The 72,089-nt window shown below is 45.5% G+C and overlaps 1 protein-coding gene across 4 annotated transcripts; it reads right to left on the reverse strand.

Annotated features, from left to right (window-relative positions):
• Nucleotides 1-1,842: 1,842 nt before the first annotated feature.
• IRS2 (insulin receptor substrate 2) lies at nucleotides 1,843-57,774 on the reverse strand. 4 transcript variants are annotated; one of them, XR_003753860.1, is made up of 4 exons: nucleotides 55,032-57,774; nucleotides 41,513-41,736; nucleotides 30,509-30,903; nucleotides 28,487-29,787 (listed from the first exon to the last, which is right to left on the reverse strand). XR_003753860.1 is itself a non-coding variant. In XM_029047894.1 (3 exons), the coding sequence occupies exons 1-2, from the start codon at nucleotides 57,724-57,726 to the stop codon at nucleotides 41,552-41,554; spliced, it is 2,880 nt and encodes a 959-aa protein (XP_028903727.1). In that variant the 5' UTR covers nucleotides 57,727-57,774; the 3' UTR covers nucleotides 1,843-1,910; nucleotides 41,513-41,551. The 4 variants fall into 4 exon arrangements, 3 of the variants coding, with proteins under 3 accessions (XP_028903727.1, XP_028903728.1, XP_028903726.1); XM_029047894.1 differs by lacking the exons at nucleotides 28,487-29,787; nucleotides 30,509-30,903 and adding an exon at nucleotides 1,843-1,910; XM_029047895.1 differs by lacking the exon at nucleotides 30,509-30,903.
• Nucleotides 57,775-72,089: the final 14,315 nt, after the last annotated feature.

Here is a 72,089-nt window from a genome sequence, read left to right on the forward strand (position 1 = left end):
TCACACAGCAGACAAGTGGCAGAGCCAGGATTAGAACCCAGGTCCTTCTGACTCCCAGGCCAGGCCTCTATCCATTAGTACATGCTGCTTCTCAATGTAATTAATATATGAGATGTCACTGTTCAGACCACAGGAGTCTAACTGAATTTTCAAGCTTCTGGAAAGTGAAAATCCCTTCAAGGATCTCTGAGACAACAACCCTTCAGTCCTATAAACCAATCAATGGTATTTATTGAGCACTTACTGTGTGCAGAGCACTGTTCTAAGCCCTCGGGAGAGTAAAAGGCAATAGAATTGGTTGACACCGGGATCTATTTGCATGGAAAAGTCCTTCACTCCAACCCGTCTTGGAGATGCTTTAAATATTGGTTCCTGCAACTTAAGTAAATATTTTAGCTTAGTTTCATTGGTATGGATCATATCTGGCCTCTCATTTGAAGTGACCAAATGTCAGCTATTGCCAGAGTGTAAGGAAGCAGTAGGATGAGGTAAGCATTTAGTAACAACTGGAAACACACTGAGCTTTTAGACGCTTTTAGGCTTATGGTTCAGAAACTAACATCTATCATCAGCTGGGCTTCCACCATTTCCTCTGGTGCTTTAAACAGAGATGTTCGTGGTCTACAAAAATCAATATTTCTTTATTGCAGGGCTGGGGAGATTTGGCGTCTTCCCACCCAGAGGTTATATGTGAAGAAAGTTGAAAATCTGCACGGTACCAATACCCTTACCTTCTGTCTAGTCCATTAGTCGGTCAATCATATTTATTGAGTGCTTACTGTGTGCAGAGCACTGTATTAAGCCCTTTGGAGAATACAATGTCACAATATAACAGACACATTCCTTGCCCACAATGAGTCTGGATAGGGTAGATTAGTTGGGAAAGGCTTTTTGGAAGAGGTGGGATCTTAAGAATAACAGTTGTGGTATTTGTTAAGTGCTTACTGTGTGTCAAACACTGGACTAAGCACTGGGATAGATACAAGATAATTGGGCTGGATACAGTCCCTGTCCCACATGGGTTCACAGTCTAAGTCAGAGGGATGAGGATTTAATCCCCATTTTACAGAGGAGGTAACTGAGGCATAGAGAAGTTTTGTGATATGCCCAAGGTCACACTGCAGACAAATGGCAGAACCCAGATTAGAAGCCAGGTCCTCTGACTCCTAGGCCCATGTTCTCTCCACTAGGCTGCTTCTAAGTGATTCCTTAATGCCACCTGTGACTTTGGGGTTTAAATATTTTTCTGGAATTGGTTCTACTTTAATTTGAAAGATTTTGAAGTCTGCATACCCCCAGACCACAGAAGCAATGCATAAGAACTCTGACCCCCCAGTTTTTTTTGTGGTTTTTGTTAAATGCTTACTATATGCCAGGCACTGTCCTAAGCACTGGGGTAGCTGCAAGATAACCAGGTTAGACACAGTCCATGTCCCATATGGGGCTCAGTCTTATTCTCCATTTTACAGTTGAGGTAACTGAGGCCCAGAAAAGTGAAGTCATCTGTCCAAAGTCACACAGCAGTCAGGTAGTGGAGATGGGATTAGAAGCCAGGTCCTTCCAACTCCCAGGCCACTAGGCCATGCTGCTACTTTTTACATATATATTTACATTCATATAAATATGAATATAAGACTAAGCGAAGTTTCTTTCTGGGAGAATGACCTCTTTTTTTTTCAAAATGAAATTTTCTTTTGTTGCCCCAGTGAGCTGAAAGGAGCTTCAAAGCAAGTATAGACAAAAGGCAGCACACCCTGGATCCTGGAAAATATAGAACACTTTTTAAAAGACAGAGATTCAACAGTGTCAGAGAGACTCAAGGGTCAGGCAGAGAAGAATTACCTGAAATGCAGCCAAAAGTAAGCAGTTTGCAGTGTCCCTTTTTCTTCCACAAACCATTGCTTCAAATCCTAAAAAAAAAGGAACATAATCATGTTGGGTGTTTTAAATATATTATAAATTATTTATTTATATTAATGTCCATCTCCCTCTCTGGATTGTAAGTTTCTTGTGGGCAGGGAATGTATTTACCAACTCAGTTGTCTTGTTTTCTCCCAAGTGTTTAGTACAGTGCTCTTGCTCATAGTAAAGAAGCATTCAATAAATACCATTGATAGTGGTGATGTTTCAGGAACATGTACAGATATATGTATATTCATATACATATATGTGTGTATCTATATGTAATTAGTCATCCGTGTGTAGGATTTTTAAATATAAAAATTTATAAATAGAACTCTGCTCTATTGTACTCACCCAAGCGCTTAGTACAGTGCTCTGCATGTAGTAAGTGGTCAATATATAATATTGATTGAGGGGGATGAACACAGATATTAGCAAGATACCCAAGCAGCTGCCAGTAATAAATAAATCAATCACTGGTATTAATTGAGTGCTTATAATGTGTGGAACACTCTACTAATCCTCTGAAAGACATACAAGCACATGAGGTGCATGCATGTTCAAGAGTATGCCTTTGCTGACAACCGACACGTGGAATGAATACGTGTTCAAGAGTGTGTCTGAACTGAAATAAAGACACGTGGAACGCATGTGTGTTCGAGAGTGCACCTGAGCTGCCATATCGAAACATGGAATGCATACATGTTTGGGAGTGCATCTGAACTAACATGTAGAGTTCTTATGTGTTTGGACATAACTGGCATTTGGACTCACGGAGTGCTTGGGTGTTACTGAGTGCAGCATAGCTGACATTTGGATTGGGAGTGTTTGCATGCTTGAGAGTGTTACAGAGAGGAATGATCACCCCAGCTGTGACATATTGTAGAAATAGATTGAATTTTATTTAAAATGCTTCTTTCCTCATTAAGACCCCAAAAAAGGACTCAAATTGCATTGCTTACATCTTGCTAGCAAATTGTTATGCAGTAAACAGAGCATATTTGACTTAGTGCTTTTGCCAAAACCCGAATAATGTAGCTTTTTCCAACTCTTGTAAGTTGTAAAGCGATTGAGTTTAATTGTTTGGAAATGGAGGCCCTTGGTTTACTTACATTATTGGCAAACATCTGGAAATTAGTAATATGGGCTTGAGGTAAATGTGTTGTACTGATCACTTGAAACCAATTGATTCGAAGTAACGGGAGCTTTTATGCGGGGGTGTGAATTTAGGCTTGTATCTATGGGTACTTACATGGACTCACACATTGTATGCTTCTGTTTAATGTTAAGTGGCAAGACAGGATTAAAGCCAATGTGGTCATGGAACTAGTCAAACCATCAGCATCAGAGCAACATCCATAACATCCCAGCATTGCTGGATCAAGTTTTCCACTGGGATGTGATATTTCTGAAGCTTTTTTATTGGGTCCCTAAAATGCTTCTTTAAATCAAATGGTCGATCGAATTTATTGAATGTTTACTGTGTTCAGACCATTGTACTAAGCGCTCGGAAGAGTCTTGTCTCACGTGGTCGAGTCGTCTCTGACCCACAGTGACAACACGGCCACATCTCTCCCAGAACGCCCCACCTCTATCTGCAATCATTTTGGCACTGTATCCATGGAGTTTTCTCGGTAAAAATCCAGAAGTGGTTGACAATTGCCACCTTTTGTGCAGTAAACTTGAGTCTCTGCCCTCGACTCTCTCCTGGGCAACTGCTGCCCAGCCCAGGAGAGTTTTGACTTGTAGCAGATTGCCTGCCACTGGCTAGCCACTGCCCAAGCTAGGAGTGGAACGGGCAGGCCTCTGCTTGACTCTCCCTCTCATAGACGAGACTGGTAGAAGACTGGAAACTCTCCAGGTGTGACCCTGGGAGGGCTTGGGAGAGTACAGTATAACAATATAAAAGAGTGGGTAGGCGTATTCCCTGTGCACAATAAGCTTTTGCCCTTCCTTGTAATTAATGATATTTATTATCTACTGTGTGCAGAATGCTGTACTAAGCGCTTGGCAGAGTACAGTACAACAGAATTGGTAGATACGTTCCCTGCCCAAAAGGAACTTTTGCCTTTCCATTTAATCAATCACGCATATTTACTGAGTACCTACTGTGTGCAGAACATTGTACTAAGCGCTTGGGAGAGTACAATACAACAGACTTGGTAGATACGTTCCCTGCCCATAATGAGCTTACAGTCTAGAGGCGAGTTTACAATCTAGCATGTAGCACGTGGTCCAAGGGGAAACATACCCCCACCGGTGACACGGACGCATTTTGAGGGTACAAAACCAATCCTGTATCGTGAGGTAAAACCTGCTGTAAAAACACACCCTCATGGTCCAGAAGGGTTAAGCAATCCATTGGAAAAACATACCCAGCAGGAACTCAGTAATCCCAGAAAGTGATAATGATGAGGACAATGTTGTAATCGAGTTCTTTGGTAGGGTTTCACTTAGGACAAAGTGTTCTGTTCTTGTCGGCTCCTATTAAACTGGCTGCTCCGTTGAAAAAGGCAGAGATAATAAAGAAAGTGTTTTATGAGGGCAGAGAGCTGAAAAACCTCAAAGAGGTAAACACCCATGGCTTCTAGAAGTTGTGGGAAAGGTAAGTGTGTAAGGTATTAAAGATGTGTTTATGGAAGGTCAGGCTTTGGGGGCAAGGGGCGGCGGGGGGGGGGTGTTTGTGTATGTGTCTGTGGGTGTATGTTTGTAGGTGTGTGTATGTGTGTGTGTGTTTGTGGGCGGGTGTGGGTATTCCCCTGTGGAATGACTGTGACTAGTCAGGCCAATTTACCCCCTTTGGCTTCAGTGATGATGAACTGGTGCCTTTTTATTTTATGGTATTTGCAAAGTGCTTACTCTGTGCCAGGCACTGTAACAAGCGCTGGAGTAAATCCAAGATAATTGGGTCAGACACAGTCCCTGCTCCACATGCGGCTCACAGTCTTAATACTCATTTTCCAATTGAGGTAACTGAGGCACAGAGAAGTGAAATGAGCAGGGTGACCTAGTGGATAGAACACGGGCTTGGGAGTCAGAAGGAGCTGGATCTAATCCCCGCTCCACCACTTGTTGGCCGTGAGGCCTTGGGCAAGTCACTTCACTGGGCCTCAGTGACATCATCTGCAAAATGGGGGATGAAGACTGTGAGCTCCATGTGAGACATGGGCTATGTCCAACCTGATTAGCTGGTATCTACCCCAGGACTTGGTAATAATAATAGTGGTATTCGTTAAGCGCTCACTATGTGTCAAGCACTGCTGTAAGCACTGGGGTAGATACAATTAGACTGTAAGCCCCCAATTAGACTGTAAGCCCATCAAACGGCAGGGACCGTCTCTATCTGTTGCCGACTTGTTCATCCCAAGAGCTTAGTACAGTGCTCTGCACATAGTAAGTGCTCAATAAATACTATTGAATGAATGAATGAATGAAACAAGCTAATCAGGTTGGACACTGTGTCTGGCACATAGTAAGCGCTTAACAAATACCATTTAAAAAAAAATAAATAACTTGCCCTGCAGATGAGTGGCAGAACTGGGATTAGAAGCCTGGGACTTGTTGGGAAGCAGAACCCCCAAGGTTTGGGAGGGAAAGAAGCACTCCCCACCCCTTGTCTGCAACGTAAAAGACCGATACAGCACCAGGGCCTGGGGGCCTCAAGGGCTGAAGGGTGGCACTGCCCGGTTTAGCAGCTCCCAGACTTCTGAGAAGGGACAGAGCCAGTCTTCGGATGCTTCCTTTTGCCCTCCTTGTGTCACTTGGCTCTTGGATCTGACAGGAGGGCTTCCTTCTGACTCTGCCCAGAGGCAGCAGTAATAGTAGATCAAATACAAAGCGTTTCTCCCAGGGGGCGAGGGCATGGACAACATCTGATGCCCAGGGCAGCGCCGGTCCCTGATGCTGAGCCTGGAAGGGCCCCCACCCCTTATTGCCATGGCAATGACAGAAAGGCGAACTCCCACCCCAACCCCTCTGCCTCTCCACGCCTAAAATGCCCTTCCTGTTTTCCCGGAACCTGTAGCTGAGTGGTTTCACTGCTGACCCACTGAAGAGGGAAATCAATTCATCAGTCAATAGCATTTATCGAACACTGAGTGTAGGGCACTGTACTTAGCCCTTGGGGGAGTAGAGCAGAATTATTATTATTATTGATATTATATCGATTTTTGTTAAGCACTGCCCTGTGCTAAGCTCTGGGGTGGATGCAAGTTAATCAGGTCGGACAGAGTTCCTATACCATACGGGGATCACCACCTAAGGGAGAGGAAGAACGGGAAAGTAAATTATTCCCCCATTGCTGAGGGTGTCGGATGTGTGATCTGGCAGGACTCCGGTCCTAGCTACATTGAGGGTGAGGAGGATTTCCATGGATTTCCGACACAGGCAACAAGAAGGCTGTAAGGGGAAAAGCAGTGTGGTCTAGTGGGTAGAGCATAGGCCTGGGAGTCAGAAGGACCTGGGTTTTGATCCCAGCTCCGCATCTTGTTTGCTGCATGACCTTGGGCAAGTCAGTTCGTTTATCTGTGCCTCATTTTCCTTATCTGTAAAATAGAGATTAAGAATGTGAGTCCATGTGGGACATGGACGGTGTCCAACCTTGTATCTACTCCAGAGCTTAGTACAGTGCCCGGAACATACTAAGCCCTTAACAGATCCCATTAAAAAAAAAAAGGAAGTATTTCCAGTCAGAATCGAAAGCAAGCGAGGGAAAATTGAGTGTTTTCCATATGTTGGATTACCCAAGGATGGAAACAATGCCCATCCCTGACTCCACTCACGTCTACGTTTACATATGCAAATCTAAGTCGGTATGTACCGATATAGGTTAGTGGAGAAAGTGGTGTATTTGCTCTCTGGGTCAAAGCGGATTAAAGGCTGTTCATCTTCCTGGATGGGTAAACTACAAGTCCAGAAATCCTCAAAGCAAATCCCTAGGAAAGCAAAGGCAACATTTTCTTCCTGGCAGCGTGAAGACAGAAGATACTGCTCTTGGAACCATCTTTACAGGCTCCCGTTATCAGCGAGAATATCATTGTTGCAGCCCGGATCCCCAGCTGCGATTCCCCCAATTCCATTCTCGATGTTGCTTCTAACGATAATAATTAAGTGCTTAGTATGTTGCCGAGCACCGTTCTAAGCTCTGGGGCAGATACAAGTTAATCAGTTTGGAAATGGTCCCTGTTGTATATGGGTCTCGCCTGGACTGTAAACTCATTCCTCAATCCATCAATCGATCAATGGTATTCGTCGAGTGTTCACTATGTGCAGAGCACATCACTTAGCGCCTGGGACAGTACAATGTCCACCGTGAGTTTCCAGTCTAGGAGGGATTCCTATGCCAGCTTCCTGCTTCCACTCCATTCCGATTCTGTGGCTCCCAGGCAATCCCACCCCTCCACCCCAACTCAGTAACCAGTGGTATTTATGGAGCGCTTACACTGTGCAGCGTTATGCACTAAATGCTTGGGAGAACGTAATAAAGTTAATAGACATAATCCCTGCCCTCGAAGAATTTACCATCTAGCAGGGGAGATCGACTTTAAAATAAAAAAACAGGGAGGGGAAGAGACTGGGTTTAAAAATATTTCTATAATGTGCTGAGGGGGAGAGGAGGAGCTGGTGGGAGGGATTACTTAAGTGTTTAGGTGGGAAGACTCAAGTGCACATGTGACAGTCGATTGTATTTACTGAGCGCTTAATGTGTGCAAGGTACTGTACTAAGCACTGGGAGAGTACAATATGGGGATAAACAGACATATTTCCTGCCCCACAGTCTAGAGGGGGAAACAGATATTAGGAAGTTACCCCCATCATCATCATCATTATTATTTGTTAATAATAATAATAATAATGTTGGTATTTGTTAAGCACTTACTATATGCAGAGCACTATTCTAAGCACTGGGGTAGACACAGGGGAATCAGGTTGTCCCACGTGGGGCTCACAGTCTTAATCCCCATTTTGCAGATGAGGTAACTGAGGCACAGAGAAGTTAAGTGACTTGCCCACAGTCACACAGCTAACAAGTGGCAGAGCTGGGATTCAAACTCATGACCTCTGACTCCAAAGCCCGTGCTCTTTCCACTGAGCCATGCTGCTTCTCTATTTGTTAAGTGCTTACTATGTGCCAAGCACTGTTCTAAGCACTGGGGTATCCACAAGTTAATCAGGTTGGACACAGTCCCTGTCCAGCATGTGGCTCACAGTCCAAGGAAGAACAGACATTGAATCCCCATTTTGTAGATGAGAGATCTGAGGCACAGAGAAGTAGATTGACTTGTCCTAGGCCACACAGCAGGCAGGTGGAGGAGTCACCCAGGTCCTCTGACTCCTGTGCTATACCCACTAGACACACGGCTTCCAGAGACATTGCTCTGAAAAGCACATCAACATACCCCTAGACTGTAAGTTTGTTATGAGCAAGGAACGTGACCGTTAATTCTGTTGCAGTGTACTCTCCCAAGCACTTAGTTCAGGGTTCTGTATCTAGTAAGTTTTCAATACATACCACTGAATGATTGATTCTTTGAAGAATGCATCCATGGCATAACTTAGCAGGTTATCTGGACCTGACCAAGAAAATCAAACAATCAATGGTATTTATTGAATGCTTACTATGTGCAGAGCACTGTACTAACCCTTCGGGAGAATACAATAGAATTAGCGGAAATATTCCCTGACTTAAGGAAAACAAAATATTTCACTGCATCCCTAAAGACCGTGAAGGCTCGTGTGTTTAAGACGTTATGCCAGAGAAGTAAATCAGATCTAGAACTTCTACCCAGAAAGGAGAATTTGCTAGAAAGAATCTATATCTTTTCACATTAGTTTTGTTTTTTTTTTAATTACACCTCAAGAGCTGCTCTGCAAATGGAAACAGGAAGATTCTCTAGTCCATTTGTGGCTAATCAATACAGAAAGTAACTAATAGAATCAATGTAAGGATCAGCCTCACATTCTGTGGTGGTAAAGAATGAGCTGTTCTGGGGAGTTTGTTTTTTCAAGATGATAAAAAGATCACAATTGCTAAGGAGTGGAAATGGCAATTTCAGGGAGGTGGTGCTGCCTAATGGAAAGAGCAAGGGACTGAAAGTCAGGTTCTAATTCTGACTCTGCCTATGTGACCTTGAGTAAGTCATTTACTCTCTCCATGTTTCAGTTTTTATGCACGTAAAATGGGGAGAGAATACTTGCTCTCCCTCCCACTTAGACTGTTAGATAGGGACTGACTCTCCAAGTGTTTCTTTTCGACCCTAGGGCTTGGCACAGTGCTTGGCACATACTAAGTGCTTAACAAATGCTATCATTACTACAATCATGGTATGATCCATGCACTGAGAGCCCAGATCATTGTTCTAGTATCCGGGCATTGATATAGCATGCGACAGTCCCACAAGGAGCTCATAACTTGGAGAAGCAGCGTGGCCTAGTGGAAAGAGCATGGGCCTGGGAATCAGAGGAACTGGATTCTAATCCTGGCTCTGCTAATTGCTTGCTGTGTGACCTTGGGCAAATCATTTAACTTCTCTGGGCCTCAGTTTCCTCAGCTGTAAAATGGGGATTCAAAACCTGTTCTCCTCCTACTTAGCCTGTGAGCCCCATGTGGGACTGGGACTGTATCAAACCTGATTAACTTGGTATCTACCCCAGCGCTTAGAACAGTGCTTGATGCATAGGAAGTGCTTATTATTATTATTGTAACTTAATAACAACAACACTTCTTAGTACAGTGCATGATGTAATAAATGCTTAACAAGTACTGGAATATTAAGGAATATTCTTCATAAAATGAGCAGGCACAAAGTCTCTTGAGGTGACCTTTGTGTATAGCAACACATTCTTTTTCAAAGCTATGAGGGCACTGCAATTCCATCTAAATAATGATGCAATAATTGTGACTTTTGGTAAGCGCTTACTATGTTCCAGGCTTGGGAGTAGATACAAGATAATCAAATCGGACACATCTTTCTCCCTCACGGAGCTCACAGTCAAAAGAAGAGAGATAAGTATTTAATTTCCATTTTACAGATGAGGAAACTGAGGCATCCAGAAGTGGACTGATTTGCCTGAGGTCAAACAGCAGGCAAGGTGCAGAGCAAGGACTAGAATCCGGGTCTCCTGACACTCTTTCCACTAGGCTGCTCAGCGCGGCCATGCTGTTTCTCTAAACCTTTCGTCATTACCAACAAAATTCACAAAACGATAAGCCTTCTTGACCACAGCCTTAATGCAGAAATTACGTATGAAGGGTCCTACCCCTAAAAAAATCACAAGGACTCCTATGTTTCTCACACATATAAAATCGTTATTTAACATGTAGCTTCATGTTCAAAACCACTGTGGTATTCGGGGACTTTTTAAAAAATGACTGTTCAAGTGCCATGCAGCCAGAGGAGTGCATAATCACATTGTCAAAGTCAAAAACAGCAAGAAGCCGCCGGAGCAATTTTTCCCAGGGAATGCTGGGACACGCTTTAACCACCAAACCCATTTGACTCTATTTAGGAACTGACTACAGGAAGGTAGTCATTGTACGTGATTAGTTTCCTGTTTGCTGAAAATTGGCAGCATTGGAAAAATACAGGATGAATTTACTGGCCTGCAAGGTCAGCTAATAGAAAGAAAAGACTGTTGATTTAGCCTGCTGGTTTCTTTAATCTAGCCCACCCGTTAAACTTTTTACAAAATGAAAAGCTCCCTTTAACTACTTAATTACTGCTTAATAGTTTCCAGCCGATTCTCCTAGGGTTGGCAATGCTATATAGATTTCAGAGCCTCAGAAGAAACACTTGTGTTCGGAGCATTTGGGAGTCGGAGGATCTGGATTCTAATTCCAGCTCTGCCCCCCCCCACAAGTCTGCTTTGGGACCTCGGGGAAGTCACTTAACTTCTCTATACTGTAGTTACCTCATTGGTAAAATGAGAATTAAGACTGTGAGCCCCTTATGGCCAGTCTGCTGATCTTGGATCTACCCCAGAGTTTAGTACAGGGCCTGGCCTATAGTCAGCACTTAAATGCCACCAATCAATAAATAAATACATGGCAGAAAAGGGAAATGGCAGATTGAAGGACTGGTACGTAAGTGGTCTGGGGCTGAGGATGGGGTGAATATCAAGTGCTTAAAGGGTACTGATTTAAGTGCATAGATGATGAAGAGGCCACCCCAATTAGAGTGTAAGCTTCCTGTGGGCAGGGGAACTAGCTCGGATTTCTGTTGTATTTTCCTATGCATCGAATACAGTGCATTGCAATCAGCGAGTGCTCCACAACTACCAGTATTATTATAATCATAATAGTAATAATTATAGTATTTGTTAAGCGCTTACTATATGCCAGGCACTGTCCTAAATGCTGGGGGAGATACAAGCGAATCAAGTTGGACTCAATCTATGTCCCACCTGAGGCTCACTGTCCTAATCCCCATTTTGCAGATGAGGGAACTGAGGCCCAGAGAATGAAGTTACTTGGCCAAGTTCACTCAGCAGAAAAGTGGCGGAGTCAGGATTAGAATCCAGGTGCTTCTGACTTCTAGGCCCGGGGTCTATCCACTAGGCCACGCTGCTTCTCCGCTGAATAAAAACCAATACCTATCGTGTCTCTGAAATCAACGGCCAGGAAAATCAAGTCAGCAAAAAGCTGCAACCGTTAGGGTTCATTTACACTTTATATCATCTTCCCCGGCCATCAGTCAAATCAGTGAGGCAGCTCGTCTTGAGGAGTGCAGAGCCTCGCGAAGCCCAGTGGGACTGAGAAGTCAACTGTCACAGTATATCACACTTCAGAATGGAGTCAACACAGAAAGAGAATGGTTCTTCAGACCTGATCTGGCTCAGCTTTCTGCCACCCTATAGAGAGCATCGCTTCTGCCTAACTCCTTGTTTGGCTGGTGTCTAGGGTGCTCCAAGTGCTCAATAAGTACGATTGATTATTTATATTAACGTCTGTCTCCTCTTCTAGACTGTGAGCTCCTTGTGGGCAGGGAATGTGCATGTTTATTGTTATATTGTCCTCTCCCAAATGCTCAGTATAGCACTTTGCACACATTAAGCACTCAGTAAATAAGACTGAATGAATGAATGGATTGGCTGATTGGGCCTTTGCCTGGTTTTAGACAGGCGGTCCTTGTTTTGGCTCGACCGTCCTTGTCTTGATATTTAATAAGCGCTCAACACATATCGTAAAACAAACAAATAAAACAAACGGAGAGCAGTGAGGAGAAGTCCACCTGGAAACAAATGAACCAATCAGTGGTATTTATTGAGGGCTTACTGTATGCAGAGCACTGTACTAAGCGTGCAGGGGAGTACCAACCAACAATAGAAGAGACACGTTTCCCTGTCCACAACTAACGAAACAAATGCATCATCAGAATTTTTAAGCTTCAGGGGCCTTAACCACGAAGACATCGATTCAGGAATTTAGTTTGCAATCTTCCCCTTAGGAAGAAGAAAATTAAAACCATCATCTCACTAGAGCCAGTGTCGGGCCCACCGTAATCGACGGTCTAAACGGGAAGGAAATAAAAATTCCATCAGTGCTAGACTTGGAGCTCTCGGCAGGAAATGTGCCTTTGTACTGTGCTAGCAGTGGTTTCTTGCAAATGTATCTTTGTCAGAGACAATCAATTAGGTGCTGCTCATGTATCTGCTGTAAAAGCCTTTAAAAGGTTGAAACACTGAGTGAGGGGCTTGGGCTGGAACGGGAAGAGTGGAGAGACTGTGTATATTTAGCCCTGGGCCTTGTTGCTTCTCAGTCAGCCAATCCATCGATTGTATTTACCGAGCACTTACTCTGTGCACAGCACTGTACTAAATGCTTGGGAGAGTACAATACAACAATATAACAGTCACATTCTCTGCCTGCAATGAGCTTAAAGTCTAGTGGGGGATAAAGGCAATAATATAAATAAATAAATCACAGATATGTACATAAGTGTCATGGGGCTGGGAGGGGCGATGTATAAAGGGAGCAAGTTAAGGTGATGCAAAAGGGAGTGGGAGAAAAGGATAGGAGGACTTAGTCAGGAAGGTCTCTTTGAGATATATCTTCAATAAGGCTTTGTAGGCAGGGAGAGTAATTGTGAGTCAGATATGAAAGGGGATGGGGTTCCAGGCCAGAGGCAAGATTTGGGCAAAAGGTCACGGCGAGATAAACAAGATTGAGGTAGAGTGAGAAGTTGGCATTAGAGGAGCAAAGTGTGTGGGCTGAGTTGTAGTTGGAGGATTTCTTCTCCCTAACCAGGCCAGAGAATCAATCAATCAGCTCCTGATAATCAATCATTCAATGATATTTATTGAGAACTTACTGTGTGCAGAGCACTGTACTAAGCACTTAGGAGAGGAAGATAGAATTGGTAGACATGTTCTCTGCCCATAAGGAGCATACAGTCTGGAGGGGGTGACAGACACTAATAGAAATAAATAAATTATGGATGTGACATAAGTGCTGTGGGGCTGAGGGTGGGGTGAATACCAAATGACCCAAGAGAACAGATCCAAGATCCATAGATGACACAGAAGGGTGAGGGAGCTGGGGAAAAGAGGCCTTAATTGTGGAAGGCCTCTAGGAGAGGGTGGGACCTTAATAAGGCTTTGAAGGTGGGGAGAGTGGTGGAGAAGACCTGGGCATGGGGTTGGTGGTGAGACAGATGAAATCGGGGAACAGTGGGTAAGCTGGAGCTGTTTATTGTTATATTGTACTTTCCCATGCACTTAGTACAGTGCTCTGAATACAGTAAGCGCTCAATAAATACTATCAAATGAATGGATGAAAAGAGTGAAGTGTGTGGGTTGGGCTGTGGTAGATGAGTGAGGTGAGGCATGAGAGGGCGAGCTGATGGAGGGCTTTAAAGCAAGTGGTTCCACTGCTGGCCATCTCTCAGCTCCCTCCTTGATTTGGAGTGGGGGTCTTAGGTGGGGGGGTCTTCCTAAGAGAGAGCCCAAACAACAGCCCTCCTCTACTTCAGCCTTTCTGGAAAACCTAGTAATATAATTCACAACAACACTTTTGCCCAAGAATCCCTGTTGTTCCTAGCTGCATTATTCTAAGACCAGTGAGTTGCTTGTAATTCATACGACAGAGAAGCCTTCTGCTTCCCCTCCCCACATCTCCATCCTCCATACTCCCTCTACTCCGCACCCCCTGCACCCTTCCCCCTACCCAGCCCCTCGCCAGCAACACGGCCCAGTGCCGTCCAGTTCAGTGGCTTTAAGTTCAAAATTACAAGATTCCCAATGCAGGAAATGAGACAGAACGAGCTGTGGCTAGACATAATTATTTAAGCACGCTCTCCTTTGTCATGTCCTCTGTGTGGAGAAACAAAGAATGTGAATTATGTCTTCCTGGCTGAAGACAAAGATGCATAAAGCCATCAAGTTCCATCATCTTCCCAGGGAAAAGGGAATGGAGGAGATGGTTGCTAGTAAAAGACTCAATTAGATAATTTAGCCATTTAAAAATATTTTTGCTGACCGAGTCTCTTTTTAACGGTGCTTAATATCAGTATGGCCAACGACTCCCCAGGAGGAATCTACAAGCAAGGTGAGGGCTTAATGTTCAGATATCTACGCGAGCATCAGCTTCACAGGAATGTTGAAAAGATGCCATGGGCTGTCAGTCATTCGGAATGCAGAAATTACAGAGATAGACAATCACTCTCCCCCACTTCAAAGCCTTATTGAAGACACACCTCTCCAAGAGGCTTTCCGTGACTAATAAGCCCTCAGAAAGTGTCAGAGAGTGCCAAAAATGAGTGTGGAGATTTTTGCCAACACCTTTTTTTGTGGACTTACTCCCTGGTATGAGATTTGGTGGTGGGAGAACTAGGTTTATCTGGAGTGGATTCTACTCAGAGAGTCAGCGGGAGAATTCATTCATTCATTCAATCATATTCATTGATTTCTTACTGTGTGCAGAGCACTGTACTAAGTGCTTGTGAGAGTACAACAATAAACGGACACATTCCCTGCCCATAATGAGTTTACAGTCTAGAGGAGCGGGAGACAGACATTGAAATTAGTAAATAAATTACAGATATGTACATAAGTGCTGTGGGGCTGGGAGGGGGAAGAACAAAGGAAGCAAGTCAGAGTGACTCAGAAGGGAGTGGGAGAAGAGGAAAGGAGGGGTTTAGTCAGGGAAGGCCACTTGGTAGAGATGTGCCTTCAATTAGGCTTTGAAGGCAAGGAGAGAGTTAGAAGGGCAAAAACCCCTCTTGGCTTAACTGGGAGATAATGGCCACGTCTCATCGAGTCTCGTTTGGGCTTCTCCCAGGGGAAGCTATTTTTGTTTTTGTTCAACTCCTGACATCACATGATGCAACTTGCTGCAAAAGTGATCCGCATCTTGTCGCCTTGTTGCCGGGGCGAATGGCGGAGTCTGGGGAGCCAGTCCTCAGCTGCTGCCTGAACTCTCTGGGGAAGGAGGGTAGGGTGGTTGCAGAATAAGGCAGACCCACTAGGGGAAAGTGTGTGAGAACACGCTGTGCTTCTGTAAAGAAATCAGGTTCCAGCAGTTAAAGGGGACAGGGGAAATGATGGCAGGTCAGGAGGCACAAGACCAAAAAGAGGAAGTCACGTCCCTGAAACGCCAGGCAAATCGTGGAGAAAAAGCAAAACTGAGCCGAACTATAAGAGGCCCCAAAACTGACTAAGGAAATTAACTGTTCTGTCCCTGACCCAACCTGGGGCTCACAGTCTAACAAGGACAATACAGGGGTATTCAATCTCCACTTTACAGATGAACCTGAGGCCCAGAAAAGTTAAGGGACTTAAAAGTTAAGACTGTGAGCCCCATGCGGAACACAGGCTGTGACCGACCTGACTCACACAACTGAAGAAAATCATAAATGGGAATAATACATTCCTGTCTAATAAAGAAATGACCAAGGACAGCAGCAGTGAGGTGGACAGTCATCTTATTTTTCTAAGAATAGCAGGATGGGATGAATTTAAAAATCCACTTGTCAAATTCTTAAAGAAAGGGGAAGAAGAGAGAAGGAAGAAGAAAAGCGGAGGAGCAGGAAGAGGAGAAAAAAATATGAGGAAAAAGAGGAAGAGGAAGTGGAGGAAGAGGGTCAAAGAAGAGGAGGAAGGGGAGGAAAAGAAATAAGGAGGAAGAGGGGGAAAAAAGGAGAAGAGGAGAGGGAGAAAGAGGAAGAAAGAGTAAAGATGGAGAAAGAGGAGAAACAGAGGAGGTAGAAGAGGAGGGGGAGGAGAAGTCAGAAGAGGAGAAGAAGGAAGAAGAAGAGGAAAAGGAGGAGAGGAGGGTGAGGAGGAGATTGAGAGAAGAGTTGGAGAAGTCTGAGGAGAAGGTGTCCAAACTGACAAACTTGCCTCTATCACAGCACTTAATACAGTGCCTGGCACAAAGTAAGCACCTAACAAATTCCTTAAAAAATAAAAAGAAGGAGAAGACTTCTGTCCTTGGTGACAGGGAAGGTTATGGCCCCATGAGGAAAGGAGAAACAGTCTGGGCAATTCCTTCCACCCTGTTGCATAACCTTCTTGTAATCACAGAGCAGCTTAATCGTCACAGAAGAAGTGGATGTGTTTTCATTCAAACATAATGGGCACCATTGTTTGGGAAAGATTAGAGACAGGATTTCTAGAGATTTCAAATCACTTGAAAATTCAATTACCAGGAAGCGGTAGCCAATTTTTTTTTTCCAAATTCACGATGCTTTTCATTTATTTTCGCTCTTATACCACAGTGTATTTTATAATCGGGTACAGAATGCTGCAACCAATTAGTAGGAACAGATTGAAAAATAACTGACTTCTGAACTCGTTCTTTTCTGGTCCAGTTTATAAAATTCACACACGGGCACACACGAGCACCCATGCGCACACGCACACACACACACACACACACACACACATTTCATTATCACTTTATTCTACAAATAAAATTTCCTAGCGCATGCCTGCAAGAGCTGCCCTGTGGATTCAGGCTGGTGGCACCATTGACTTCCTAAAGGAGACACACTTGTGTTTGCGTAGTGGATAAAGCACAGGCCTGGGATCAGAAGGTCATGAGTTCTAATTCCAGCTCCTCCACTTGCTTGCTGTGTGACCTTGGGTAAATCACTTCACTTCTCTGTGCCTCAGTTAACTCATCTCTAAATTGGGGATTGAGAGTGTGAGCCCCATGTGGGACAGGGACTGTGTCCAACCTGATTAACTTGTATCTACCCCTGGGCCTAATACAGTGCCTGGCACATAGCACATGCTTATGAAATACAATTATTATTCATCCCATCCTGTCAGCACAGCACCTCTTGTCTTTCAACTCTTATTTGTCTCACTCCATTCCCTTCCCCAACTCCCCTGGCTCTTTTCCCAGACCTCCCAACTCTCTCCAACAGTCTATGTGCCACATGGGGTTTATGGGCTTTAACCTCATTTTACAGATAGGGAACAGAATAGAGAAATGAAGTGACTTGCCCAAGGTCACACAGCAGACGAATGGAGGAGCTGGGATTAGAACTGAGGTCCTTCTGACTTCTTGTACTCTATCTACTAGGCCATTCTGCTTTATCTAGGCAGCTTCAGAGAAATCAACTGAACCAGAAGCTCTGAAATCAGAGAGGAAGAGAAACCAATTCTAATTGTAGTCCAGGACTGGCTCCTGAGATTAATCCAGTAAATAGACCCCAAAGCATTCTGGTTCCCTTGGCAGGCAGCCTAAAAAGTAAGACCACCAGTCCAATTTCATTAGGGCACAAAATAGAAAACAGAATCAATCTGAAATCCTAAAATGAATAAATTTGGCTTGTTCCGTGTCTAATTTATGAAATCACTTACGATGTTAAAAATAAAGTCAATCAAGTATGTACCTCTACGCTGGAGTGAATTATGATGTCGGTACTCTGATGCAAATCTGTTAATTATCCAGAAAGGAAAACCCCGAGACGAGGGAGAGACCAGACACCTGATCTGAAAATATCCACCTGCCACTTAAACTGAGGATCAACTCTCGAATATTAATGCAGGAAATCAGGGCGAGTCAAAATGAAATATTTTAGTAATCAAAGTAAGTGCTAATCTATTTTCCAGAAAGTAGTAGGAATAACAATGATATCCTAGTATTTCCTGCCTCTGGTCTGGAACACCCTCCCTCCTCAAATCCAACAGACAATTACTCTTTCCCTCTTCAAAGGCACATGGAAGGCACATCTCCTCCAAGAAGCCTTCCCTGACTAAGTCCCCCTTTCCTCTTCTCCCACTCCCTTCTGCATTGCCCTGACTTGCTCCCTTTGTTCATCCCAACCACACAGCACTAATGTACATATCTGTAATTTATGTATTTATATTGTTTGTCTCCCCTCCTCTAGACTGTAAGCTCATTGTAGGCAGGGAACATGTCTGTTTATTGTTTGTATTGTATTCTCCCAAGCACTTAGTACAGTGCTCGTCACAATACTAAGCCCTCAATAAATATGGTTGAATGAATGAATGAATTTAAGGACTTATTTAGTGGAGATCCTGTCTCCGAACTCTACTATAATATCTCAAGTGCTTAGTCCAGTGCTCTGTACACAGTAAGTGCTCAACAAAAAACATTGATAGATTGATTACTGTGTGATTTTAATAAGGCTACGAAGATGAGAGAGTGGTGGTCTGACAGATATGAAGGGGGAGTAAGGTTCCAGTCCAGAGGGAGGATGTGGGCAAGGGGTCTGTGGTGAGATAGATGAGTTAAGTCCAGTGAGTAAGTTGGCGTTAGAGGAACAAAGTGTGCAGACTGGAGTGTAGTAGGAAATCAGAGAAATAAGGTAGGAGGGGGCAAGCTTTAAAGCTAGTGGTAAGGTGTTTCTATTTGATGCAGAGTTGGATGGGCAATCACTGGAGGTTCTCAAGGAGTAGGTTGAAGTGGTCTGAATGCTTTTTTAGAAAAATGATCCAGGAGGCAGAGTGAGGTATTACCTGAAGTGGGGAGTGGCAGGAAGAAAGCTGCTGCAGTAGCTAAGGTGAGATAGAATTAGTGCTTGGATCCACATAAAAGTAGTTGGATGGAGAGGGAAGGCTGGATTTTGGCAATGTTGTGAATGTAGAATCAATCAATCATTAGCATTTATTGAGCCCTTATGGTGTGCAGAGCACTGTTTTAGTATTTGGGAGAGTACACTCCAACAGAACTGGTAAACAGTCCTTTTCCTCAAGGGGCTTACAGTCTAGAGGGAGAACAAACGGAATTATGTGAAAGATTAAATAAGAGGGTTGAATGAGAGAGACGAGTCGAGGATAACGCCAAGGTTATGGGTTTGTGAGTTAGGGAGGAGAGTGGTGGTGTTTACAGTGGAGGAAAGACAGGGGAGGACAGGGTTTGGGTGGGAAGATGAGTTCTGTTTTGGACATGTTTAGTTTGAGGTGACCGCCGGACATCCAAATAGAGATGCCCTGAAGGCAGGAGGAAATGCGAGACTGCAAGACAAGGAGAAAGGTCAGGGTTGAAGACGTAGATAGAAGTATCAGCCAAATAGAGATGGTAGTTGAAGCTGTGGGAACAAATGAGTTCTCCAAGGGAGTGGATGGAGCTGGAGAAGAGAAGGGGACCCCGAACTGAGCCTTGAGGGGCTCTCATTGTTTCGAGGTGGGAGGCAGAGGGGGAGCCCATGAAGCAGACTGAGAAGCAGCACTCAGAGAGATAGGAGGAGAACCGGGAGAAGAAAGGAGAAGAAAGTATCAGTGAAGCCAAGATTGGATAATGGTTCCAGAAAGGGGTAGTCCACACTGTCAAAGGCAGCTGAGAAGTTGAGGAGGATTAGGATGCAGTAGAGACCACTGGATTTGGCAGGAAGGAGGAGGAAATTGAGTCACTGGGAAGTTAAGTGACTTGTCCAAGGTCACACAAAAGGCACATGGTGGAGCCAGGACTAGAACCCAGGTCTCCTGACTCCTCGCCTCCTGATTTTCCCACCAGGCCAAGAGACATATAATCTCCCAATTTCTAATTAACAGGGCTGGTGGCTCTTTCCCCTTAAGAAGAGGTGAATTTAAGTGAGCAGGATTAAAAAAAGAATGTGGTATTTGACAAGCACTTACGATGTGCTAGGCACTGTACTAAGCGTTGGGGTGGATAGAAGCAAATCAGGAGGGACACAGTCCCTGTCCCCAATGAGGTACACAGTCTTAATCTTCACTTTAGAGAAGAGGGAACTGAGGCACAGAGAAATGAAGTGACTTCTCTGAGGTCACACAGCAGACAAGTGGCGGAGCCGGGATTAGTTTTCCGACTCCCAGGCCCCTGCTCCATCCACTAGACCGTGCTGCTTCTCCTCTTCTGGAATATTTACCGGACAGCTAGTCTACTCCTGAAACAGAGCCTTTAGCAGCAGGGCAGTGAGACCCAGGGAAGAAAATTGCCCTACAAGTGAAGATGATCACTAAACAGTCCTATTGATCCTGTAAAACAGCCAGGCTGTTCTTGGAACCAGACGCCAGGCTTACGGTGAGTTATGGGTAAGGGCAAAAGGACAGCATTCTAGTTGCCGAGAGAAAGGTTTGAAATCCAGTCTTCAGGGACTACGGGGGACGAAAAGGACACGAGGCAAATGAGGCAGGCACCCGGCTTTATTCCAGAGAAAACAGGAGAATGGGGAACAGTTCTTGCTGAATCCGCCAAGTAAACATTGAGAATATGCTCTTTGCTAAACGTGTGGGCTGAAAGAGACAGTGAGGGGAGGTAGGACCCCAGAAGATAGATCATATTTATATCTCCCTCCTCAAATCCTCCAATTACTCTCTCCACTTTTAAAGCCTTATTGAATCTCTTCCGAGAGACCTTCCCTGACTAAGCCCTCCTCCCCTCATCTTCCACTCTCTTCTGCATTTGTTCCTTAGTTCTTCCCCTGCTCCAGCCCTAACATCACTTATACACATATCTGTAATTCATTTATGTATATTAATGTCTATCTCCCCCCCACACCCCATCTAGACTTGTAAGCTCGTAGTGGACAGAGAATGTGTCCGTTTATTGTGCACTGTACCCTCCCAAGAGTTTAGTATAGTGCTCAGCACACAGTAAGCACTCAATAAGACTGAATGAACAAATTTAGGTGAAAACTTGACATTTGTGATTCCAGTTCCTTCTTCCAAATATCTTTAATACCATATCTTTTAATAATAAAAAAAATTCATAGCAGAGTGCAGGGAAAACCGCACTTCAAAAAATAATTTAGACCATCTTAAAAAGCAAGCAACCGTTTCTAATTCTCTCATTTCTTAGAAAAAAAGAGAACAATATAACTCCTCGATTATTGCAAGGTAGGTGCACAGTACAATTTTTTTTTTTTTAGGAGGGCAGGTGGAATGTAAAAAAACACATCCAACTGTTCCAACCAAGTTTCCTGACTGCTTCTGTTAGCTGGGTGCAAGAACACTCCAGAAGCAGTAGTGTATCACTCAATAAATATCACTGATTGATTTCATCAGCTCTCCTCTTCCTCTCATTGCAACCCTATGTCATTTTGTTTGACTGGGTCATGGGGTTTTCAACCTGATGGAATGAGAACGACTCGATCCGAGGCATGGATTTGAAGAGCTGAACTCGATGCACAGAAATTGCTCTGAAATCAGCTCAAGAAAACGTGGACCCATCTGGATGATGATAATAATTGTGGTATTTGTTAAGTGCTACTATGTGCCAAGCACCGTATTAAATGCTAGGGTAGATGCATGATCATCAGGTCCTACTTGGGGCTCACAGTCTAAGTAGGAGGGAGAACAGGCATTGGATCCCTATTTTGCAGAGGAGGGAACTGAGGCACGGGGAAGTAAAGTGATGCCCAAGGTCACAAAATAGATAAGTAGCAGAGCCGGGGGTAGAATCCTATGAATACATAAAAAGGGGCAAGGCAAAAGGTGTAGGAATATTATGCAACTTAACTATAGGGTAGTAAGAACTGAAGTAGATGGCTCATGTCTACCTACTTTGTTGGCTGCTCCCAACCGCTTAATACGGTGATCTGCCCAGAATGTGCACACAACAAATGTCATTGGTAGACTAATTGATTATTCATAGGTTCAACTTCTGACTACTGATTAGTCTGTTTGGTGTATTGAAATACCTAAATACATATGGATGGTCCTTGGATCACATCCAATTGCCCTGTGCCAGACCTCTGGGATTGAAAATGAAGCGGCATGAACTAGTGGAAAGAGCAGAGAACTGGGAAGAAGAGGACCTGGGTTCTAATCTTGTTTCTGCCACCCGTCTGCCCTGTGACCTCGAGCAAGACACTTACTTATCTTTGCCTCAGTTTTCTCATCTGTTGATTGAAGTTTCAATCAGTCATCTTTATTAAGCACTTGGGAGAGTACGACCAAACAAGAGTTAATACCTCTTCTCCCTCCTAAGTAGCCTGCAAGCCCCATGTGGGACAGAAACTGCATCTGTGCAGATTATCTTGTATCTACCCCAAAACACAGAGTACAGTAAATGCTCTTGCATTTGTGACCCACAGTGGCCTGGCGGTGTTTTCATTTCTCCCTCTTTGGTCTTTAGGAGTAGCAGCAAGGAGCTCATATAGCTTATTATTTGCCTTGCAAGTTAAGCCAGTTCAGTTCACAGCTCGTTTCCAGGACCAGGTTATACTTGTGCTTCGGTTTTTTGACATATTCTCTCCTTTATGAGATCAATTGATCTCTGGGTAGGTGAATATATTGCTTTGTGATGATTTTACATCTGCCCTGGGTGAGCTTATATTGCAGATGGTCACATAACCGTCCTAATGGATTTTCCACATCTAGGCCAGGTTTGGGGGTGGGGGTGGGAGGACCTCGTTCCAAAAAGTGGCTTCCAGGCCATGGGATAAACCGTATTAAAACCAGAACAAGAGCCAAGTGGATTGGCGTTTACTAATCTTGCAGAGATGGGCAGGCAGAAGGGGAACAAAAGAACTGACAAGGGGAAAGGAGCAGCAAAGAGCACAACAGAGCAAATAAAGACTCAGATTCAAGCTATTTAAGGTTATCTACGTGTCTGTAGGTGTGTGTATATATATATGATTATGATGACCTATTATGATAATACTAACAATGATAGGCAAGGAAAGAGTCTAACAACTGTTGTATCATACTCTCTCAAGAGCTTAGTACAATGTTCTGTACATAGTAAGTGTTCAATAAGTACTACTGATTGATAATCGTGGTGTTCATTAAAAGCACTTAAAATGTGCCAAGCACTCTACTATGTACTGGGGGAATTCAAGTTAGATACATTCCCTACCCCATGTCGGGTAAGGGAGAGGGAGAACAGGCAATGCATCCCCATTTTACAGATGAGGAAACTGACGCGTGGAAAAGTTAAGTGACTTTTCCAAGATCATATGGCAGGCAAGGGGTGGAGCAGAGATGAGATGAGGTTGAGAGTGGTGAGTGCCTCATTGGCTTGTCCTTGTATATTTGATGGGAATCTTAGTATCCCTGATTCTCCCCTGGGCTTAGGGCTATTTGGGCAGACAGGGCTGTGCTACAGCAGTCTAGGCTGCAAGTTTGTTGTGGGCAGGGAACGTGTCTGCTAACTCTGTTGTGTAGTCTCCCAAGTGCTTAGCACAGTGCTCTGCACACAGTAAGCACTCAATAAATATGATTGATAGAACATATGATTTAAAGATACAGAGCAGTCTCAAACAGTATAAGAGTGGGTTATGGGAGGGGCTGAGTGTTGAGGGGGTTGGGAGGATCTCCTGCAGGAACCAGAGCGAAATGGAAGGCAGAAATTGGGGAGAGGGCGGTCTTCCTACAAAGGCTTCATGAACATCAGGAACACAGAGGCAGGCTTGGAAATGTTTGCTCAGAATGGAACGCAGCAACGAACTGACTTCACGTGCGCACGATGAGGAATTGGGTTTTAGCCACAAATCAGTCTTTTTAACCACCCTCGCCCCTTGGATGGGATCTCATTGTCAGCGGAGTCATCTTGGAAAATAAAAGCCAGCTCTCGCTGTCTCCTTAAATCAATCTAAATGTACATCATTCTAATTCTATTGTTGACTTGCTGAATGTCATGGATGACCCATTTGCTCCTGGGAGAAGCAGCGTGACCTATTGGAAAGAGCACAGCCTAAGAGTCAGAAGACCTGGGTTCTAATTTTGGCTCTGTTACTTACCTGCTGTGGGACCTTGGGCAAGTCACTTCACTTCTCTGTCCTTCAGTTTCCTCGAGTATAGAGTGGGGATTCAATCATTACCTGTTCTCCCTCTTAGACTTGAGGCCCATTCGAGGCTTGATTATCCTGTATAGTCCTCAGAGCTTAGTACAGTGCTTGGTACGAAGTAAATGCTTGACAAATACCACTATGATGTTGATGATGATGAGATTCTCCAGATGAATAATAAGCGGCTCCCCCAAGCGAAGAACATCATTTTCAATTCCGCAGAATAGTAGCCTACTTTTTATGCTCAATGCACTTAAAGATCATCTCTGGACTCCACAAATGGAGGAAATCCAGTTATTGGGACCTGCAGCCCATCACAGAGTTATCTGCTGGACTGAATTTAGGCGATGGGCAGCTACACTAAAACCAGCAAACTCAATTAACCAGAATATCTAGGGATCTGGACTGGCGTTAATCCAGTAAATTCCAGATCACGGATTCTGTCATGCAACGGTTGGAAAGGTAACAGTGATGACCATAACAGCTTATTAAATGAATGAAAGCCTAAGGCATTTCAGAGGGAGGCTGTAGAGCAAATAAAACCTAATTTCATAAATGTTCAGGACTTAATTGGTCACATAATTTCCTACCAGATCCATTGACCATCTTCCTCTGCTTATTTGTATCTAAGCATTTGGAACATTCGGAGAACTATTTTTGCTATTGTAACTGATTATGGTATTATCGGTAGTTTAGACTGTGAGCCCATCATTGGGCAGAGATTGTTTCTCTCTGTTGCCGAATTGTACATCCCAAGTGCTTAGTACAGTGCTCTGCACATAGTAAGTGCTCAATAAATACTATAGAGTGAATGAATGATACTTTGTGTTTACAGTTCCTAGGAATTCCTCATTCAGGGGTAGGATGACTCTAATCACTTTTCAATACTTAAAACTTCTGCATGTGAGGGAAGGTGGAAGGATGAGAGGAACAGAGAAGCAGCATGGCCTCATGGAGAGAGCTTGGGTGTAGGAGTCAGAACGAGATGAGTTCTAATCCCAGCTCCACCACCTCTCTCTTACATCACCCTGGGTAAGTCACTTCACCTCTTTGGGCCTTAGTTACCTCATCTATAGAATGGGGATTAAGATTATGATCCCCATGTGGGACTTGGACTGTGTCCAGACTGATTAGCTTGTATGTCCCTCCCAGTGATTAGTACAGTGCCCAACACATAGTAAGTGCTTAACAAATACCAAAAACACAAACCAAAAATGAAAACCATGTGACCGCTGAGTCTCTGATAGGTGTGTCTGGGTTCAGCCTGATTTTTCTTCAGTGGCTGCGTTTCAAGTTTTGGAATCGACAGTGACTGGAATTGGTCAATGATTATTAGACTTTAGGTCTTTGCTTCTAGGCTATTTGCCTTTCTCACTTTACACCACTGAAAATTAGATTTGCTATTTAAATAGATGACTTTAACTCAGAGTGCTTACAGAACTGTAACAGTCTAGGTGGACTCGATTTCCAAATGACCAGTCTAGTGATTCTACTTCGCATCTTTTTGAAGAGTCACTGATAGTGAGTTAGAACAATCAGATTAGAGGTAGAGCCTGGGAAACCCAACCTGATTTGGGAAGAACAAACTATACAACACCAATTTCATTTCCTTCCTGGATCAAGTAACTGGCTTCATAGTCAAGGGAGAAGCGATAGATTAAATATACTTTGACCTGTGATGTTTTTGATTTTATCTCTAACGGTATTTTTTTTTGTCATAGTCAAGCAGAAAGCAATAGAATATCCTTTGACTTGTGTGATGTTTTTGATTCCACCTCTCAAGGTATTTTTGTCATTCTAGGCAAGCCTGGTCTTGACCATACACAGGCTGGAGGCTGAGCTGACTCATTTGATGCATAAAAGTGTTGATTTCCAAGCAGTTGTATCTTTCAGAGAAAGATAGCGTTCTAAGATAGATGGTTCTAGGACAATTTTAGTGATCCAAATAACAGAATTCAGGATTATGCCCATCAAAGTTGCAGGTGAAACTAAATAGGTCAGGTTTCAAACCCAGGAAGAATCAGAACACCCTTGCTATCTTGGAAAAATGGATGATGATCTACACAAACAGGATAAAATTCAACAGGGGCAAGCATAAACTAGTTCAGCTTGCCTGGGAGTCAGAAAACTTGGGTTCTGATCCTGGCTCTCCCACTTGTCGGCTGTGACCATGGGCAAGTCACTTAACTTCTCTGAATTTCAGTTACATCATCTGTAAAATGGGAATTAAATCCTATTCCCCCTACTTAGATGGTGAGCCCCATGTGGGGCAGGGACTGTGTCCAACCAGCTTATCTTGTGTCTGCCAAGTAAGCACACATAGTAAGTTCTTAACAAGTACCATTAAAAAAAAAAGGAAGACAAATCCAGGCCAGGAAAAAGTTGTTCAGTCCCAGGTAAGTCGACAACTATTTGGATATCATCTTTGATTGCAACCTGAGTCAGCAACATCATGTGACTACTGGAACAGCAAATATGGTAGAAGAGCAAATCAACAGGAGTATAAAAAGCATCAGAAAATAATCCTGCTGTTGCATTCTGGACACTAAGAGTACCTATGGGAAATCTAGAAATCTAAGGCCTGCACTTGTGGTCACGGCTAAGGCGGCCACTTGGTACTCAAGAATTCAAGAATACTTAATGTCGTACTGTAATGGATGTCACACCTAAGTCTGTAGACTATAAGCTCATTGTGGGCATGGAACATATCTACCAACTCTGTTCTACTGTACTCTAATAAGCACTTAGTACAGTGCTTTGCACACAATAAGAGGTCGATAAATATGATTGATTGGGTGACCTTGGGCAATTCCCTTAATTTCTTGGAGCCTCTCAGTTGCCTCTTCTGTAAAATGGGATTAAGTATCTTGTTTCCCTCCCACTTAGATCATGAGCCCCACATATAGCAGGAACGGTGAGACTGATCAGATTAGCACATATCTACCACAGTGCCTGGCCAGAGTAAGTGCTTAACAAATACAATTATAATTAAATCTGACTTTCCAACCCTCCAAAGTTCCATGGTCCCTATGATTTCTAGTCCTATCACCCCAGAGATTACCTGTGCTTTGCAAGTCCCAAATCCCAATTGCTCATTAAAATATTAATTCAGTGTGGTGTTTAGGAATCACCATAACTCTGTCCCCCCTCTTTTCGAGCCATCAGGGCCATTGGGAAAACCACTCCCTGAATCCTGCCTCTGGCTTGTAACACCCTTCCTCTTCAAATCTGACAATTACCCTTCCCCACTTCAAAGCCTTATTGAAGGCATGTCTCCTCCAAGAGGCCTTCCCTGACTAGGTCCCTCCTTTCCTCTTCTCCCACTTCCTTCTGCATCATTCTGACTTGCTCCCTTCAGTCAACCCCTCCCAGCCCCACAGCACTTATGTTCATATCTGCAAATTTATATTAATGTCTGTCTCCCTCTCTAGACTGTAAACTGTTGTGGGCAGGGAATATCTATATTTTGCAGATATTTTATATCTCTCAAGCGTTTAGTACAGTGCTCTGCACAGTGTTCAATAAATACAATTGAATGAACGGCACCACAGCGCAGACTCCAGATCAAAGTTCTCCATCTAACTGGAGAGAATACATGGATGGTGGCGGAATCCTTTTCTTTCCCCTCATCTCTTGCCTTTCATCTTGCCCCAGAAGGAAATTAAATCATTCTGAGTAGATTTCTTTGGCCCAGTGCTTTGGGTTGTTCGAGGAACGTGCCAGGTTTTATAAGACCCAAGATCCTAACTATACCTACTACGCTACAGGCTTATTCCCTCCTTTGAAATTGAGGTATCTTCCAGACCCAGAAATTCTCATAAATAATCTGCCATTTCCCTAAGGCACCCCAGGATTTGTGTTTCAAATGTAGTAATTTTAATATTCAATCGTATATATTACAACTAATAATCTTCAGAAATGTTCTTTCCTTCCCTCATTTGATATCACAACTTACCACCAGAGCCCTATCTTTGCTCAGTTTTAATCTTTTAAAAAGTGGGGTAAAAACCCAATTTAAAATGACCTGTCTTGTACCATCATGTTAGTAACTCTCATACCTCTAATTAAATTAGTGAAGTTGTCCTGTAAACTCATTGTTGGTCACGGAACGGGTCGACTAACTATATTACATTGTACTCTCCCAGACGCTTAATACAGCACTCTGCACACCACAGTAAACACTCAATAAATATGAATGATTTTTTCATTTCCCATTCCTTGGTCCAAAATACCTTTTCCCTAGCTGCTCCATTGTAAATTACATTTTCATTTTCTGCTCTATCTTTGAAGATTTCACTCATGCAACAAAATCAGGTTATTGCTCCTTCCAACAGAAATAAGTATTATTTTTAGAATGCAAAACTCAAACATACCATTTTTTTCAGACTCTTACACTTATATTAAGAAAAGGAAAAACTGAATAATTTGCAGAATGATCATATTTATTCATTCATCTAAAAAGAATAAGAGTAGAATGGTTTGATACCCAGAAAGTCTACAGAAAACAGGTTCTCAAAGACTTCATTCCTGTCATAAATAATGTATTTTATTTTATTGCATATGGCTATTAAGGAGAGCATCCATGATCAATACAGACTAAATACAATGCACTACTCTAGTTCCATTTATTCTTGTCTCCAGCAGCATTACATTTATCCTTATATACAGCGTGTACATTGGAAGACAGAGCAAGATAAGTTAAGTCTCTTGTCATCACAATAGCGAGAAATATATTTAACATCTTGCTAACCAGAAACAATACTTACCCCAAAAGAAAACACTGTTTCATAACCGTTAAAGTTCATTTAGCAAAAAATATTTTCAATTTGAGAGAAGTCAGGCAAAATGTACAAAGACCCAATATACAGTGTAATGTTTTACCAAACGTAACATTTTCTACATTTTGGTTCCATTCTGTAAACTAAATTAATCAGGTAAATATTGCATATGCCTTTTTCTGAAATGTACAGGAGAGAGGAAGTCTGAGTACGCTAGCCACATTTTTGTCTCACTTGGTGAAGACGTGGTAGGAATCTAAACCATTTGGTAGAATGGTATATTACCATCGGGGAAGAGGGTTATTATGTCCAAACAGGAGTCCACACCCTGTATTCGGTAAGTCCCACCTTTCAGTGCTATTGAACTTGGAGAGTTATATAGCAAATATCAACCGTCATTTTTACTTCCAAAACTAAATAAAATATCTTAGAATATTTTACATCTTTAAGACAACTTTATACACCGAAACTGACTTTTGACCAAATATTGTACAGTCTGCATTGTGAAATGTCTGAATAGTAAAACTTTAAAAAAAAAATGTTCAGGGGTGGTGGTGGGAGGGATTACTTTACATTCATCTTTGTCTTTGTAATACAATCCTCGGTTCTGAAAGTTCAGCATGAAAGCAGGAAGACGTTGCATTGCCATTAAATAGGTTTTAAGACATCTAATTTTTTTGTCTTCCTCCAAAACGAAAAAAAAAAAATCAAATCGTACAATGCATTTTTACAGTGATGTACATTTCTTCTTTTTTTCCATGATGAGGAAAATTTTCAAAAAAAACAAACACACACCTTCGCTGAAGTAGTGTAACGCACACGTGACTGTCGGAAAAGGCCGGCACTGTGGACGAATCCACGGAAGGAGGAGGGAAAGAGATGGACCAGCTTCGTCAGAGGAGCGGCAGAGGTTTGTGCCATTCTGCTGGCCTTGAATAGCAGCTCTGTGTGATATGAGAGAAATATCACAATACTGTTTTGTTTCAGAATACTGAAAACAGAAAACATGATCGGTCTAGTGAGGAGTACTGCGAGTTGTGTTGTTTTCCCTTCAATAATGCCTGAGGCTTTGAAGGCCTCTTCTGGTGACAAGGGCCCGAATGGCCGGGCACAACAGCATATCATTAAAGATAACGTTTCCATCTGCCCAACTCCCGTGGTCACTCCTGCACTGCTAGCGTGCCTTTGTAGATTTTTTTTTGGTTACGACAAACGCGAGTTGCCGGCAAAGGGGTGGCGGAAAAAGTTGAGCTTGTCGAGAGGCTTTTGCCGTTTAAAGTACTGACATCAAAGTCTACGTACAGAGTCCATGACAGGTAAAATGACACCTGATCCCCTCCCTCAAACCCGATACCTAAGCCGGGTTGGCTGCTCCTTCACTTACACTGTACGAAGCATTCGGGATCTGCCTCTGAAGGCCGACCCCAAAGTTTCATCTCCACTTAGACTTTTCAAGGCCCGGGCTTCGCCTTATGAGCGAAGTTTATTTTCAACAAGCAGCTGGACCCCCTCGCGGGTTCGATAAGGCTGGTGGCCGTCCTTCTCCGGAGACGTTCGGCTAACGGACGAAGGCGGTCTCCCCCCCACCCCCCGTCATACCCCGGCAACACGAATCCGGCTTTACTCTGAACTGAGGTAGGACTGTAGTAGGTTTTGAGAGCGTACCGGTAAATACCAGATTTCACTGCTTCCGTGGGTATCTGAATCTCCTAGCGTGCTGAGGGATAAATACGGTCTGTGTTAGAAAAAAGAGAGAAGAGAAACGAAGGCAAAGGCCACGGTGGAAGGTAGCCGCGTTAGAGAAGGTCTTCGGTTCACTCTGTCGGAAACAGCAGCGTGACGCTAGAAGCCAGACACGGGAACCTGGTGAGGCAGGCGGCGGGTCTTCCCTTGCCCATTCCTCGACAGATACAGTCTTTAAGAATCTCAGACGGTAACTAATTGCCCAGACCAGAAAAATAAAACAAAATAATCTCCAGCAGCTTCATATTAAAAACAGATGCTGAGCAGGTTCTTTTAATGTTCTAGTCCGCCGTGTGAGGTTAGCCGTTTCTCTCACTCTGGGGAAAAAATAAATGGGAAGTAGGAGGGGAAAGTGCGTTAATTAATGCCACAGAAATCAAGGAAGTCAAAAGAATGCAACATATTAGGTCCCAAAAAGTTGAGGTGGGAAAAGGATGCTTCATATAATCTTCACACCTACTCTGAAAATACTGTCTTTATATCAATTATAGGGCTAGTTTATTTTCAGAAGGTTATCAAATAAAGATACTGACGGAGTTCTAGCTTCAGCTGATGAAAAGAAGCAGTTCGGGGTGCACAGCTTTTTCCACCCTCAGTAGGAAAAGACTACCAAGGCTTCCTTTAAGGTATTTCCGGTGATGGTGGAGTCTCGTGTCGGGAATGACGGTCGGCTTTTGGTCCTTAGACTTCGAGACTTGAGATCCTACATAGAGGACTTAATTATAGTGCTAGTGGCTTGTGCAGGCTACAGCAGCACTCTCTCGCTCCTGCTGGGCAGGTTTCCACTGGGCCACAAAGGGCAACAAGTGACTAGGCAGCAGGGTCAGAGCACATGGTGAACGACTGTACTCTTCCCAGTGCTTAGTACAGTGCTCTGCACACGGTAAGTGCTCAGTGATTAACTGAAGGTGCGGTCTCTGCCCACATTAGCCAGCTACAAGCCAACTTGGGATGAGAAACCAGGTCTCCTGATTCCCAGAGCAGTGTTATTTCACCTGGGCCAAAGGCAGACCTTTCTGAAGTGAACCGTGAAGTACATGGAAAGATGCTTATCCTGTTGAGACCGATCATCTCAAGGATGAAACCAATCATCGAAATTCAGGTTGGAAAGGCCCACGGGAGGCTAGGCTATGATGCCATTTTGCCACATTGCCAGGCCACCGAGAGGACGTTCTAGACAGGGGAAAATCTACTTCTGGTTTTAGAGCCCCTCCAGAGATTTCATAGCCTTCGTGGGGAAGTCACTCCAATCTAGAGTGTCCACTGCCACAGGGCTTTCTTCTTGGTGCATGAAATCCTTCCCTCCTGATGCCCAAATCCACACGCTGATCTCCACCCTCTCCTGAAGTTAACCTCTCCATCCTGTCCCCTTCTTAGGGGAGGAGAGAGTCAAATCTAGAGCATTTTTGGAAGAACGTTCCCTAATTCGGCCGTCATCAAGTTTCTAGTGAAAACACAAGTTTTGGCAGAGCTAACTGTAGACTGCAGGGGAGCATGCTGAATGGAACAGAACTAAAAACTGGCTGAGTCAAGAATAGTCTCTGCTAGCTTGTAAGCTCCTTGCAGCCACAGATTGTGTCTAACTCTACTGTACTATACTCTTTGCAGTGCCTAGTACAGTGCTCTGCACTCAGTAAGTTCCCAATAAATACCATTGATTGAAGGGTCAATGCCACCTCTCTTTCAAACCTGTCAATTTACCCAGTCCTTTTATTAGTGAAGGTCTGTCCTGTTTAGAAACATTTTTGAGTTATTTGCCAGTTTTGAAACTTCTCTGAAAGATGAAGGGGGCTAGTCTCATTAGCACAGAAGACCTCATTCAAGCTGCTGTAGCCTAAATATCAGTGTTTATCACCGCAATTATGCAATGGGTTTCCCAAATTACAGGTTTAAATACACCTACTCTTCAGTGCTTTCTTGTTTTAGCATTCTGAAACTTTCTCGATGTTACTTTGGATTTGCTTTTACCCTACATTGCTATGAGGCAAAACCAGAGGCAAAACGTCCAAAGACGGACCCACCTCTAAAACACTGAACAAGAAAACGAAGTTCGGCACATACACACACAAAGAAAAACACATACAGGACAGTACAGAGGGAAGCAGAGATTTGGCTTGTGAAAGGAACTGCCTGTTCCTGAGTTGTTTGACTTGTCCCTGTGGTGACATGCGCTTCTCAAGAAACATGATCTGCAGTCTAAAGGTGAACTAGGAAGATTTTACCGAAAACCAATTGGGCAGCCGACCCCTGGGGTGGAGGGGGTTTACCGCTATTCTTCTTTTCTAGGTGTGTATAACCTTGACAAGTCAGCCCTTCTGCTTCCTAAGCTGCAACTCACATCAGCAGAGTGTGTGTCAAAATCTTTGCTCATTTCCCTAGCCCTTAGCATGTAAAACTAAGCACAAGAGTGCTCAATAAATAAAAACAACCGTTATTGAAATTTAGTGTATTCACTTTCCAAGATAAAGTAGACCTTTGTTTTGCAACCTCAAATCTTGAAGAAATGATACAGTTAATATCTCAAGAACCATTAAAAAAAGCTTTCTGCAAACCATTTCTATTCAAATTTTACTCAATGCTGTTTCTTTAAACATTCCTGAAGGGCTGTAGTGCTCCATCCTAATTACAATTGTCAATTTTTCTGAAAGCCCTCACATTGCTGAATAATTCCATTTTACTGCTGAAAAATTGCTTTCTGCCTGTTCTGTACTTAAAGATTTTGATTAACTCCTTTTCTAAGAATAAGAGGCCCATCAGACAGCCCACAGACTCGATCACTAAAATGAACCCAAATATTGACTTGATTCTCTTTCCTCTACATGCAAATTCAACTTGAAGGGATTTCACACAGCAAGCAACTGGGGACACATCTGGATATACGATACCTCTGCTGTGTCCCTGAATTCACTTTTTAGATATAAATATATATTTTTCTTTTTATATAGTATTTGTAAAGCACTTATTCTGTGCTAGGCACTATGTATTAAGCACAGGGGTAGATACTAGCTAATCAGATTGGAAACTGTCCCCATCTCACATGGGGCTCTTAGCTTAAATTCCCATTTCACAGATGAGGGAACTGAGGCCCAGAGAAGTGAAGTGACTTGTCCAAGGTTACACAGCAGACAAGTGGTGGAGCCAGAAACTAGAACCGAGATCTTTCTGACTCCCGGACCCTTGCTCTTTCCACTAGGCCACGCTCTTCCTCCAATAAGCACACTTACTACACAGTTCATTGACCGATAATACAATCATAGGGGAGGAGAAAGTCAATTCTAGAAGGCCAGAACATCCTTTGAGAGACTGCCAAGCAGAGTGTGGCGGAGACACGTGACCTTAGGCTCCAGGCCAAAGGAAGAGTGCGCAGAGCTGCAATGTTGTCCAATTCTTCTCCTAACCTGGACCTCACTTCTGACAGTTCCATCCGAGTCATTAACAGGTTATGCTCGACATATGTCGAGCCGGACTTGCGAACGAGTTAAGTTCTGGAACAAAGACTCCTAGCATTGGGGCTCTGCTCGACTCAACTTCTCGAATTCCCATGCCCGTCTGCTTCCCTGGTTTAAGTCTGTGAATGATCTAGAATCCCATGGGCCTTTCTAATGTCAGAGTAGAAAATGATTTATCAATCATTTATTGAACACTTACTGTGTGCAGAGGACTGTATTAAGCACTTGGGAGAGAACAATAGACCAGAGTTGGTAGATACGTTCCCTGCCCACAGCGAGCTTGCAGTCTAGAGACTGTATTGATTTATTTACATTCATATCTGTCTCCCCCTCATGTGGGACCTGATTAGCTTGTATCTACCCCAGCGCTTAGCACAAAGCAGGGCAGGTAGTAAGTGCTTAAATACAATGACTCTTATTATTGTTACAGTGCTTGGCACCTGGTAAGTGTTTAACACCATTATTATTACAAAGAAAAATGGTTAGTATATGCAGAAAATGGATTGCTGTTCCGAGTGCAATAAGCTCAGGCCCAATGAGAAGACTGTGTTCTTTTTTTTAAATAGTTAACACAATGAGTGCTGCTGTAAGTAGCACCGCTGCTTTTATGTTGTTAAGGAAGGAAAGAAGAAAGGACATTTTGGTCACAATTACACAGTATATTTCCCTCTGCGTGTCACACCTGGAGACTCATTGATACTCCCTTTGAAAATAAAAGCAAGGAGCTTGCTAAGTAGTTTAGAGATGTAATACCACCCCCTGCTATCCCATTACAATTCCAACTAAAAAAGAAACCAGTCATAAAATCATTTATGAAGCCAATCCGCCTTGAGAATAATTTACCTCTTTGTCTTAGTTCCATTCCACTTTGCTTCTCAGGCAAAGTACGCGGGGTGTGCTGGATAAATCAGATCTGTTGCTAGATGTTCCTGCATGCCCCTAGATTCCCCTTATCTAACTGAGACCAAGTGAAATGAAGCTGTATGCATTAGCTCTACAAGACCTATAGGAAGCAAACCTTTGGATTTACAAAAGGAGAAAAAGAATGCGAATACCCACTTGGTAGCTGCCCTGAGGACAACGGGACTGTCAGTGCCAAATGATGAATCGCACATTAAAATAGCAAATACCCTCTGTCCTCCCTTCCGACTGTGAGATCGGCCTAGGCAACCCAGTTCTTGCCTCAAAGGAGTTTTCAAAAATAAGAACATACGCGATTCGGTTTTAAAAGGCACTCGCAATTCTAAACTGATTCGAAAAGACAAAAATATTTTTAGACACTACAAGCGCACTTCTTTCTTTACTGGCATGAGCGAGTGTTCTTTGGATGATTAACTCCAGGCATCCTTTTGGGATTACGTGAAGGGATGAGAATTTCAAGCGCTCCAGATAAGAAGCAAGGAAGGCTTCTTGGGGGAGGGACGAGACCAAAGATTCAAATGGGGATTTAATCGGGGGGACGAGAGGGAAGAGGAAGGAGAGAAGAGAGACCGGAGAGGAGGGAGACCCCATAGACCTGGGAACTGTGGTCTGAAAGCACACGATGCACGTTCAGTCCACACTCACCCCCTTCTCTCTCCCACCAGGACTGCAGAGGAGCCACCTTGAAGGGGCGGCTTCATTAGGGAAGAAACCTTAACCAGGAGGCTGAGAGACGGGCCCAAGACACACCCCATTTTCTTGCCCACGAGCTCTCTCCAGTTGGTCTCGGGGTAGAAGCAAATTGCCACTAGACTGGAAGCTCACTGTGGGCCAGGATCATGCTTACCAACTTGGTTCTACAGGACTCACCTAAGCACTCCGCCCGTACAGTGCTCTGCACTCAGTAAGTACTCAGTCCATATGATGGATTGATAAATCAGGAGATGGAAACAGTGGCAGCTCTGGGAATCCGGCAGCGGGGGGGGGAGGGGGTGGCAGTGCTTTCTGCTGAGATTCTCCGCTTTCGCTTTGCGGAGTTCAGCCACAGAATCTGCACCAGACTCAAGGCAGCCGCTCCACTGGGCTCTGTTTGGCAGATCATATGCTTTTGTACTTTACTGACCCACAGGAGCAGAGGGGGTATGGTGGAAGAAGGGTGTCTTCGGAGACCTTAGAACTCTTGGAGATTTTCCGTTTCCCAGACTGGAGTGGAAAGAAGAGTGGGGAGTTGGGAAGATGGGGAAAAAGGAGGTGGATGAAGGGATCGCAGTACTGCTATGAGCATTCTTGTTGAAATAGTTACTATTTGAACGTATTCTATGTTTGGTTTCCTCCCTAGGTTGTGAGCCCTTTGCGACAGGGCCTTTTATTTAATTTTCCCAAGTGCCTAAGAAAGTATTATCCGCAGAGCTGTCACTCAATAAATTTTGTGATGAAGATGATGGATTTCAAGAGCTTAGGGTGTAAGCTTTTATAGTCTTTTCAAATTATGATTGGGACTTGTTCTTAAAAATGTCACTAGAACTCAAGGGGAGAGGGGGTTGTTTCTTGAACTCCACTTTTTGCATTCTGTTTCTGACACCGTTGCAACTGACCACTTGCATGTAAATGGAAAAATCTTTTCCAAATCTGCTGCCCATTCCAGCCAAAACATGTAGTAAAAAACACACGTTCTGGCAGAACTGAAGGATTGGTGGTTTTTTTTTTTAAGCCAAAGAGGCTTTTCTGGTAAAATAAAAGCCTGACAATTCACTGCAGGCAACCAAGTATCTTTTTTGTCTCCAATGTGACGAAACCATAGTTACTGAACCACTTTGATTTTATTTTCCCCCGTGGCAATAACTTTCTGCCATCCGGTGAAGCCTTGAGAACAGTCACAAACTGTACTACATTATTTGACTCTCAAGGTTTTCTCCTGCCTTTGCTTTCTCAGCCAAGAGAAGGTGTGAATCTGACCTCGTGGCCGTCAAACAGGAGGCTTTTGTATGGGAAGGCGCCCTTCAAATACCACGGAAATGGAAGAATTACAACAAAGGTGGAAATCCAAGGAAAGAGGGGAACCGGTTTGGGCTTCACTCCCTTCCAGTTGCGTCTGTTCCCCTCAAAGCTCTTTCTTTTCCGCCAAGTAAACATACGCTTCAGTTACAGCCTCCCTAATTCCCTACGAGGGACCATGCAAATCAATCTCAATCTGTGTCAGTTATCGTGGCCACGCACACAGTCCCCCAAGCGGTTTTTCCTTTTCAGATGCCATAATCGATGGAACAAAGAGCTGCGGAAAGAACCGGGGAGACTGTCGGTGAGGTGCCAGTGAAATCTGAGGCCTAATAAAGTGTGATGCCCATGACACACCTGGTGGTACCCTTCAGGTGTGGTAACTGTCAAGCCATCCAAAGATGACAAGAATACCCCACAGTGGCTTAGGCCTCTGATTCCTAAACTTCACCAGTTGGGTTGGCATTGCCAAACCATGACCGCATACTATGTGAACGCGTGTGTGTGTATATACACATACACATGGAGGGGTGGTCTCGGACTTGTGGGTGACCCAATTTTGGGAAGTCTAAAAATATGTGCGTATTCTTCGGAGCTAGGGTTCTGTCTGCACATATGCCAATGGGTGATATTTAAAATCCATGATGGTGAGACCTTGAAAAATGTCAGAGCACTTTTGAATCTTCCCATAGGTCTCGGTTGCCCGGGTCTTTTCTGACCTAGCCAACTATTACAATAAGAGGATGGACTTTGGGGTAGAAACTCTTGCAAGCTGCAACGTAGGCAACATCCAAACTCAGGTTATTTCCAACACTGTGATTTTTGGGAGAGTGAAGATGATACTGGGCTTCGCTGGCAAGGGAAGACCAAAACCTTGGTCACTGAATACTCATTTGCTTTCCCTCCCATTGTTGCAACCAAATTACAACATTATTATTCATTGTTATGGTATTAGCTGTTTTTTCACAACAAAGTACTGGGACTTTCTTGGGGGGGAACAAAAAAGACACCCTGTGGAAGAGTCATCTCCAAGAAGGTCAAACAGCTCTGGGAAAAGAACAGAGAAATTTTCTTTACACTGTGTGAAGACAACTGTTTTTCCAGGAAGTCTTAGAAACCTAAATATTTTTTTTTCAACATGTTGCAAATTGCTCTGAGCGTGACATACTTACACTCTTTAAGTACGGTGAATGTCCGGGAAATCTACCGAAAGGGTGGTGGAGTCAACAGTGCAGACAGCTGCACAGCTAGAGAACACACAAATCCCTTTCAATTTCACATTTACTGAACAACTAGAATACATCATAAACTAACATGATGGTATCCAGTTCAAGCCATGAAGTATCAGTTCTTGGGGCTTTTCCAATTAATACAAACACATGGTAAAATGGTCCATCTATGTTAAATCCCTCAGCATGACACACAGAGACCCATTAAAATCCATCTTTCTTCCTCTAGACTCTAAGCTTGCCGTGGGCAGGGAATGTGTCTATTATCCTGTTATACTGTACTCTCCCAAGGGCTTAGTACAATGCCCTGCACATAGCACTCACATTAGACCGACTGATTTTATGTTTCATTAATGAAAGAAAACAATGGGTAAAATGATAAACACTATTTGTAGAGCTATCAATCAATCATGTTTATTGAGTGCTTATTGTGTGCAGGACACTGAACTAAGCACTTGGCAGGGTGCGACAACAACAAAAACATTCCCTGCCTGTAACGACCTCTCAGTCTAGAGGGGGAGATATCTTACAGAAAGGGTGGCACACTGCTGACCCCACTCTCTTTTCTCCTCCCTTGAGTATATGCATCTAAAATACCATTACTTGGTAGTAATTACATGTCAATCAGTCCCCTCTGCATCATGGAAACTGAAAACTAATTCTAAATACCTAATTCCTGAGAAGCAGCACCTGTTTTCTAGCTTAACAATCCGATCAGTCAATCATGGGGAATTTACTGACCACTTACTATGTGCAGAGCACTGTATTAAGCGCTTGGGAGAGTTATCTGGCACGTTCTCTGCCCACTACGAGCTTACACTCTAGATAGGGAGATAGAGACATTAAAATAAATGAGTACTTTTTTATATAATTTAAAGATATGTACATAAGTACTGTGTTAAACTAAAAATATCTTCATCTTTATCTTCCAACTCTGACGATTAGAATTTTAACTTCCCCACAATGTAGTGACCAGCCAGAAGCTCATAATTCACTCTCTGAACAGTTGGCACCTATTTGCAGGTTCACAGAATTTCTAACCACCTTTCAGGAGACATAGTTAAGTGTCATGAAGCCGATCTATTCATCAATCAAGGCAGAAACTCAAGGAGCAAGTGGGAGTTCCATTCTCCAGGGGATATAAAAGTCTACGATTAGTGACTGATAATCTTCAGTGCTTCAAACTCCGACTGGACGATAGCCCACAATCAAATATTCCACTACATTAGGTGCTGTACTGTAATGCTCCTGCCTAGGCATGCCACTTCATTCTTACTTAGTATTGGCTCAAAACAGCAACGGGAACGAGAAGCAGTGTGGCCTAGGGGAGAGAGTACGGGCCTTGGAGTCAGAAGGACCTGGGTTCTAATTCCAGCTCTGCTACTTGTTTGCTGTGTGACCTGGGGCAAGTCACTTCGCTTCTCTGGGCCTTCGTTACCTCAGCTCTAAAATGTGGAACATGGACTGTATCCAAGCTGATTAGCTTGTACCTACCCCAGTGGCTGGCACTGGGGCTTGGCACACAGTAAATGCTTAAATTCCATTACAAAAGAAATAGAAAAAATTTTGAGACACTTATGACCAATGCCCTTAACCCCCAAATCTAAGAAACCACAATGTATGAAGAGACATCGAAAATTTATAGTCAGGGGTCTTTAGAACCCACTAGAACCCTCTGACCCCTTTTCTATATTAACAGTTATTTCATTCTGTGTTTTCAGAAGAGAGATGCCACTATTTCATCAAACTTTAAAGATATATATATATATATATATATATATATATAAAATCCGTGAGTCAAAATATAGGTGAGACACACTTCATTAAGTGAAAAGGCTGAGGCATGGAATCCAACAGCCTTAAGAAGGCTAAACCTATTAATGCTTACTCAATTTCAACAGAGACATGACTATAACTTCAGAGGAGAACGATTTACAAGCACCTGAGGGTGGTTTTTAAAGTCAGCTGTAATATCCCCGGCCTTCTGTCAGATTAAGATCGAACGGAAACCTCCTCTGCCCGAGTGGTTTCTGTAGAGGCAGTGGGCGATTATCACACCAACTGCTGCCGCTACTCTTGGCCCTCCTGTTTACATTCCCAATCACGCAAAGAACAGCTGCTTGCTTTCATCAAGCGCCTCTTCTGTCACCATTCCCTTGAAGAAATCTTTCAAGATTTACCTTATGAATAGGGAGACCCACAGGGCAAACTCCAAACGTGTCGCTGACTACAATCCAATCTGACGGTGAAAATTTTCATTTTCAACTTTCGGCTTTCGTTGGGACATTGTGTGGTTTGTGTGGGAGACAGAGGTGGGTCTTGTCTCATCTCATCCTCAATCCCCTCCTTTAATTACAGAAAGGCCCTGTGCTAGCAGAGCTCTCTGGATTTCGGTGAGAAACCACAGAGGTGTTATTCCCGTTCCAGAAAAACAACATAATTTGGAGTCTAGATCCTTGAAAAAAACAAACAAAAACCTCCCACCCATTTTAAAAGGCTGTCAGTTTGAGAAATGCATCTCAATTACAAATAACTTTGTAATATGCTTAATGTAATGAATCAGCTATCCCTTCCTCTTGTTCCTTTTCTTCCCCTGAAAACATGTAAACTCGATAGAGAACATCAATGGTTTCCGCTGGACGAAAAACACGAAGCTTCGCAAGACTCAAGCACTGACTTTGGAAGTCCTATCACAATATTCTCTAGATAGAGCAGTAATAATTCTGGTATTTAAGAGCTTACTACGTGCCAAGCACTGTACTATGCGCTGGGATATACTTGGGCACAGTTCTTACCTCACGTGGCATTCACGGCCTAAGGGGAAGGGAGGGCAGGTACCCCATTTTACAGATGAGGAACCTCAAGCAAAGAGAAGTGAAATCACCTGCCCAAGGTCACACAACAGAAGGATGAGAACCCAGGTCCTATGCCTCCCAGGTCAATCAATCATATTTATTGAGTGTTTACTGTTCAGAGCACACTGTCCTAAGTGCTTGGGAGAGTACAATACAACAGAGTTAGTAAACACGCTCCCTGCCTACACCTCTCCTTGCTCTCTCCATTAGACCATGTTGCTTCTCAAATAGAATGGCTTTTTTTTTTTTTAAACTTACCTTTGAAAACAATGAGGCATCTGGTATTAGGAAAGTGACATCGTATCCATTTTAAAGAAAATGACTCAGGTTCAGAGGAAAGCCACCCTCCTTCAAAGTCAAGGAAGAAGTCACCCCTCACCTGCCTTTCCCACCATGGCTCTAAAGTGGCCAACTTAGGACAAGAGTTTCTGGAAAGAACAGCTACGATTGGCGAGGGAAGAAGGACGGTAAACTCACCTGTAGCCGATCCTCGCGTCGGCCCGACGAATGTGGGATTCAGATCTGGCCAGCCAAATGAGATTTCCCCCCTCCAACTACAGTCACGGTGGTTGAAGGCATTGGGTCAAACAGCAGTGCCTTTTCGGTGCAGGAAGCACTACAAGCAGTAGGTATCGACGGTGAAAACGTCGCCTCCTTGGAGCATGAAGGGAAAGAGGCTTTCCTGGATATTTCATGCACATCTGCAAGGAAATGATGGGACACGATAAGTAAACAAATAACCACATTCCTTCTTTGATAATTTTCCCAGCCTAATTAAGTAATAATAGTATTTAATAAGCTCTTACTATGTGCCATGAACTGTACTGTACCCTGAGGGAGAGTTAATCTAAGAAGCATCTGACACTGGGGCAGAAGAACAGATAAACCCATTTTGCAGATAAGGAAACCAAGGCACAGTCCAGTGACTTACCCAAGGTCACCACGGCAAGCAAGTGGTGGAACCACGATTAGAACCCAGGTCGCCTTACTTCAGGCCCCTGCTCTTTCTACTAAGGGTACACGGCTTCTTTATGCAGCCTGATTATATTGGATCGACTCCAGTGCTCAATACAATGCTTGGCACATAGTAGGCATTTAACAAGTACCGCAATTATTCACAACAATATACTATTGTTATTGTATATATTATTCTTAACAATATACTAGCTAGTAGGACAATTTAAGATCAAAGAACAAAGGAGGACAAAGTAAAAGCCCTATCAAAGATCTTTATATATCCGTTCTTAAGCAATTTTGTGCTCAAAGGAAATGGAAGCATTTAACCGGTCTTTAAGAAATATGTCACCAGAAAAATCCCAAGTCCTGATTAGATATGTTCGTTGAAGAAACATTTAAAGTATGGGGATTCAGAGTTGAGAAAGTGGAACATTTTTCTGATAAAAAAGCACGATCGTTTGGTCTGAGAAGACTTCGGAGAAGGTCAGGTAAAGAAGAAATGCAGTTGGAGAGAGAAAGAATTCACATTACTTAAGGGGAAAATGGTATCCTGTACTCAGTAACTGGGGGAAGAGAAAGGTGGAGGACAAAAAATGTAACATTTTGTCTGTATGCATTAATGTCTATGTGGAAACAGGCACGCTAGCCATGCTATACACCACAAGTTTTGAAAGAGAACAGAAAATAGCTAGTACAGTGATGATGATAATACTTGTGGCATTTGTTTAGCGCTTACTATGTGCCAGGCACTGTACAGTACATCCTGTACATTATTACACTATAACAGGCATATTCCCTGCCCACAATGAGCTTACTGTCTAGAAACTTCCTAGACTTCTTCCATTACAGTGGAAGGCCTGCGTTACCCTTGTGGAATCTGGTCAAACACGGATGTCTTCACAGGTTGGAATTCTCCTGGCGGTATGGCTGATGGCTTGGAAATTCTTGAGCAAGCCTGGCCTTCACTCCCCTGATGGAATGTCTGTTTGTCAAAGGTGATGGGATGCAGCAAAAGAAAGGCGGTGGGGGTGAGAGAAATGGGGGGGGGGAGCCTCCCTGGTGGCCATTGGCAGGGTACCTACTCCCCAGATGCTTAAAGAGAGGCGGAACATCAGCTCTTGTTTCCCCTGAATCGAAACAATCAATTGTATTTACTGAGCCCTCTCCGTGTGCAGAGTACTCTAACTAAGCGCTTAAAGAGAGTACAATACTGAGTAAGCTCAAACGGACTAATACCTACCCTAGAGTAGCATCATAAATCAGATTTAAATGTGCCGTGGAGATCAAATTCAGAACCTTTGGCCCTGGGCATTGGCTGGCATCTTTCGATGTGCAGTTAAGAAACACTAGTCTGGTTGGCAATAACTTTGCTCCAGGAACTCAAAAAGGAGAGGACAGACCCAATGTGAGCTTAAATAAGCCAGAGTTTTCCTACAATGTTTGTTTTATACCTTTGGCCAATTAGTTGAATAGAACATTACGTGTTTCCTCCTTGTTGTGCTTGTGAAAAGAATGTGCATCTACTTGTAGACCAAATGGAAGACTTTGAAACATACTACACCCCAATTTAGGGCTTGCCCAGAAACCTGAATCATTTAAATGGCACTGATTTGTTTCTCTTGACATTTCTTCCATTGTCCTTATTGTCACTATTCCTTTGTTTTCCTTCATTTAAACAAAGAATCTTAGTGGTCTAAAACTTTCACTTTCATCGTTTGAATTCAATCTCATGCTGGGAAGCAGGGAAAAGAAAGTTCCCAAATTTCCCCTTGAAAACAATACTTAACTCCATGAATTAGAATTATATCCTGAACTTGTCCCGCCCCCACGCTGCCCCCCCCAAAATAAACCTCTACACAAAGAGCAACCCAAGATGCATTTGGTTCATAGTTTTTCCTGAGCTGCTCTGATTACGGTTACAAGGTATGGCCTATTGATCTATTTTTGGAACTAGGTTATACTGACAGCATTCTAGAGGTCAATTTTATGCCAGTACTATCATTGAAATAAATTTGTCAACTGACATCATACCCACCCAAACCAAGGACTAGCATCAGAGTCACCCAGTCCTGATGCCTTCCTAAGGATCTAAATGGTGTAAAACTGGCTTGGGGTTTTGGGAAGAGCTCTTTGTGCAAATTTAAGAAGTGACCATCCTAGGCTGCTCTCCTGCAAAATGTCTGCTCCGCTTGCTCTCGGCAACTTTGCAGTTTGGGCATTATACTAAAGCCCTACCACCGCCATTCCTGACCCCCTCGAACAAAAACAAGCTGCTCAACAATGTCTAATCCTTGCGTCATGTAATCCTGCTTAACACTCTACAAACTCTGGGTAATATTTGGGCAGTTTTTAAATTTAGCAAGAACATCCTGGCCTACTTCAAAGCCCGCTCCTCCCGCCCCTTTCCAATCTCTTCCTCCGTTATCTGTTAGACCCCTGTCTTCAGAAAACTTTGAAAGAAGAAGTGAGAGTGGCCAAGCCCCCCGAATAGAAGATATTCCCTCGGCGGGGCAAAACAGATGGTGATGGGAACAGAGGCTGCTCGGAGGCTTACTGGTACCCTCTGGAACTTCTGCATCCCAGAGTTTTCCATGGAAAAAAACCCAGAACATCCACTGAGGGCTTACTGCCACCCTCCCACATCACGATGTCGAACAGCGGCTGGCTGCTTAACCAAGAGACACTTCCGTAAGGACCTAATTCCCTAGATGGGACGACAATCCCTATTTCCTTTCGACCGACTTTATTTTGCTCTTGATTCGGCCCAACCAGCTCATTATCTTAAAGCAGGTTATTTCGGATGCTAGAAAACCAAAAAGGAAACACATTTCGCCGCTACCTCAGGCTCTCTAATGGAATTACAAATATTTTCTCTGTTTTGTTTCGCCTGAGAGGCAGAATCTCCCATCATTAGCCTGTTGTCACAATGATGCTGGCTGTGGTAGATTACTAGTGTGTATGTACTGCTCAGCAATGGCAGGTGCAAAGCCCTGGGGCTGCCATCTGCCAGGAAGGAAGTATTCTCTTCTAAGAGCCTGCAGAAACTGAAGGCTAATGTAAACAAGACACTGACTCACTCATAAAAACGTGGCTCCATATACTAAGCCGGTTGGTATTTTGCTGTGTGGATTCGATATGGGTTTTTGGTTCATTTCTTGAACTGTTCCGGGAAGCTTTCAGAGGGGAATGCCCTTATGAAAGTCAAATTGCCAGGAGGAAGTGATGATTTGCATTAAACAAAACACAAATGGAATAAGAAGTATTTTTCTAGATACCTACAGTCTGTCTACATTTTCCTCCTAAAGCCCCCTTCTTCTGCCCCTTTCCCTGTATTAAAAACAACAACAAAACCAAACAAAAAAAAACACACCAATGAGAGCCCCAATCAACACCGAGAAGATAAAGTGGGAATAGCTTATTTTTTGTGTGTGTGTGTCTTTGCCTAACCTCAGGCAAACTCCAAAAATCAGTTTTCAGATAAAACTGATCATTAAATAGGTTAATGACTCATTTCTGGGAAAATTATTACTGGAATTTACCATAATGAGGGCTATATAATATTTCATCTAACAAATAAACAAATCCTGGAAGACACTGAAAACAGACTGAATCGTGAGCAGAACTCATCAATTGTAACATCTGCAAGTCATTGAGTCACTGAACTACATCCTCCAGCAAATGGCTGGGAGTCAGTGAGATGAGCACTTTCGGGAACTGATATTAACAGTGGCTTCTGTAAGAACAGCATGCGGACCTTGACTAACAGCTAAGGCCGTTTCAAAAAGTCTCTAACTTGCTGCCTGATGCCTACAATCGCTTAATGTCAATATACTTGGGTCCTGATGATTTTCCACACGAGGTTGTAGGTCCTGAAAAAAGGTCTAGAAATAATGTCAGGAGGGAGCAAACATTCAAAGCAGGGGATTGCTTCTGAACATCAACATCTTGTAGCCAAAGTTATTGGAACTCCATCAATACCTGAAAGATATCGAGATCTTGAAAATTTGGTGGTGAGAGGGAATTAATAAAACAATGCCCAATGTCAGTGTTATTCCAATAACGAAGGGCTCTATAGGAACTTGGGACAAGGCGGAGGAGAGAGAACATTCCAATTAAAGGAGAGTAAACCAGATCCAGTCAACTAGACTTGTAGACTGTAAACTCTCTGTAGGTGGGGAACATGTCCACCAACTCTGTTGTACTGTCCTTTCCAAAGCGATCAATGAATGCCATTGATTGAATAAATTGTGTTGTAATCTGGGCACTGCAAAAGACGCCATGCTTCATCTGGAATCTACTTCAGCATTCAGAAGCAATGAATTCCCTTCGATAAGTCAAATCCACAGAATCTAGGAGAATTTCCTTCCTTCAATTCGGTCAGTCATATTTATTCAACGCTTACTGTTACTTCTTTGGAAGGGAACGGTCCAACACGCAAAACGGGCTCTAAACGGGCTCTGTTCAAAACATTCTTGTATGTGTTTTACTTAGAGCACAAGTGAATGTTGGTCTCTGTGGCTATCTTGAAAGAAATCAAGTAATCAGAAGCAATCATCAACCTAAGCATTTCCTCTGCCTTAAGCAATGACCGTACTGGCTCATTTTGAAAACAAACCTACCATTCAACTTAAAACTTCAACGGTTTATCTTAAATGGTTCAAAGTAGCCGTGCCAATCTCAAAATAGACCTAACCTAAATAGAACTGAAAATATTCAAGCAAATACATTTGGTGACAGGCCCTTTTTCATCTTCCTTTTTTAGGAAACTACAGACTTGAATCGCAAGACTGTCGAAGGTTTAGTCTATAACATTTTAAAATCTGTTTGCCATTTCGGTTAAACTTTGCTTGGAACAGGTCTACCAATTCTGTTATATTGTATTCTCCCAAGCCCTTAGTGCTCTGAGTAAACGCTCAGCAAATACCACTGACTTTAAGGTATTTGCTAAGCACTTACCATGCGTTAAGTATCGTTCCACGCACTGGGGTAGGTACATGTTTGAAGGACTGTTCTAAGCACTGGGGTTAATCAGACCAGATACAGTCCATGTCTCACCTGGAGTTTCTGGTCTAAGTAATAGGGAGAACAAGTATTGAATCCCCAACTTTGCAGCTGAGGAAACTGAGGCCCGATGAATCAAATTTATTGAGCACTAACTGAGTAAAAAGCACTGTACAAAGCGCTTGATAGGATACACTATAAGAACTGGTAGACACATTCCCTGCCCACGAGGAGCTAGTGATTTGCCCAAGGTTCACACTGCAGATAAGTAGTGGAGCCGAGATTAGAACCCAGGTCCTCCGACTCCCAGGCCCTTTCTTCACCCAATAGGCCACGTTACCTCCCTGGCTTTAACTGATTGAAAAATGGCCATGGAACAAAATCCAAAACCCTCCGAGTCAACTAAATTATGGTCGTCTCTGTAGAATGATGTTTCCCATTAGGTCTACACTGCAGAAGTTCTCCACATAATTCAGTTGGGGTCAAACTCTACACTGGAAGCTCACTGTGGACAGGGAATGTGTGTCTTCCAACTCTGTTATCTTATATTTAGCCAAGCGCTTAGTACAGTGGTCTGCACACAGAAGTGCTCAACTGATCGATTATCTCTGGGGTTTGACAACGGTAAGGGAAGTGCCTGCAAAAGCTAATTTCACGGTTAGAGGCTTTCTTCTTCTCTACTCCCCTAGGTGTGAGCTTGGCCCTCCAGATAAAAGAGTCTTTCCCTAGAGTTTCTAAGAGGAACCTGGAACTCTGGGTTTTTCGCTACAAAAAATAACTTTCTGGTTTGCCAGATCAGATATTGAAAGTTAACTAGTTCTTGGAAGCATATTTCTGAGGAAAATGCATCAGGGAACATTTGAAACAGTAACCCCATTATCCTATAGTACTGCTAGCAAACTGTCTCCGCTCCTCAGATTTTTGATACTGTCCACATGGGGGTTTACTCAGAAAAATAAACATCTTGAATTTGAAAAAAACAAACCACTGAACAAAACCCAGATTGTCACAACAATATTTGGGTATCGACTACGAGGTAAACACTTTCCTGCTTTTTTGCAGAAACAGAGTGCACTAGTGACCGATCTAATTTCATGGGATCGACTGAACGCTAAAGCCAAAGAGAGGATCGGGAGCCCTTTGAATGTTTGAAACCTCTGTTATCGATCCCTGGTTTGATCCTCGTGGCTCTAAAGGTCCGAGATGGTTACTGATGAAACCGAGACGCTCAAACCTCATTTTTCTGGAGTCCGCTCTTCTCCTGAAATCCTCTTTCTTTTTTGAAAAGCAGTCTCTAGGGCTGCCGTGTTTTCTCCACTCTGCTCCTAGGATACCATCTGTTGTGCCTGGAGCTGAAGAAACTGCTTTCCAGCCCTTTATGAAAGGATTTGGGTGAGGCAGGGACTTGGGTAAAGTGACGCGTCAATTCCCGATGCCTCAGAAAGGCAGCTGGGAGGAGAGTATACCTGGAATTCTACTTCTCCAGAAAAATCCTATCAACCTGGAAATGGTAGTTTAAAAATGCATTCACCTTGACAGTTTCCTCTGAAATATTATGGGAGCTGCAGGATAAGGGGGATGGCTTTCCTTTCCTACTATCTACAGATATGGGGAAAAAAACCCACTGCTTTTTAAATGACCATATTTCTGCTGATGCATTTAATAGTATAACATATAAAATTGATGCACAAAACACTGATTCAAGTAGGTAATAATTATGGTACTTAAGCGCTTACCATGTGCCAAGCACTGTTTTAAGTGCTGGGTAACTACAAGTCAATCAGGTTGGACACAGTCCCTCTCCCACATGGGGCTCAGTCTTTATCCCCACTTTACAGATGAGGTAACTGAGGCCCAGAGAAGTGAATTGTGACTTGCCCAAGGTCACACAACAGACAACAGGGACCCATATCCAGCCTGATTCATTTATATTTACCCCAGCACTTGGAATCCCACATGTCTGTTGTGTGACCTTCTGACTCCCAGACTCTATCCACTAAACCACGGGGTTGACAATCAAAAAGAAGATAGTGAAAAGGAAAAAAAAAAAATTAAAAAATTAACAGATGACTTTTTCCACCCCAGAGTTGAAAACGTTATATTGCTAAGGTCTTTGGAATGTACATTTTGGCCAGGTGATTATTTTTTTTAAATCAATAACAAGATTTTGAGATGAATACAGCACTGCTTTCTGAGGAGCTCATTATACCTTCAACTATAATAATAATAATGGTACTTGTTAAGCATTTCCTATGTGCCAAGTAGTGTTCTAAATTCTGGAGTAGATACAAATTAATCAGGTTGGACACAGTCCCCAAGTCCCTGTTTATATATATTCATCTTCTCTATTCCCCTGGTAAAGAGGTATCATTGTCCTTGTTTTGAAAATAAACAAATCGAGAAACCGAGGCCCATGGTGACTTGGCCAAAGATCTCAACCAACCAGGGCAGGGACTCAAACCTTCCGCTTCTGGCAATGGTCTACCAGGGAGGTCTCGCCACCTGTGCCAGGCCGTAGCGAGCTGTTCCTTTCAACAAAAGAAATACAATCCATCATGTGACTTTCATTCAAAAAATGGTACAGGTGTTTCAGTCAGTTCCTCGCCTAGCTAACCTACAAAACCTCGCTAGCGTGTACACTGGAGAAACTAAAGGTTACTCCGTCTGTCCTGGGTGCCTAGAAATGGCTTTAAGATTTCAGTTAAGCACTTCTTCCTGTTAAATGTAAACAGAGTAACAGGGCATGGTCTTTATCGTTCACTGGCTTCAGAGAATCCCAGAAACTCCAAAGATCCACACGATACCCAATCTACGGTTTTTCCTACCCACTTCCGCAAAAAGTAAATATCAGGTCACAGCAGGTTTTCCCTCTAATTATTATTTTTTTAAGCGCTCACATTGTGTCAAGCACTGTTCCAAGTGCTGGGGTAGATATAAGTTAATCAGTCTGGATATGGGTTCCTGTCCCACATGGGGCTCACCAAAGTAGGTACTGAATCCCTATTTCGCGCAACCACCTTGCCCCTTCCTTCCTCACCTCGCTGCTCTAATACAAGCCCAGCCCCCACAACTTGCTCTTCCAATGCCAACTTACTCACTGCACCTCCATCATCTATCTCGCTGCCGAACTCTCGCCCACATCCTGCCTCCAGCCTGGAAAGCCCTGCCCCTCTTCATATCCGACAATGACTTCAAAGCCTTACTGAAGGCATATCTCCTCCAAGAGGCCTTCCCTGATTAAATCCTCTTTTCCTTCCACTCCCTTGACTTGCTCTCTTTATTCATCCCCTGCTTCCAACCCCACAGTACTTATGTTATCTGTAATTTCCTTATATTAAAGTCCATCTCCCCCTCAAGACAATAAGCTCGTTGGGGGAGCTTATTTTGTTCTTTCCCAGGTGCCCAGTCCAGTGGTCTGCACACAGTAAGTGTTCAATAAAGTACAACTGATTGATGTTGCAGTTGAGGAAACAAGCACTGTGAAGTTGTGTGACTTGCCCAAGGTCACACCACAGGCAAGCGGTAGTGTGGGATTAGAACCCAGATCCTCTGGCTCCCAGGCCTGTGCTTTAGCCTCTGGGCCATGCTGCTTCCCTGCTTTCATATTAAATCAACTTTTAATTATTTTTTCCCCCAAAACATGCACAAATGGTGGAACACAAACTAGAAAAACCCAAGTAGTCTTTTTAATCTGAGAATTACATCTTTATAAATTTAAGACTGCATCCTGCTCACACGAACATCTTTTCTAAAAGCACACTTCAGCATTCATGTGCAATATAATCAAAATAGAGACTTATTCTAGTAGTTTGTGACTGCTAATGGTTGGTTAAAGAGACCATTACCTTAATAAAGAAAGATGATGCATTTGCTGGTCCCTAATCTACTGTTCTCTGTATTTCCAGTCAGTTTTCTCAGATTTATTTCACAAAAAGCCCCTTTGCAAAAGTGACCTGCATCCTGGATCAATAGCAGCAAAAGCTGTTTCTTATCTACTTTGTCAGAAATTAGCTATCTTACTTCTGAACTGGGTGCCACAATACATCCAAATGGTCTATTTACAGCCCCCCCCCAAAATATATATATATACACACACATAAAAATACATACACATATAAAATATATATATATAAAACATTTTAAGAGGATCATTCTCTGCCTCCTACAGTTCAGCTTTCAAAGTTCATTCAAATCTCTGTCTTATTTCACAATAATCCACTCTCCATGCAAGAGAAATGCTCTGGTAGACAGCATATGTCCAAATGAATCGGGAAGTAAACAAATCCAACTTTCTAAATAAATTTCTCTGCCAGTTTACCACGCTATTAATCCCGAGACCACTTAGGTGAAAGTCTTCTGAATTAAATTTGTCCCTTGTATCTGCCAAGCTGCTGGCTCCTCTCTTAGCTCACTTAGTCACGGGCTACCATCTTTATTCCTGCTAAAAATGGGTGAAAGTGGCTAGCACCTCTCACCTGAATTCAGTCCAGGTTTTTACTGCTCTGATTCTCAAACCTTCCAGGTCAATCAGAAACAATGAAATCCTTATATTCAAGTCATTTGTTGGGTGTTTTTTTTAGACTAATAGTAGGTATGAATAAAATGCACCTGGTACTCCACAAATAAAACTGGCACAAGAAGAAAATTTTACACATAACTCCATCAAAACTCTCTTCAAAATGTGGATCACCTATGTTCGGGCCCACATTCTTAAGATTTGGCGATGACTCTGGCCCGAGAACTGTGATGTTCTACTGATAATTCCCTGCTGCTCCATAATGTCCCATTTTCTATTCTTCCTTTATAAAAAGAAATGGCGTGGCTTACTGGAAAGAGCCCAGGCCTGGGAATCAGAGGCCGTGGGTTCTAATCCCGGCTCCGCCACTTTATCAGCTGTGTGACTTTGGGCAAGTCACTTCCCTGTGCCTCAGTTACCTCATCCGTAAAACGGGGATTAAGACGGTGAGCCCCACATGGGACAACCTTATTACCCTATATCTGCCCCAGCCCTTAGAACAGTGCTTGGCACATAGTAAGTGTTTAAATACCATAACAATAATAAAAATAAGTGCTCCACTGACTGGTGGTTTCTTATTAAAACAAGGTAAGTGTTTGGAAAGGATTTGCTTTTCAGCTACTTGTAAATTCCCTGAAATGCAAATACAAAGCCAAAAAATAAACAACAACAAAAAAACCCCACCTAACAACGTCACAGAGGATACAGACATTGGTTGAAAACAGCCCAGTTCCTTAAATACGGCAGGGAAATTGCCTCTCCTCCCAACCCCCATCTCACTCATCAAGTTGTTTACTGGAGGCTTAGTTGTTTACTGTAAGCCTTCATCAACTGCTCCGGGATCAGAGAGCAAAGCCTCTTAAGTTTCACACCGCTTTGTTTTCAAGCTTTTTGTGTTTGCAAACCCTTTTGGAAAAACCTAAGCCAGCCAGGGCCCTTGAATATTTAGAAGGAACTGCCAAGCTGCGAAGTCGTTATCTATCACTCCCTCCCCTCTCCCCATGGCCGCAGGGGCCTCTGAGGAGACTCCACAGAACAATTATTATTCCTGCCAAGACCACTGATTTTGGGGGGCTTCTTGGCCCCTCTGAGGGGTCGTTGGAGGCTGTTCACAATAAAGATCCTGTGAATGATGTTTGAGGTGAGCCGGTGGTAAGCGCTTAAATACCATTATTATTATTATCAGCTTTTCTCTCTCCATGTTGTCTTCCTAAACTTTTCAAAGCCGGCAGTGACTTGGGTCCAGTATAAAGTGGACTTCTGAGGGGCAGGCTGGAGTCAGCAGCAGAACCCAAATTCATTCATTCATTGTCGTATTTATTGAGCGCTTACTATGCGCAGAGCACTATACCAGAGTGCTATCAATGGGGGAACGTTTTCTTCACCTCCTCCAGGAGGCCTTCCCAGACTGAGCCCTCCCTTTCCCTCCACCCACTCCCTCCCCCTCCCCACAGCCCTTGTGCCGATTCGTATATATTATTTATTACTCTATTTTATTAATGATGTGTATATACCTATAATTCTATTTATCTTGATGGTATTGATGCCTACTTGTTTTGCTTTGCTGTCTCCCCCTTTTAGACTGTGAGCCCGTTGTTGGGCAGGGATGGTCTGTTGCTGAATTGTACATTCCAAGCCCTTAGTACAGTGCTCTGCACACAGTAAGTGCTCAATACAACTGATTGAATGAATGCTCTGCACACAGTAGGCGCTCAATAAATACGAGTGAACGAATGAACAACCCTCTGCCCAGATGGCTGTCTTTGAAAACCTATCTGGCCCAGAACGACATTAAACTGGAAAGGGTGAGGGTTTCATTAACAGCTTTCCCTCATCTGAAAGTCATGGTCGGTGGGGCTCTGCGATGAGGGGGAAGGGGCCAAGCAAGGAAAAAAGAAAAAAAATGTAACAACTTCTTCACCCCCTCAACACAGTGCTCAACACATAGTAAGCTCTTAATACCATAAAATAAACTATTACATTGTATTCCCCCATGCACTTAACATAGTGTGCCCTGCACCCAATAAATATTCAATTAAACTCCACTGATTGAGGGAAGGATGGGAGAGAGAGGGAAGATAGTAAGTGGGAGGGAAGATAGAGAAGCAGCGTGGCTCAGTGGAAAGAGCACAGGCTTTGGAGTCAGAGGTCATGGTTTCGAATCCCGGCTCGGCCACTTGTCAGCTGTGTGACTTTAGGCAAGTCACTTCACTTCTCGGTGTCTCAGTTACCTCATCTGTAAAATGGGGATTAAGACTGTGAGCCCCATGTGGGACAACCTGATTCCCGTGTCTACCCCAGCGCTTAGAACAGTGCTCGGCACATAGTAAGCACTTAACAAATACCAACATTATTATTATTAAGTGCTTAATACCATGAAGTTAAAACAATGGTTATAGTGTACTTCCCAGAGCGCTTAATACAGTACTCTGGGCACAGTAAGCACTCACTAAGTGCCACTGATTGGTTGAGGAGAGGATGGGGGGGGGGATAGAGGGGAGGAGGAGAGGATGGGGGGGGAGGAGAAGATGGGGGGGAGGAGAGGAAAGGGGTGAAGATGGTAAGTGCTTAATACCATAAAATAAAATATTGTTATACTGTACTCCCCCAAGCACTTAATACAGGGCTCTGCACAGAGTAAGTGTTCAATAAATACCGAATGATTGGGGAAAGGATGGGGGGGGTGGGGAGGAGGGGGGAGAAGAGAGTTAAGTAGGGAGAGGCTGGGGAGGAGAAAAAGGGAGGAGTAAGTGCTCAGGCCAGTGAAAGAACAGGCTAGGAAGAGCATCGGATCCTTCTGAAATGTGGTGTTGGAGAAGGCTTTGGGGAATACCGTGCACTGCCCGAAAAACAAATAAATGGATTTTGGAGCAAATTCAGCCAGAGTAGCCTTTGGATTATCCTATTTTGGACCCATCATCAAGCAGATTAGTGCCTCCTCCAGAGAATTAAAGCCAGGAGAAAAAGGTGGACGAGGCAGACCGGGGCCTAGGATGGCCGGAGACCCTAAGGCGGGTAACGGAAGAACGGTTAGCAAGGTTAGGGACGATGGCAGAGGACGGGGCCTTCTGGAGCAAATCTCGCCTACGGGTGGGAAACGACTCGACGGCATCTGACGATAATAAAGCGCGCTCGATAAAGATGATGGAACGAGAGGAGAAAGGGAGACGGCACAGATGGGCCGGCAGCCCCCTCTCCCTTCAGTGCTCCCCCTCCATTCTCCCCTGTGCCCCCTCCCCACCCCCAATTCGCCCCCTCCAGTCTCCCCTGTAGTCCTCCTCCATTGTCCCCACTGCTCCCCCCTCATCTCCCCCGTCCTCCTCCTCACTCTCCCCCGTCCTCCCCCTCCACTCTCCCCCGTCCTCCCCCTCCCTTGTGCTCTCCCTTCACCTCCCCAGTGCTCCCCCTCCACTCTCCCCAGTGCTCCTCCACTCTCCCCTGTTCTCCTCACTCTCTCCCATGCTCCCCCTCCACTCTCCCCAGTACTCCCGGGGCGGGGGGGGGGGGGGGTGTGTGTGTCACCTTTGCCCTTGGCGGCGTCCTTGAGGCGCTGGGCCAGGTAGTCGAGTCCGGGTCCGTGGCTGGCGGGGGCGGGGGCAGGCCCGGCGGCCTTCCTGAGGGAGACGTTCTCCACGGAGGCGGAGGTGTGGCGCTTGGGTCGGGGCGCGAAGGGCGGGGAGAGGGGGCTCACAGTGGCGGTGGCGGAGAAGGTCTCGGAGCTGTGTCGGCGGCGTCCGCCCTGGGGGTCTGCGCGGACGACCTTGGCGGGGGCGACGGGGGCGGGCTGAGGGTCGGGCCGGTCCCGCAGGCTGAGGCGGCCGAGGGCGGACGCGGGGCTGCGCGCGCAGCCGGCCGCCGCCGGGCCCGGGGAGTCGCCCCCTGGCGGCGGCGAGGGCGAGGCGCCGTCGGGGGAGGCAGGACCGTCGGGCGACGAGCCGCCCCCGCCGCCGCCGCCGCCGCCGCCCCCCGCCGGACCCCCGAAGCCCACGTTCATGTAGTCCAGCAGCGGCGAGCGGCGCCGGCCTTCGGCGCTGGTGCCCGGCGTGCCCCAGCTCAGCCACGACCCCGGGCTGGGCAGCGACGACGGCGACGGCGAGGCGGGGGGGCCGCGGCCCGACGGCTCCCCGAAGTCGATGTTGACGTACTCGCCCGGGCTCCGGGGCTCCGGCGGCGGTGGCGGTGGCGGCGGCGGCGGCGGCGGGTCGGGCAGGGCCCGGGGGGTCTCCAGGGCCAGGCGGGTGGGCCGCACGGCCCGGGGGCGGGAGCCCGGCCAGGGCGCCGGGCCCGGGGGGGAGGCCGCCGGCGGTCCCGGACGCCCTCGCGGGGGCATTGGTTGCTGAGCCTGCGGCCAGACGTGCTGCTGCTGCTGCTGCTGCTGCAAGGGCTGCAAGAGGGGGTGCTCCGGGCCGGCCCGCGCCCCCATGAGCACGTACTGGTCCCGGTCCGCGGGCCGGGGGCCGGGCGCCTTGTAGGAGCGCGGCAGGGAGTTGTAGGAGCAGCAGCAAGGGGCGGCCCCGGGGGGCGGCGGCGGCGGCGGCGGGCCGGGCTCGCTGGGGGACATGTGCAGGTAGTCGCCGTTGGGCAGCCGCCGGCCATCGGGGCTGCCCCCGGGCCCCAAGGCCGCCCGGGCCGCGCTCCACATGGGCATGTAGCCGCCGTCGTCCTCGTCCTCCTCCTCCGGGGAGCCCTCCGGGGGCGAGCGTCGTCCGGCCCTTACGATGCGCTGCGGGGCCGACACGCTGGCGGGGCTCATGGGCACGTAGTCGGCCGTCCGGGCGGCCACGCCGGGGGTCATGGCCACGTAGCCGGCGTCGTGGGGCCGGCCGCCGATCTCCACCCGGCCGTAGTCCTCGGGGTAGGGGCGGCGGCCCGGCTCGTCCAGCGAGGCGGTGCGGGGGCGTCCGGCGGGGCTGCCCCCGCGCTCCATGCTGACATAGGCGGCGGCGTTGCCGTCCTCCCCGTCCTCGTCCAGCGACATGAAGCCCGGGTCGCTGGGCGAGCCGGCCGTCGAGGCGCTGCAGCTCCACGGGGGGAAACCGGGGCGCGGCGGGACGGGCCCCCAGCTCTGCCCGCCGCCCGACGACGACGACGACAGGCTGGCGGGGCTGCCCGGGCTGGCGGCGGCAGGCGGCAGCAGCCCCTTGGCCGTGCGGGCCGGGGGTCCCCCGCAGCCGCCGGTGTGCGAGCGTCCGAACGGGGGCCCGGGGCTGCAGGGGGAGCCGTCCCCCTCGCTGGCCGTCCGCAGGCGGCAGGCCGAGCAGGGCCCGGGGCCCGGCCGCCCGTCGGGGCGCGGCCGGCGGGGCAGACCCACCAGGTGCCGGGCGCCCGGGACGCTGATGGGGCGGCTGGCCGACGAGCCCGACGCCGACTGGCTCTTGCTGCGGGGGCGGAACTCGGCCAGCTCCTTGAGGGCCTTCATGGCCTCCAGGATGGTCTCGTGGATGTTCTGCGCCACCACCGAGTCGTCGGCCTGCATCCACAGCTCGCCGGGGCCGGTGGCGGCCGAGCGGCCCACCTCCATGAAGAAGAAGCTGTCCGAGTGCCCGCAGCGCCGGATGCTCATCAGCTGCAGGGTGACGGACGGCAGCTGGCGGTTGAGCTTGACCAGGCCCACCGTGCGGGCCGCCAGGCACAGCCGGTAGACGCCCGTCAGGTTCTTGGTGTGGCCCAGCCCCTTGGGCTTCAGGTTGACCTGCCACACCTCCCGGTAGGCCGCCCCGGCCGGGGGCTCCTCGACGGCCGGCGCGGGGCTGGCGGGGCTGGGCAGGGACGACGACGAGCAGGACGAGCAGCCGGACGAGGCCTCGGGCCCCGCCTTGCCCTCGCTGAGCAGGTCGGTGAGGGCGCGGTACCAGCCGTCCTGCTCCCGCTCGTCGTCGGCCGCCACGGCGAAGTACTCGTCGCGGGTGTAGAGGGCGATGAGGTACTTGTGCTTGGCGTCGGCCCGCTTGTTGACGTTGAGGCAGGAGTCCAGCGAGATCACCCGCTTGGGCGCCGCGGCCTTGCTCCGCCACTTCTTCTCGCTGTCGTAGTACTCCAGCCGGGCGGGCTGCGCCGGGGGCCCCGGGCCCCGCAGCACGAAGAAGCGCTTGTGGCCGTGCTTCTGCTTGCGCAGGTAGCCGCACTTGCGCACGCCGGACGGGTGGTTGTTGTTGTTGTTCAGGTTGCAGCCCGCCGCCGCCGCCGCCGCCGCCGCCGCCGCCGCAGGACTGGCCATCCCCGCCGGCGCCGGCCCGGCTAAGGCGTCCCCGGCCGGGGGGCTTCGCGGCGGCCCGACGGCTCCCGGGGACCTCGCCCCGGCCCGAGAAGGGGGTGGCCGGTCCCGGTGGGGCGGCGGGGGCGGCGGCGGCGGCGGCGGCGCTGCCCGATGCGGCCGGCCCGGCCCCGGCGGAGCAGTGAGGACCACATCGCGCGGCGGCCGACTCAACTAGGGAGCAAAACAACACGTGACCGCGCGTCACACGCCCGGCCCCCCCAGCGCGCGCGCGCGCGCACACACACACGCACGGAGCCCCCGCGCACGCGGGCGGGGGCGCGAGCCATCCCCGGCTCCTCATTGGTCGCCGCGCCGGAGCCCCGCCCCCCTCTCGGGACGGGAGGGCGCGAGCCATCCCCGGCTCCTCATTGGTCGCCGCGCCGGAGCCCCGCCCCCTCTCTCGGGACGGGAGGGCGCGAGCCATCCCCGGCCCCTCATTGGTCGCCCCGTCGAAGCCCCGCCTCCTCCCGGGCCTGGGGGGCGCGAGCCATCCCCGGCTCCTCATTGGTCGCCGCGCCGGAGCCCCGCCCCCCCACTCGGGACGGGAGGGCGCGAGCCATCCCCGGCCCCTCATTGGTCGCCGCGTCGAAGCCCCGCCCCCTCTCGGGCCGGGAGGGGGCGCGCGGACACGCGGGGCGCGCGCTTCCGGGGGCGGGGCCCGGTCTCCATGGCAACTCCCGCCCCTTCCCCTCAGCCGTTGGGGGAGGAGGTCGGATGGCGGCTTCCAAGCAGCCAGTCCTGTTTACTGAGCGCCCCTCCAATTCCCACCCCCGACAAGGATTCTGCCCCTCGGCGGCCTTGGGCGAGCCTCCCCACCTCTCTGCACCTCGGTCACCTCATCTCTGAAAAGGGGATTTAAAAAAAAACACACACAATCACGTTGGTGTTTGTTATAAAAGGGGGATGAAATAAAAATGGTGGCGTTAAAAATGTGGGTATTTGTTAAGCGCTTACTACGTGCAGAGCACTGTTCTAAGCGCTGGGGGAGATTTACAGGGTCATCAGGTGGTCCCATGTGAGTCTTACAGCCTTTGTCCCCATTTTACAGATGAGGGAACTGAGGCCCAGAGAAGGGAAGTGACTTGCCCAAAGTCACCCAGCTGACAAGCGGCAGAGCTGGGATTCGAACCCATGACCTCTGACTCCCAAACCCGGGCTCTTAAGCGCTGACTAAGTGCCGAGCACTGTGCTAAGCGCTGGGGGAGATGCACGTGAGACCCCCAGTCTTCATCCCCATTTGGCAGATGAGGAAACTGAGGCCCAGAGGAGCGAAGTGACTGGCCTACAGGCACCCAGGTGACGAGTGACAGAGGCTGGATTTGAACCCATGACCTTTGACTCCCAGTAATAATAATCATGTTGGTATTTGTTAAGCGCTTACTCTGTGCAGAGCACTGTTCTAAGCACTGGGGGAGATACAGGGTCATCAGGTTGTCCCACGTGGGGCTCACAGTCTTCATCCCCATTTTATAGATGAGGTAACTGAGGCACAAAGAAGCAAAGTGACTTGCCCACAGTCACGCAGCTGACAAGTGGCAGAGGTGGGATTTGAACCCATGACCTCTGACTCTGAAGCCCAGGCTCTTTCCACTGAGCCCCGCCCCCCCACCATGGGGAGATCTAATGACCTGGTATCTACCCTCAGGAGGCCTCAGTGACCTCATCTGTCAAATGGGGTTGAAGACTGGGAGCTCCACGAGGGACCACCCGATCACCTTGTTATGCCCCCCAGCGCTTAGAACAGTGCTTTGCACATAGTAAATGCTTAACAAATGCCAACATTATTATTATTATTACTCCAGTGTGGCTGAGTGGAAAGAACCCGGGCTTGGGAGTCAGGGGTCGTGGGTTCCAATCCCACCTCCGCCAGCTGTCAGCTGGGTGACTTGGGACCAGTCACTTTACTTCTCTGGGCCTCAGTGACCTCATCTATCAAATGGGGATGAAGACTGAGAGCCTTATGACCTTGTATCAATCCCAGCACTTAGATCAGTGCTCGGCACATAGTAAGTGCTTGGCAAATACCATTATTATTATTATTTTTCTCTGTGCTTCAGTGACCTCATCTGTAAAATGGAGATTAAGACTGCAAGCCTCACGTGGGACAACCTGATTACCTTGTATCAAGCCCAGTGCTTAGAACAGTGCTCGGCACATAGTAAGTGCTTAACAAATACCAATATTATTATTATTTTTCTCTGTGCTTTAGTGACCTCATCTGAAAATGGTGAGGAAGACTGCAAGCCTCTTGTGGGGCAATCTGATGACCTTGTATCAACCCCAGCGCTTAGAACAGTGCTCGGCACATAGTAAGTGCTTAACAAATACCAATATTATTATTATCCTCTGTGTTTCAGTGATTTCATCTGTAAAATGGGGATGAAGATTCCAAGCCTCACATGGGACAACCTGATGACCTTGTATCTACCCCAGCTCTTAGAACAGTGCTCGGCACATAGCACTTAACAAATACCATTATTATTATTCTCCCCCTCATCCCAGGCTTATGGAGGACACACCTCCTCCGAGAGGCCTTCCCTAACTAAGCCCCCCTTTTCTCTTCCCCCATTCCCTCCTGCTCCACCCTGACTTGCTCCCTTTATTGATGCCCCACTCCCATCCCCTCAACGCTTGTGTCATTGATCTATCTGTCATGGATTTATTTTTAATAATGTCTGTCTCCCCCTCTAGACTGTAAGCTCATTGGGGGCAGGGAATGTGTCTGTTCTACTGATACATGGTAATAATAACTGTACTCTCCCAAGCGCTCAGGACAGTGCTCTGACCCCAGGAAGCGCTCAATAGATATGATTGTAAAATTTGTGAAGCGCTCACTATGTGCCAAGCATTGCTCTAAGCACTGGGCTAGATACACAGTAATCAGAGCAGACACAGTCCCTGTCCCGCATGGGCCTCACAGTGTTTGGTCCCATTTTACAGATGAGGGAACCGAGGCCCAGAGAAGTGAAGCAACTTGCCCAAGGTTACACAACAGACCCATGGCAGAGTTGGGGTTAGAATGCACATCCTTTGACTTCTGGGCCTGGGCTCTTTCCATTAGGCCATGCTGCTGAATGAGTGAATACTGTGTGCCGAGCACTTTAATAATAATAATGATGGCGCTTACTATGTGCCAAGCACTGTTCTAAGCGCTGAGGGAGATACAAGGTACTAAGTGCTTGGGAGAGTACAGCACAACAATAGCAGACACCTTCCCTGCCCATAATGACCTTACAATCTCTCCTGCAGACCTGCACGATTGTATGAAATCACGCACACACACTTCCCCTTTCCCACTTTCTCCTTCCTCATCCTCCTCTTCCCCTGTCCTCCCTCTCCATCAGTGGTTTTTATTGAGCCCTGACTTTGTGTAAAGCACTGTACTAAGCGCTTGGAAGACTCGTCTTCGCCCTCCTCCCTCTCTCCTCCCTATTAATCAATCGTGTTTCTTGAGCGCTTACTGTGCATAGAGCACTGTCTTAAACGTTTGGTAGAGTCCTTGCTTTCCTCTCTCATCTCCCCTTTCCTCCCTATCAATCGATGGTATGTACTGAGCATTTACAGTGCCCAGAGATCTTTACTAAGCTCTTGGAAGAGTCTCTTCTCTTTCCCCTTCTGCTTTCCCCCTCTGGCCTCTCCCCATTTCTCCCTTTTTCTTTTCCCTCTTCACCCTCTCTACCCTCTCCCTTCTCCACCTCTTCTCCCTCCTCCCCACCTCCTCCCTCTCCCTTCTCCATCTCTCCCCTTCCTCCCCCTCACTTTCTGCCCTTTCCTCCTCTTCTTTCTCCTCCTTCCCTCTATCCTTCCTCTGCCCCAAAACTTAATTAACCTATCAACACCCATGTCGGGGACAGACAATTGAACCCCTCACTCCCTTTTTGGGGTTCGTGTTGCAGCTTTGCTGGGCGTCTGGTTGGACTCCTCCCCATTTCTGTCTCTGATGACAAGTGAGGGCTCATTTAGGCCTCTATTTAGGTGTGATAATAACTTACCGGTGGAATGGGCCAGAAGTCAGGTTGTCTTTTGGAGAATATCTTTTTGTCCCTTATATATGTGTCTTTCTGGGAAGCTAGAATCGCTTTAAGGAATGATTTGTTTCACCATAATCTAAGTTAATTGTTATTAAATCATGAGGTGTGTTTTTTTCCAGTGTGTTTCCTGTTTAATTTATAAAAGACTTTTCAAATGAAATCTTAATTAAGTCTTGAGGATAAATAATTTTAGGTTTGGCATTTTAGAAAGGGTGATCTATTTTCAACCATTTGCATAGAAATGCACATTAAATAATAATGGGGGGGAGTTATTACCTAGAATGATGGTGAAATACAATGACATGAAACAGTCGTGCTACAAAATTTCCCCAAAGTGGGAAATTTTGTGTTACAGCCCTCATCTTTATTCCAAGCCTTTCCCTAATAAAAAATAACAATTGAGGGTGGCAAATGTCATCTATCTGGATCTGAAGGTACTGCTTTAATCGACGTTGAACTTTGCCTTTCTATTTGCTTTCATTTTTGTTGTCGTCTTTTTATGTTAATAAATGTTGCCTAGCAATAGCAGAACATGTTTTGGTGGTAGAGTACAGATAAAAGGAGTCTTGTGATCTTGGGGCTTGAGGAAATTAATGTGGCCCAATTTTATTGGCTTGGGGCTCTAGTGATTCATATCCCACCTTGGGAAAGAGAGAGATACGATCCAATTATTTGTGCTTTTCCAGCCCTACCCCCTTGAAGTGATAGAGGCTAGGTGGTTTGGATTCCGAGGCGGGACCCGAGACTCTTGCTTTGGGAACGGTTCACCCAGTCGGCTTGTCCTTCTCTTTTTCTGGCCAGACTCTGAATACATCCTTGCTTTAAATAAGGTAGTAGGATTTCCTAGCACGCGTATCAGGGGCTATAACAGACGAGCACGAAGTGAAACTTGGCTGTTGCTTGGAGTCCCAAAGCCAGAGGTCAGCAGATACAGAAAAAGAGTCATGACAGATGTGTTTTCTTGCAGCTTGAAGATTACCGGTCTGTTGGAGGAGGAGAACAGACTGATTTCCACGGAGCTGCTCTTGAATCTCTTTCACCTCCGTCGGGGAAGTTGATTCCCACTGAATTTGAAATCAAGAAGTTTAGTAGTCCCGAATAGTCCCAGTTCTCCGTTGAGGGATCTCTTTCCCTTCGGAACCATTTTAACCTGAGCGTTTAAATAATAATAACAATGGCATTTGTTAAGCGTTTAAAACATTCAAGCGTTGTTAGCTTGCTCCTGGGCTGCACCCTCCCTCTGATGACGGATGCTGTTTTCTTATTCAAAACAGGTCGTCGCCCCACCTTGGGGTTTTCTCCCCGTTTTCAAACTTCTTTAGGCAAAAATTGGCCCATAACAACTGCCCATATGTTGTATCACCAGAGAGAGACCTATATTGCTCCTCGAGGTCAGGGACTGTGTCTGTCGACTCTGTGTTAATGTATTCTCTCCAGCAATTCGTACAGTGCTCTGCACACACAGTAAGCGCTCAATACGTACGGTTGATTATTAGGGCCGACTGCCAACGCCGAAGGTAAATTTTACTTGGCAACAAGGTGCCGACCTGTGCTCGGCACTTGAGTTCAAATATAACAATGAATGAAATGGGATGGTTTCATCTTTTATAATCAGAAAAGCTCAGTTTAGTCATGTATGAATGAAGCATTCACTCCTCCAGTGCTGACCTTCTCACTGTACCTCAGTCTCGCCTACCTAGCCGCCGACCTCTCGCCCTCGCCCTGCTTCTGGCCCGGAATGCCCTCCCTCTTCATATCCGGCAGATGATTGCTCTCCCCGCTTTCAAAGCCTTATTGAAGGCCCGTCTCCTCCAAGAGGCCTTCCCTGACTGAGCTCTCGTTTCCCTCTTCTCCTGCTCCTTTTTGCATCCCCCTTGCGCTTGGGTTTAGACTGTGAGCCCGTCACGGGGCAGGGATCGTCTCTCTCTGTTGCCGAATTGTACATTACAAGCGCTCAGTGCAATGCTCTGCACCTAGTAAGCACTCAATAAATACTATTGAAAGAATGAATTTGCACCCTTGGTTCACCCCTCCCTCAGCCCCACAGCACTTAGGTAGATATCCATAATTTATTTATTCATGTTGATGTCTGTCCGCCCCCCCAGGCTGCAAGCTCCTTGTGGGCAGGGCATTTGTGGGCAGGGAATTTGTCTGTTATATTGTCGGGTGGTACTTGCCCAAGTGTTGAGTAATAATAATAATAATGAGGATGATGATGGTATTTGTTAAGCGCTTACTAGGTGCCAGGCACTGTACTAAGCGCTGGGGTGGATATAAGCAAATTGATCTGGACACAGTCCCTCTCCCACTTGGGGCTCACCGTCTCCATCCTCATTTGACAGATGAGGTGATTGAGGCCCAGAGAAGTGAATTGACTTGCCCAAGTTCACACGGAAACAAATGGTGGAGGCGGGATTAGAACCCATGACCTTTTGACGCAGGCCTATGCTCTAATAATAATAATAATAATAATGTTGGTATTTGTTAAGCGCTTACTATGTGCCGAGCACTGTTCTAAGCGCTGGGGTAGACATAGGGGAATCAGGTTGTCCCACGTGGGGCTCACAATCTTAATCCCCATTTTACAGATGAGGGAACTGAGGCACAGAGAAGTTAAGTGACTTGCCCACAGTCACACAGCCGACAAGTGGCAGAGCTGGGATTCGAACTCATGAGCCCTGACTCCAAAGCCCATGCTCTTTCCACTGAGCCACGCTGCTTCACTCACTATGCTGTGCTCTGCACATAGTAAGTGCCCAATACATACCTCTGATCGATCGATCTTGCAAATTCAAATAGCAAATCTCTAAACAAAGGCAAATGACCCACTTCAGAGAAGAGGTGTTAAAGGTCTAAAAAAATATTTCAGAGGTACCGCATCTTCAAAAGTAAGTTCTACTTTGGGACGTTTTGACTTCATGAATGTGCATGCCTACTGGAAATTTTTTCTTCAGGATATTAGCCGTTTTCCCTTTTGCTTTGTTTTTATCAGGTCTATAGCTAATGAATATTCATTTGTCGAATGTGTGAACCTGCAGTGGAGACTGACCTGTTCTTCTAGCACTTCCATGGGGCGTTCCATCCAAACGAATAGAATAGATTACTTCCCAGGTGATCTTTGCTACTGTTTTCAACTGAAATTTCACAAGAATTTGATCAACATGCCTGCCTGGGGTATCTACTCAGCTGCCTGATTTACAAGGTAAGACTATAACCTGATGTAGAGCACTCTTGTTTTCAGATGTCAGCTGTGCAAACTTAATACAATGGACCACTAGCACGCAGCAGTTCCTGGAGGATAAAAAAAGGTTACCAGGTATTTATTCTAGAGTAGTTGAGAATTTCTTCCTTCTCTGATTAAGAATACATGCATTTAGAATTTGGAAATTTGTCATTTATACACAAACCCTCTAGTCCAAACCACAAGAGCCTGTTTGAACAGTGCAGGGACCCATTATGTAGGCAATTTGGTATTTGATCATTTTTGAATATTCATTTACATAGGAGAAATTTCAGATTTCTCAGCAATCGGGTAAATGACTGTGAAGAGCGTTTTTGCCTGGACTCAAAAAAACCTTGAAACGTAATCAGGAAAGTTACAACTTTCCATAAAAAGGATTTCAGTCAGGCCTTGGGAAAAGATGTCTTAATTGTTTTGTGGATTTTGTTCTTGTAAAAGTGAGGTGGGACCCACCAAAAGTGGAGGACTTTGTTGCCTAAAATGAGGTGTTCCTTTCCTAACTCCTCCAATAGCTGATAGGAAAATTTCACGGTACTATCTGAATGACGTTAATAAGTCATTTGAATATGCATCCTCTGAAAGTAAACGTCCGTTTTACTTTTTATGGTATCTGTTTTTTTGTTGTATTTTTTCATACTATTTGTTAAGTGCTAACTGGGTGCCAGGTACTATACTGAACCCTGGGTTAGGCACAAGTTAATCAGGTGGGACACAGTCCCTGGGCCACATGAGGCTCACAGTCTTGATTCCCATTTTGCAGATGAGGTAACTGAGGCCCAGAGCAGTGAAGTGACTTGCCCACGATCACAAAGAGGCCCGCTGGCAGAGCCAGAATTAGAACCCCAGACCTCTGACTCCCAGGCCGGGGGTCTTTCCATTAGGCCACGCTGCTTTTCGGTCGCACTGATGCTATGGAATCTGCTGATGTTGCCTTGCAGTTTAGTAAAAAAAAAAAATTGAGTGTTTTTATCCAGAGCAGAACAAAACCGTCTGTTTCATCCCTGGAGATCACCTGCTCATGAAGCCAGATACATCTCTAAATCAACTCATTGCTTGATTTCTGCAGAGAGGCAGACGAGCATGAGGAAAGGAGGAGGATATAGGATGTAAGGGAAATGGAAGTATGACAAGTGAAGGAGAAAATCACGATGCATTGTTTGGATGAACTGTTTATCCTTCACCCCATGACCCTTCTCCTAGTTTCGTGGTCGTAGTTGCTTTTGTTGGGCTTTTTTTAAATGGTAATTGTTAATCGCTTACTAAGTACCAGGCACCGTACTAAGCTCTGGAGTCCTTGTAAGATAATCAGGTTGTCCCACATGAGGTTCACAGTCTAAATCAAAAGGAGGAGGAATCAATCCCTATTCTGAAGGTTTTCCCCTTGTTATCCCTTGGCGTGCTTGAAAACCTGGTTTTCTATAGTCGCTTTCAAAATTCAACCTAAAGATAACGGAACAATAACCCATGAAATGTGAGCAGAAATGTGTCTGCCAACTCTGTGGTGTTCTACTCTCCCAAGCGCTTAATAGAGTACTCTGCCTCCAAGCGCTTAATAAATACCATCGATGATGATGATCCATCTTTCAAAATGGCAGTGTTGTTTTTTCCCCAAAGTTCAGATTCAGTACTCTGTTTCAGTAGGCTTTGTAGCTTGGATTGATGTAGCTGGGTTAACACATTTCAGAACTTTTTCTCAAGTCACTATAAAATTGAAAACTGACGGGGTGAACCAAATGAAAGACAAGTTTGAAGCGATAACCAAAATTGAGCTAAAAATAAATCGCCTCAGCTGAACTGCAAAGTCAGAAACTTCTGAACGAATGTTTGCAGTTTGCAATCTCATTTTTACAAAAAAGGGGTGATTGTAAACAAAATCACTTACTAAATATAGCTAAGATTTTAAAAACATTTGCCTTTACATCCTAGCTGAATAATATCAAACCAAATGTTTCCAAAATGTTTAATGAAGCACCTTATGAATTCTTGCACTATTTTCTTTGGAAATAGCTAGTTAAATGTAATGCTAAAACATCCGTTTTAACAATAAAAATAGAAATTAAACCTGCCATAAAATTTCTATTAGCTTTGTTTCCTAAGCTGAAACAAGAGCTCATCCATTTTAAAGAACATTCCCCAAATCCTCATAGACTTAATAGAAATATATTGACAGAAAAGAAAATGTTCACAATTTAAGAAGACAGATGATACAAGGGGTCACCTGCCATTAGAGGATTTTACTCTCAACCAAAGAGAGATAAACAAGTGTATTGTCTGACCAGTTTTAAATTTATGACTTCCTTTTTTCCCTTCTGGCGTAGTGGGATTGGTCTCAGCAAGTGAATAAAATATAAAGGAGATGTATGACTTAGTCTCCCTCTCTTGATTGTAAGCTCACCGTGGGCAGCGAACTTGCCTACCAACTCTGTTGGATTGTGCTCTCCCAAGTACTCAGTACATACAATTCAGTAAGTGTTCAATAAACATCATTGATCGATTGATCATCAGTAATTTTACTCCCAGGTATATTGAAGTCAATCAATCAGTGGCATTGATTGTCCATTTTCTGTTTGCAAGACACTGTACTTAAGCGTTTGGGAAAGTACAATACTATGGAGTTGGTAGACCTGATCCCTATCCACAAGGACCTTGCAGCCTGCAGGGGGAGGGGAGTGTTAAAATAGATTAGGGATGGGAGAAATAATAGAATACGAGAATATTTCCATTAAGTATTGTGGGGCTGGAGTGAGTGTCAAAGTCCCTGCTGACAATCTAGTGGAAGAGGTGGATGTTAAAAATAAATTACAGACAGGGAAAGCAGCAGAGTATAGAGATGCGTGCATCCGTTCTGTGGCTTTGCGGGGCATGAGTAATAAAGTACCAAGGAGTTATAGACCCAAGTGCACAGGAGATGCTGAAGGGAAGGGGAAGGTGAGGGGTAGGTCAAGGAAGGCTTCTTGGAGGAGGTATGGTTGTAGCAGGTTGCTTTGAAGGTGGGAAGAGTGGTGGTGTGCTGGATGTGATGGTAGAGAAAGTTCCACGCTGAAGGAGGACACAATTACATTAAATAGGTTGGCGTTAGGGGAATTAAGTGTGCAGACTGGGTTCCCATGGGAGAAGAATGAGACTAGGTAACAGTAATAATCTTAACTCTGGTATTTGTTAAGCTCTTACTATGTTCTAAGCACTGTACCAAGCCCTTGGGTAGGTACATGTTATTCAGGTCAGACACAGTCCCTGTCCCAACCAGAGTTCAAACTCTCAGTCAGAGGAACGACAGGCATTGAATCCCCATTTTACAGAGGAGGAAACTGGGGCACAGAGAAGTTAGGTGACTTGTGCAGGGTCACACAGGAGCCACGTGGCAGAGTCGGGTTTAGAATGCAGGTCCTCTGACTCCCAGACCCATGCTGTTTCCTTTAGGCCATGGTGTGTCTGTAAAGGTAATAATAATAATAATTGTGGTATTCGTTAAGCCCTTACTGTGATAATAATGATTGTGGTAATTCTTAAGTGCTTACTAGGTGCCAGGCACTGTATTAAGCCCTGGGGTAGATAGAATATAATCTGGTTGAACACAATCTCTGTCTCGGATGGGGTTACCGTCTTCATCCCCATTTTACAGATGAGGGAACTGAGGCTCAGGGAAATGAATTGACTTGCCCGAGATCCTACAGCGGATAAGGGGCGGAGCCGGAATTAGAACCCAGATCCTTCTGACTCCCAGTCCCGGGCTCTAACCCCTAGACCATGCTGCTTCCCTGTGCTAAGGTGTTTTGGACACCAATGACAATGGGTTTTCTGAAGTGGCTTTTAGCCATTTATTCAAAAACTTATGCCCACACAAAATAACTCTACACCTTACACCTGTGAATTCATTCATTGCATCACTGTTGTCGGTGTGAATAGATGATTTTTTTGATCTGGACTTTATAGTAATGATAGTAATAATAATAATAAAAAATAATATTTGTTTGTTAAGCACTTACTATGTGCCAGGCACTGTACTAAGCGCTGACTGGTCAGAGCAGACACTCAAGGGCCCATGTGTCTAAATATAGTCAAACCCAAAGTCAATTCTTAGATTTTGAATTCATTCTTATCAATCAATCCATCTGAAATCAATCATTAGAGAAGCAGCGTGGCTCAGTGGAAAGAGCACGGGCTTGGGAGTCTGAGGTCATGGGTTCGAATCCTTGCTCTGTCACTCGTCAGCTGTGCGACTGTGGGCAAATCATTTAACTTCTCTGTGCCTCAGTTACCTCATCTGTAAAATGGGGATGAAGACTGTGAGCCTCATGTGGGACAATCTGATTACCCTGTATCTATCCTAGCGCTTAGAACAGTTCTCTGCACATAGTATGCACTTAACAAATACCAGTGTTATTATTATTTTTTTCATTTTGGGGGTTAACTTTAGGGGGATGACAATGTTAGCCTTCCAGGAGGCCTCCCTGCCTTGTTCCCATGGGGCTCCCAGTCTAAGTGGGAGAGAGAACAGCTATCTACTCCCCATTTTACAGATGAGGAAGCTGAGGCCCAGAGAAGTGAGGCGACTTGCCCAGGGTCACACAGCAGGCAAGTGGCAGGGCCGGGATTAGAACCCAGGTCTCCTGACTCCCAGATCTGGACTCTTTCCACTAAGACGTGCTGATTCTCACCCCCGTCCCTCCTCTTACGAGTTGACCGCGGACCTGGAAGTTCAGAGGAACATTTTCAAACCCTCCAGTGCGGCTTTTTTTGGTTCCCGTGGGTTATATTTGGAAACCTTTCTTCAGAGTTCTGAGCGTTAAATATTTACATTCCTGTTGGGGATTTTCACGCCTGGTTTGAGCATCCCAGACAGAGGCAGGGTGTGCTACAGTCAGTGATGTGTGGTGGTGAGCTGACACACTTTGGGTGAGATGGAAGGGTGGTTTCTCTCTACCCTGGATGGCTCCGTGTCCAACCCAATTTGCTTGTATTCACCCCAGCGCTTAGTACAGTGCCTGGCACATAGTAAGCACTCAAAAAATACCACAGCTATTATTTTTACTATTATTATTAAGCAACAACCTGGATTCCAGTCCCTGGATGTCAGGGTGTCCCCATCAGAGGAGCAAATATCCCCAAAGCTCCCCGTCAAGGGATTGTTTCAAGTGTCAATCCATCTATCATTGGTATTTAATGAGCACTTTGCGCAGAGGAGTGTACTAAGCGCTTGGGAGAGTACAAGAAAACGAAGTTGGTAGACCCATGGGAATTAGGTCTGTTTATGTTGTATTGTACTCTCCCAAGCGCGTAGTACAGTGCTCAGTAAACGCTCATTAAAAACGATTGAACGAATGAATGAATATCATTAGTAGTAATAATAATAATAATGGTGGTATTTGTTAAGCACTTACTATGTGCCAGGCACTGTACTAAGTGTGGATACAGGTTAATCGAGTTGGACACAGTCCCTGTTTCACATGGGACTCCCAGCCTCAATTCCTTTTTTGCAGATGAGGTAACTGAGGCCCAGAGAAGTGAAATGACTTGCCCAAGGTCATCCAGCAAACAAGTGGCAGAGTTGGGATTAGAACCCAAGTTCTCTGGACCCCCAGGCCCATGCTCCATCCACTAGGCCACACTGCTTCCCATCCAGCGTGGCTCAGCGGAAAGAGTCCGGGCTTGGGAGTCCAAGGTCAGGGGTTTGAATCCCGGCTCTGCCACTTGTTAGTTGTGTGACTGGGGGCAAGTCACTTCACTTCTCTGTGCCTCAGTTACCTCATCTGTAAAATGGGGATGAAGACTGAGCCCCACGTGGAACATCCTGATCACCTCCTATCCTCCCCAGCGCTTAGAACAGTGCAATGCACATAGTAAGCACTTAAAAAATACCAGCATTATTATTATTATTATTAACCTACGTCTTCTGACTCTCAAGCCTGTGCTGTTACACTAGGTCATGCTGACAAGTGCGTTTAGTACAGAGACCTGCACAAACTAAGCAGTCAATAGATACGATCGATCCTGAAAACTCCTGCCTCACTGAAAATGGGGGCCTTTCAGCCCAGCGGCTTTCATTTTCTGGGTGGAGCCAGCTGTTCAGACTTGCTCCCTGCAACTCCTCTCCCTCCCCCCAATTTATTGAGTCTCAGTTACCTCATCTGTAAAATGGGGATGAAGATTTTGAGCCCCATGTGGGACAAGGGACTGTGCCAAACTGATGACCATGTACCTGCCCCAGCCCTTAGAGCCTTTAAGAAATACCATTGAAAAAACAAAAAAAAAAGATCCGGTAGTATGCTGCTAGAATAAGAAAGGGTAATATTTCAAGAGCGTTTTCCAATATAGCAAGAAAGCATGTAAAAAGACCGACAAAGGCAATCCCTCAGGAGAGGGTACTCTCCAATTACAGGTCAAGCAAGCTCAGTTGGGCTAGAAATTGCAGGACTCCTTTGAAGTGGTTGTTTGAGACAGCCTGCTGGAAAAAGTCAGGGTACAGATTTTACTAGGCAGAGCGTGGCATGAAAGGAGGCCAGAAGAAAATGAACAAATGGAACCCAAAGGGGCTCAACATCTGGCTCGCATTTTTTATGCAAATCGCACCCTGGCCGTCCAACTCATTTTCGCCTCCTTCGTCGTCCTACGAGCCCTTGCCCAACGAACAGTGCGCTCTCCCGCTCGTCTAAGCCGTGCGTGTAATTTACGCCTGTGAGTTTTCTGATATCATAATTTCCCCCCCAGAAAACGATGGCTCAAGGACTTTGAATGAAGCATCGGCAGATGTTAGCGGGGTCGTGGCTTCATTTTACCATGCGCATCGTAATTTTGCTATACGACGCAGATTGGTCGAAATAAGATTCGACAGCTTAGCGTGCAATGCCTTACAGGGAGGGACTTCTCTTTCTACTTATATAAAATTCATTAAATAAATTTGAAAATTAATAAATAAAGCTCCAAGTACCTTTCACCAGCAACACTCCCAAGAGGAATCCGTCTCCTTCCTCCTCACTGCCACCAGCTAAGCCAGCTTCTCCAACCCTCTTGTCAGCTGAGGCATATCTTCAGCTCTTGAGAGTCTGAGGACC

Source organism: Ornithorhynchus anatinus, chromosome 20 (genome assembly GCF_004115215.2).
Source record: "Ornithorhynchus anatinus isolate Pmale09 chromosome 20, mOrnAna1.pri.v4, whole genome shotgun sequence".
Lineage (NCBI taxonomy): Eukaryota > Metazoa > Chordata > Mammalia > Monotremata > Ornithorhynchidae > Ornithorhynchus > Ornithorhynchus anatinus.

What these genes read in the sequence shown, in the direction of transcription:
- IRS2 (XM_029047894.1), bottom strand. Translation starts at nt 57,726, where the DNA reads ATGGCCAGTCCTGCGGCGGCGGCGGCGGCGGCGGCGGCGGCGGCGGGC. An exon ending in GGACGCCGCCAAGGGCAAAG is followed by an intron (nt 41,737 to 55,031) that starts GTGACACACACA and finishes ATTTCCTTGCAG; the next exon opens with ATGTGCATGAAATATCCAGG.